At 52.6% G+C, this 70611-nt stretch overlaps 1 protein-coding gene across 1 annotated transcript; it reads right to left on the minus strand.

Annotated features, from left to right (window-relative positions):
* Positions 1-1648: 1648 nt before the first annotated feature.
* On the minus strand, positions 1649-51094 carry LOC142931112 (uncharacterized). Its single transcript, XM_076074574.1, has 5 exons — positions 50893-51094; positions 15583-15843; positions 11063-11198; positions 9115-10233; positions 1649-8530 (listed from the first exon to the last, which is right to left on the minus strand). Exons 2-5 carry the CDS (start codon positions 15832-15834, stop codon positions 7683-7685), a joined length of 2355 nt encoding a protein of 784 aa, XP_075930689.1. The 5' UTR covers positions 15835-15843; positions 50893-51094; the 3' UTR covers positions 1649-7682.
* Between the last annotated feature and the right edge of the window lie 19517 nt (positions 51095-70611).

Below are 70611 nucleotides of genomic sequence, written 5' to 3' on the forward strand. Positions count from 1 at the left end.
ACTGTGAGGATCCAGGACACTGTGAGGATCCAGGACACTGTGATGATCCAGGACACTGTGAGGATCCAGGACACTGTGAGGATCCAGGACACTGTGAGGATCCAGGACACTGTGAGGATCCAGGACACTGTGAGGATCCAGGACACTGTGAGGATCCAGGACACTGTGAGGATCCAGGATACTGTGAGGATCCAGGACACTGTGAGGATCCAGGACACTGTGAGGATCCAGGACACCGTGAGGATCCAGGACACTGTGAGGATCCAGGACACTGTGAGGATCCAGGACACACCCCTTGGCAGTTTCCGTGGGAGCCACTGGCTTTCTGTTTTGGGCCAGGGGAAGTTATACCATGAGGGTTATACCATGAGGGTTATACCATGAGGGTTATACCATGAGGGTTATAGCGTGAGGGATATACCATCAGGGTTATACCATCAGGGTTATACCATGAGGGTTATACCATCAAGGTTATACCAACAGGGTTATACCATCAGGGTTATACCATCAGGGTTATACCATCAGTGTTACAACATCAGGGTTATACCACGAGGGTTATACCATGAGGGTTATACCATGAGGGTTACACCATCAGGGTTATACCATCAGGGTTATACCATGAGGGTTATACCATGAGGGTTACACCATCAGGGTTACACCATCAGGGTTACACCATGAGGGTAATACCATCAGGGTTATACCATGAGGGTTATACCATGAGGGTTATAGCATGAGGGATTTACCATCAGGGTTATACCATCAGGGTTATACCATCAGTGTTACAACATCAGGGTTATACCATGAGGGTTATACCATGAGGGTTATACCATGAGGGTTATACCATGAGGGTTATACCATGAGGGTTACACCATCAGAGTTATACCATGAGGGTTATACCATGAGGGTTATACCATGAGGGTTATACCATCAGGATTATATCATCAGGGTTATACCATGAGGGTTATACCATCAGGATTATATCATCAGGGTTATACCATCAGGGTTTACCTCGATGAGTTATATCACTGCCTCATAGCCTTCATCACACCATGTGGATGATATAAAAAAAAAACAATTATTTTTTATTGTACCAGGTAAGGCCCACTGACCTGCTATGTCGCTCTTTTTCAGAAAAGATCTGGCTAGCAAAAACGATAGCCCAACGATGTGGCTTATCATTCCGTGGAAATTGAAATCAGCCAAATACTCCTCAGAAACGCCCGCCGATTCTAAATGTGGAGATAAAAAACCGGAGGACCCAGAGAAAGATCAACGCGGCCGCGTCGAACCCACGACCTCCTGCATACCAGGTGAGGTAGTTAACATCTCCAAGCCACCGTGGGCGCAGGAGACATTTGCCGAAAAGTGCCCCATAATGTTTTGTTCTTTAAAGGCCCACAAGCGTGATTGACTAATATATTGAGTTTGTCTCTGTGGTCAATTAGATAGGGGTCGCAGTTTGACACATAAACCGTGTAACACGTGCACACGCACAGCCTGGAGGTTATACTCTTCTGATGTACTGAATGCAAAGGCCAGGCAGTGACCTAGAACAATGATCCAGCACTGGGAGATAAAACGTAGATCCGTTTTTTCAAGAAACGCGCCACAGATTGAAACTTTCAAATAAACCAGCGGAGACCATCGCTTAAGAACAGGAATGCACTTTATTGTGTAGTTCTGTACAAAGATTTAGCACCGTTTCAGAATGCAGTTATAGCATGCAAGTGCCAGAGCAACCATCCATTATTAATAACAGCACCATGTAGCGACAAAGCTTAGCGTTCCCTTCCACTGAGGGAAGACCCCCTCCGTCAGCTGCCCGTGTGTCTTAGTTGGTCTCTTTTGTAACACACGCAAGAACAGCAAAAAGAACAGCCACAATAGTACTGTAATATGCTTTAAGACACGTGTGTGTGTGTGTGTGTGCGCATAAACACACAAAAACACAGCTGCAGTCACAGTAACAATATCAGCAGTTCACCAACAACTCTCGAGTCTCAAATGTTATGTATTTCTTCTGGAAACTGCAAGAATAAAAAAAACCCTGATATTTAAATTAATACAATTTAAAACCCATTTTCCCATTTGTTTTGGTGGTAAAGCGTTTTTTTTATTTTAAAGTAAGGAACACGCATTTGCAGGATCGTGGCATGCCCGCGTCTTCTGTTGTGACAATAAATAATGAGGCTTAAAGACCAATGGTGCGAAGCGAGGGAGCCTTTTGCGACAAACGCGTGGCTACCATTCGCAGTCGTCGCCGGAGCTGCAGTTGAGAGGGCCCAGTCCTGCGCGCATCGGTTGCACAAAGCAACTTGAAGTGAGTGCAGGGCACTCCTCTACTTACGAACGAGTTAAGTTCCAGAGGTCTGTTCGTAAGTCGATTTGTTCGTAAGGCCAACTTTACCTCTGTCAATTCCAAACGCGTTGTTGTACACTAAACACGGGGGACTGGCTTTAAAAGTTGTGGAATCTCCTGAAGATGTCGATGCCACCACCGCCGTCTATTGCGCGGCAGTCGAACTTACGACTCTCGGTCCGAACAGGCAACTGGACTGTGCGGACAGGTTTCTTCGTATCTCTGAAAGTTCCTAAGTCGAGTGTTCGTAAGTAGAGGAGTCCATGTAACTAAATTCCTCCCCCCCCCCCTTTGGTTTGTCGATGCAAATTTGTTAAAGAGCAAAACGATCACGGCCGTGTTTGTCTAATGAGTGCCACACCGACCTCGGGTGTGAATGGCAATCCAATGAGACACTGCGTTAACACAATTTCATCCTTTCTCTCACACCTGTTTCCCCCCCCCCCTCCCCCCGAGGGATCGTACCGTAACTATTATTGCAGTGCCCTGTAACATTATTGCAACCCGAGCAATAACAACAACAAACCCCCATGTTCTATCACTACACGTGACATCATCGTCCTAGTTTAGTGACACGCTCGTCTGCTGGCGGTTCGGCCCAACTCTTTTCAGTTGCTCAATGTTGATTTGAAAACATATATATGAATAACAAAGGCGTGGTGGGAATAGTAAGAATGCATCTTCGGACAAGAACAGCTGCCATTTAGTCAGCAACGTGCCGAGGAACCCAGCCGTCCTGCCCCGGCACAGATGCTTCACGAACTGTGAGCCCCGCATTCCACACAGGCCTCGTGGGTGCTGTGGGCTCCCTTCGCCCACAGTGTTCAGCGCTAGGCACTGGAAGTGATCCCATAGACCTTGATCTCATGCCCATACATTGATCTCATGCCCATACATTGATCTCATGCCCATACATTGATCTCATGCCCATACATTGATCTCATGCCCATACATTGATCTCATGCCCATACATTGATCTCATGCCCATACGTCGATCTCATGCCCATACTACATCTTAAAGTACAGTGGTGCGTACAGGTCACCGTGAGGATATACAGACTTGATTTTTTGCCAGTATCAAAGTATGGAAAAATATGAATCGGTTTTACCCTTTCTGCTCACCCCGAGCTATAATTGCTCCGATAGTGGCATTGTCTCTGTTCGCCTTCTGGCGTTCTCTGGTCTGACACCGGTGAGATGACCCTCTAAAGAAGGCTGCTGTCTCTGCTGGAGGCCGATCAGTTTCAAGGACAATGAATATATTACCAGATAATGTTTGTTTGCATGTTCACCACAAGTACCGTGTGTGGTTAATGCAGTACACGATCCCTCGCAAAAAGGTTTCTATTCGGTGTTTGAACATCTTAACACGACTACTGTTTTATTGGCAGAAAAGCGGTAAAATCCGATTCTTATTTTTTCAGACTTGGATCATCGCGCGATCAAAAAAGAGCACCACCTTTTTGACAAAGTCAACGGTGGTTGTCCTACAGACAGACTCGTACCCTGCCATAGGCATGTGGAATGTCCACTACTGACCCAGGGCTGTGAACGGGAGATGAACTCCGCCTCAATTCTCGTTTGAGCCAAACATCTATTCGATGTCATGGGGGGGGGGGGGGGGATCAATGTTATGAAGAGGCTCATTGCGATGGATGAAGACCTCTTAGCGTATCGGAATAATGTCAAATTAAAGGCAAATGTAACAGATTTGATTCCAGTAATCTGATAAGCACTGAATGGTTGAAATGCTCTACAATGCTTATACCAGCAGTTCTTCTCAACCTTGCTTGGACTACAGACGACCTCGACATCAACAGCACTGGCCATGAAGACCTCCAGCTCTTAATTATGAACTCATACAGCTCCCATATATAAAAAGTCAGTTCGCAACCCTCTGGTTCAGAGCCCAACCCAAATTCAATCTTCCATTCTTTAACTTTTAAAGACGAGAGTGATAGAGAGGGGAGGTCGCAGACAGGCTGAAAGGGGAGCTGAATACGACCCCAGGTGTTAGCTGTATTTAAAACCATCGGTTGTTAGCTTACCGTGCGTTGCAATCGCGATCATAGTCTGGCGTCATAGCGAAGTACAACTACAAATAATAGAGAATTTTCGTATAAACTTCATTCCGTAAACATATCTGAAACGTGGGCGTACTGCACGGCGTCCATCGACAGAGCCTTTTTCGTTCTGAAGGCCTGCAGGGCACAGTTTTGCGCAGATGGACTCGCTCGGACGGACTCGGACGGGACTCGCTCGTATGGACTAAAACAGACTCGGACTCGCTCAGACGGACTCGGACTCGTTCGTATGGACTAAAACAGACTCGGACTCGTTCGTATGGACTAAAACAGACTCGGACTCGTTCGTATGGACTAAAACAGACTCGGACTCGCTCGTATGGACTAAAACAGACTTGGACTCGCTCGGACGGACTTGGACGGGCTCACTCATTTGCTCGCGCTGCCCAGCTCTGGGGACTCCCTGCCAGTGCTGTCTTTTCTCATGTTCCCATAACTTCGTTCACTTCAACAGACGCCTTCTCGTCCGCTATTAGTGCTCGGGAGTTGCTGGCAGTTTTTTTTATTTAAGGGGGGGGGGGGGTGCTGTGTTCAACGATCACAAAGGAGCACTGTGAACACAGCGCCCATTCACAGATGTACAACCGATAGTCCGGGGCTGAGATTATGCAGATGTCGACTAATGCAGGGCCCAGGAAGTTAAAGATACACTTACACCAGAATGAGTGGTTACGATGTACAAGAATGGCAACGTGAAATCATTGCAGGAATTCTGACATAGTCGCGTTATGGACCGTGCGGCGATATTAATTGTCGCGGCAATTTGCGATGCGATGCAGATAAGGTGTGATGGGCGGGTGGACTTGGGTCAGAGAAAGCAATGCGTGCCTGCGTGTGTGTCTGCACTGGCCAATGCATCAGAGTTCGTTGTTCAGATGGCAGAAAGGATGTCAAATTTATTTATTTATTTACGTAGCGTCCAAATGCTAATAAAACATCTCAAGACGCCTCACAGCAAAGACTGAGATTAGCTTTAATGCGGCCGAGTTGTTATGCCAATGTGTGTTATGACGACGTGGTATCACACTGGCTAAGTGGTCACCACGATCGGTGAACACACAGGGCCAAAGCGTTCGCCTTGTTGTAGGTGGTCCAGTGCGAGGGTTTCGTGAACTTTTCCACAGGCCCAGGCCAGGACAAATTTTCTCAGGTCACAGCCTCGGTCTCATCAAAACTGTAGGAGTCTCCTGCAATAAACTTCTACACAAAACTGTCGTTAGATCTCAGTAGAAATCAATTCCTGCGCCCCCCCTCTCCCTTGCCCCCTGAACACAGAAGCCAATTCCCAGACTGTCGAGGTCAAGTGCTGGACAGGTGGGCCACCATAGCCAGGGAACATGTGACCACACGGCCATAGGATGTCCTGGGCACAAGGTGGCACATGTGGCAACGTTTAAAGCCACCGGCGGGGGCCATGTGCTTACACTGGCAGGCCCAGGTTGGCAAGTTGACGTGAATGCAACTGGGCCCCAACCCAGACGAATGCATGGAACGGTAAAAGTGACGCGTGGCACGTTTTGGCAAAAACAAAGAGATTTGAGGCAGCGAGGAACAAAAGCATCGCGAATAATGACAAATACTTATATCTCTTAGATCCTATGATGCTTATCGGGTTATAGATGGCTTTCGGTACGGTGTCCATTTACGCCAAGGCAAAGTGTTTCCAGTACAGATGGTTAAAGGGTGGAAGAGGTTCTGTCAACGTGCATGTATTTTGGTGCTCAAAGTTAAACTCTCCCGTCAAGCGGGTCCGTTAAGCATTCTGAACGTGTGCCGCGTGTCTTTAAAATACTCGCCTGCGTAGAATCGCCCGCAAGATGCACTCGGGTATTTAATAACGATACTTGCATGGGGGGCTGCGTGGTCCCTCTCTGCATTCATAAGGATAGGGCCTCGCTAAGGTGAATGTGGGATGCTTAGCGTAATGGCGTGGTCCCTCGAGTTCATTACATTATCCGTGACCGTCATTATCCGTGACCGGGAGCCTTTTACACCATCTCCTCCAACCACCAAATTAGCTATTACTGTATTCATAAACCTCTAACTGCAATGATTACATTTTATATATTAAATGACCTTTACATATTAACTATGATATAAAAAATTATTTAGGTTCAGACAAACATTAAACTACAATTACTTCGGTAATTCTGAAACCACGAGCTAAGCCGATGTAGTTTTGTTCTTCTCTTTAGCTCGGGTTCCGAGTTGTATATTTAATTCCATATGGACATCAACTGCACTATCACAACCTCAAACTCACTCTGTGCACTATACAGCTGCTTCACAACTGAAAATTACAGAGGAAAAGTGTCTGCTACTGAAGTACACATTTACACCGAGGGTCTACATTTCCCGTTTTTGCGAGATCAAACGAATTGACGGCTACTGCGCCAATCTAAAGCATGAGAAATGCGAGCGTGGCTGCTGGTTGATAACCAGAGGACACCAATGCAGGTGACTCATGCCTGCGAAATAAGGCCTTGGGACAGTGAACAGGCCGCTGAGAGCGGAAAGGCGTTAGCAACACAGGACCCACTCTACACCCTTGGATCAAATGGTACTCAGGTTTTAGCAATGTCTGAACTGTGGAAACATAGATATTGTAATACCAAGCAGGGCAATATGTGGATAATTATCCTGTTGCCTGCTTGTGCCCACTTATCACTTTGTCAGCTGCCTAAGGCTCACCACAGAGTTAGAATAAAATAGTTTTGACCAATAAATGTGGCAGGGAATGCACTGCGACTTGATTCAAATTTAGCAAACATCTCCACTTACTCAATCAACCCATGACCGTCTATCTGTGTGTATTTGTGTAGGCACGTCTTTGTATATGTGAACGAGTGTGCACGTGCGCCATATAATATTTGATCATACGTTATGGTAATACTGCATTTTAGCATCTACGATGTGCCCGTGTAAGGAAGATATAGAGGCACCAAGGAATAAACGTTTGTGCTTTCCAAACACTGGTGGAGGGGGTCGGGGGGGGGGGATTTGCCGATCAGTAAAGTTAGTCTGCTACAACTCTGAAGTAAACTAGGCCAATTCAGTGGTTACTGATGGTATGCATATGATAATAATGATGACTGTATGGCTAACGCAGATGGCCCAATGGAATAACGACGTGTCACGAGGCGTGGGAAGGTATCGTCTGGGCAGGAGAGGGGTTTACGCGTCGGAGGCGGGGGAGGCGGGGGAGGCGGGGGGGGGGGGGAGCGAGTGCGGCGGTGGCCTCAGACCGCGAAGAGGAGGAAGCCGGAGAAGGAGGAGTGAATGTGATCGGTGGAGTAGAGGCCATCGGCCTGATCAGAGGGGATCTGGATGAAGACCTGGTCTCCTGGGCGCAGCTCCACCACCGAGCTGCCCGACGCCTGGTCCAGTGTGCCCTTCTTGTACTCATCGAACGTGAACATGACGGGCACGCCGTTCTTGAAGAGCGCCACCCACACATTGGCGCCCTTGACGTGCACGTGGTAGGCGAAGTAGTAGACGCCCGCCACCTCGCACGTGAACACGCCCGTCAATGGGTTGTAGTGGCCCTGCCCATTGTAGATGACCTTGTCGAACTTGATGGGCTGCCCGGCCGGAGGGAACGGAGCTGACAGGCGGGCCGTGAAGGCCGACGCGGAACCCGCCGTCAAGGGAAGCACGTTGGCCTGGCCGTTCCCGCCCTGGCCCTTGTCGTACTTGCCCTTTTGGCCCCTGTATTTTTGCGAGCCTGCCTTCTGGCCGTCTGAGGCGCCTGCCACAGCCGCGCTGTCGGGGAAGTCTCCAAAGCCGGCCTGCTGCCCCACGCCAGGAAGGCCAGGCGGGCCTGGTGGGCCGGGAAGACCGGGCGGACCCTGAGGGCCCTGAAGACCTGGATTTCCCGCGGGCCCCGATGGGCCTTGTAGGCCTTGCTTGCCTTCTCCTTGCGGCCCTGGCAATCCCGGCACCCCTGGCTCTCCTTTTGGCCCCTGGATTCCCTGTATGCCGATAGGGCCCACAGGCCCTGGCATGCCTGGAATTCCGGCCAGGCCTCTGGGTCCCGGCTGCCCAGCCAGGCCAAGTTCTCCTCTACCCCCAGGTGCGCCGGTTATACCTGTACGCAAGGAAGGGAAAATGTACACATATGGCAAAAAATTACTATAATTGTGTTTCACTAAAACAATGTTAGTATAAATCTATACAAATGTTTTGTCTTACATTCTCTAAGTCCAAAGTCCTATTTTTAACTTATAATCATCAGGGCATTATGTCATGGTTCATGTGCAAGCAGTCTCAGCTAGGTTCGGTTTTCCTGTGGTGATTTTTACACAGCGGCTTAGAGATATTTGTGTCCCAAGCATTGCTCATTCAAACCAGCAATTTGCTCAAATTGCCACCTGACACTGCCTTGCAGAATTGTCAGAACAGCGTCAAACCACTTCCTGTCATATGTTTTCCTGATGTACATCATCGAATGACCAGGATGGAACGTCGATCAAAATACGACTTTACAACCATCCTTGATTCTGCCCCTGACTAGGCCACACCTGTGTCGTGTCGTTGTGGGCCAAAATAATACAGCATGATGCCACATGGACTGACAGAAGGATATCAGTCCTGTCGATGGTCACTCGATCGCCACTCCATAATTGTCACAACTTGTGGTAGAGGACTTAAGTTTCCCCACTCCTTACTCACCTGGAAGTCCCTGGTGTCCTTTGTGGCCTGGTTCACCCTTGAGTCCAGGGGCCCCGGGCAGTCCTTTGGGTCCTGGCTCTCCAACATCTCCCGGCAGGCCTCCCTTCCCAGGCAGGCCATCGAGTCCTGGTTCGCCTCTCGGCCCTTGCAGGCCAGGTGAACCCATGTGCCCTGGTTCGCCTTTAAATCCCGGCAGACCGCCTCCTCCTGGTGGACCCTGAGGGCCTGGCAGTCCTGGAAGGCCTTTGTCACCCTTGGGCCCTAAGGGGCCTGGCAGCCCAACGTGACCAGGTGCACCCTTGATGCCAGGTTGGCCAAGCTGTCCGCCCAGCCCACGATCCCCTTTGGGGCCCGGCAGGCCCTGCTTGCCAATGCCTGGGAAGCCCGGTGGCCCAGGCATCCCGGGTAGGCCTTGATGGCCCTTATCCCCTGGAGGTCCCTTTAAGCCAGGAAGACCATCCAAGCCAGGCTTGCCTTCACCTGGCATTCCCATAGGACCAGGAAGTCCAATTGGCCCTGGAGGACCCATAGGCCCGAGCTCCCCATGTGGCCCAACAGGTCCAATTGGGCCTGCCTTACCCGGCATGCCGTCATAGCCTGGTTTTCCTTCGCCTGGCAAGCCTGGCTGACCGGGTGGTCCAATGGGGCCTGGTAGGCCTCTCGGGCCCGGGATGCCCTGAATCCCATGACCATTTTCGCCCTTGAGACCTGACACGCCCGGCGGTCCTTGGTCACCTTTTGGTCCTGGCTGTCCCGCGGGCCCTGGGAGGCCCTGTGGCCCCAGGAGGCCTGGCTTTCCAGTAATAGACTGGCCTGATGGCCCGGGAAGGCCTGGAAGCCCAGGCAGGCCTTTGTGGCCTGGCTGACCTTGTGGGCCCAAGTCACCTTTGGGGCCTTGCTGGCCTCCGAGCCCTGGTTTTCCTGGCATCCCTGGCATTCCTGGTTTGCCAATGCTGGAGAATCCAGGAGGCCCTGGTGGGCCCTGTAGGCCACGAGGACCTGGCAATCCGTTTCCTTGGGGCCCAGGGGGGCCCTGTGGCCCTGGGGGTCCCCGTGCTCCCTGATCGCCTTGGTGTCCCTTTTCACCTTTAATGCCAGCCGGCATCACTGGGGCGACACCTGTTACACAAGCACACGCACATAGCCACTCGAGTTAATGCTCACAATTCTACCTTAATATTCATACAAAATCGCTTTTTTTAAATTTGTCAAAATAATATTTCAACTGCTATTGGTGAGAGGAAATAAAAAATATGTTTTGGAACACTGCAGCCAGCAATGCATCACGTTGTGTTGGAGAATGGCCTCTAAAGATAACATCCATAACTACTTCTGATCAATTCAATATACTGTACCTCTTTATCCACAATATGGACATGACAGCTTTCAATGTCATGAAAAAGTTGGCTCGTTGCACGGCAATGAAACTAAAAACATGTACATCTTAGAACTGGAATAAGATAAATAAAAACTAAAATACGTTTTTGGTATCAGGCTGAGGCCATAAGTTCACTCTACTTGAGAATGCAGTTTTATTGCAGACGGTGGAAACCTGGATCGGAAACCAGGATCTTAGCAGTACCGGCTCTGCCTCTCGCACCCCAGAGACACTCTACTATTTGACTATATTTTATTTTACCAGGTAAGGCCCACTGAGCTATATAGCTGTTTTTCAGATGCGACCTGGCCACATATGATTGCCGAATGAATCGGTGCATCACTTTGAAATTAAATAGCAGGCAAATTCTCGAAATGCATGTTTCTAAATGTGGAAGGGGAAAAAACGAGGAAATCATGCAAACTCCAAATTTACAACAGGTGTCAGGGTCGGGATTGAACCCACGAACTCCTGTATACCAGGCGGGGTAGTTAAAATCTCACAACCCCGGTATCCAGTGACCTCCAGGCCGGAGCGTCTCACGTGTGCGCACAGGTCACCCCCACTCACCCTTGTACTTGTCCTTGCCGGCCTGGGGCAGTTGCCCCGCCATCTGCCCTGCCTTGTAACCACCCTGAGGCTGCGGTTCCCATGCTCCGCCCGCTTTCAAACCCTGGCCCGGCCCCTGGTCCCATTGTCCAGCCGCCTGCATTGCACAAGCACACACCATCATCATAATCATCAGCATGCCTTAATTATACAGTGCCTGACACCTGCGTCGCACAAGCGCACACCATCATCATTATAATCATCCTCAACATGACCACCGTAACCATCACTGTCATTATGTATCATTTATTAGGCGGTGAACACTGCTATGCAGTCGCGCGTTCGCATATTGTCACAGAGATTCATGGTTCGAATCTACCGGGTGCCCCCAATTAACCCTGCAGGTGTAGGAACCTTTGAAATGCTTCACGCTATCTGCTGCGGAGTGGATTTCAAAGATTCCGTGATGTAATTTGCAAGAGTAGGCCATCGTGTCCCCACGTCACGGTCGTAAATCTGCCATCTTGTACGAAATATTTTCCTGCAAATTACTCGGTTGGAATATGCCCTCGGCACCATGACACGCACGCGAGGCAGGCGCATGTCCGTAATCCAGGGTTGTGGAGGCAGCGAGGGGTTGGTGGCTCCCAGCGCAAACGATGCGAAATTCCCTACTAGAAAAAAAAACTTACATTTGAAAAAATGTTAATTTTATTTATAATTTTGGGCTTTTCCCAACGTGACCGGGTGCGCTCTTGATGCAAGGTTGCCCAAGCTGTCCGACCAGCCCACGGTCCCCCTTGGGGCCCGGCAGGCCCTGCTCACCATTGCCTTGGCGGCCTTTATCCCTGCCGTCAGATTGCGTGATGATGAGGCCCAATGATTCACACGAAGCCCTCTCGCGCTGCTCACGTCCACGCCTTCTATATATTATTTTATTTACCAGGTAAGGCCCACTGAGTCATATAGCTCTTTTTCATAAGGGACCTGACCACAAATGATAGCTCAAAGAAGTGGCTTATTACGTGGACATTTATAGTAGCCAAACACATTAAACCGGTAATTTTGATTCTAAATGCGGAGGGAAAAACCGGAGGACCCGGTGAAAAATCCACGCGACCACAGGGAGAGACAGGAAAACTCCAAAAATGAAGCAGGCATCAGGGTTGGGATCAAACCCAGGACCTCCTGCTCCACAGTGCACTTCCGTGCGTCCACCCAACCCAGCCACGCGCAAGCAACGCGGCGCGTCTCACGCGCGCTTGCACGCTCCCCTCTCCAGCTCCCTCCTCATGCACGACGCCGTGCACGCCATGGAGGTTTGACAACGCACGTGGGTGCCCCGCTGTTCACAGAGACACGGCTCCCATCATCGTAATACTGCGCCGCCGAACAATGTCTGCTCGCTCTCGCGCAGAGATAGAGGGAGAACAACTCTGATGGCACCAGGATCCGCAGGCAAGTGGGAGGGTGGCTACGCAATGATGAGCCAATGAGCCGGTGCCAACAATTGATTAAGCCCTGTGGCCCTCTCTTTATTAAAGTGCTATCAGCCAATTCACGTGTGTTTATACATGTGGGAGAAAACCGAAACCCCCTGATAGAACCCTCGCGTGCGAGGGTGGAACACTATCCCATATAGATGGAACAGGCGGAGTCCACATTTTTGCTGTGCCGCCTTCTCCTTGGAAGCCAGGGAATGGCTCCACCTCGATGCCCACGGGAAGGGAATTTCGCATAATTTGCGCTGGGAGCCACCAACCCCTCGCTGCCTCCACAACCCTGGATTACGAGCATGCGCCTGCCTCGCGTGCGTGTCATGGTGCCGAGGGCATCGCATGTATGATGCCCTCAGCCTTGTCGAGACCACCGGCTCAATGGAGCTGAGCGTGCAGCCGTGTTGTTGTTTAGGCCGCCAACTGAAAAGACGTTGGACAAAGCAAACAAAAAAACGTGGCCTGAACGCTTTTTCCACTTGTGGTGGGTTTCCTCATAATTCACAGAAAAGCGTTTGACTTGCATTTCTCACGATGGCATCGGCCAAATATTCTCACGCGGGAGCCCGGCTGTCACTGAGTGAGGCTGTGCTGCCTATTACCGTGACGGGAAGACTTTTCCATTAGCATGAGGAACTTTGATGAGATTCAAGGAGCGCTTTCGTGCATGCTAAATGTGAATGCGCATTTATAGAGTGGAACAGATTTATGCGAGGAAGAGATCCAAGTGGTGGCAGCTCGAGCGATGGAATGCATCGTAATGATGGGAATGCGGCAAACTCGGCGGCATCGGATGGGCTGACTCGGGGGGTGGAGGGGGGATTCTGGAACGAACATCCTTTTTCCTCAGCCATCCCCAGCAACGATTATAATAATTGATCAATTATTATTATAATAATGCCGATTGTGCAGCCAGGAAAGCCTCGCTGGGTCTCGTTCACGCCACTTCAAGAGGAGTGCCGCCACCACATTGGGATGTTCGGCGATTTAATTTCCACTCGCAGCGAGGAAGGCAACCGCAGACCTTGCGCTGAGCCCAAGGAGGGCGACACTCATCCCCGCGCCTCTCAACACCTGGCAGGCCTCTTGCGGCCAACATCCCAAGACGTAACCGACGCTCGACCCCCGCTTCTTTTCCACGATCTCGCAAACATCGGGGGATGCATTCAAGGCGAGCAATGATTTTGTCTAACGCCGGTGGCCTCTATTGCTGCAGGAATCCTGCATCTCCGTGTTGGCATGTTAATGGAGAGAGCCCTGCACGCTGGGGATGTTCTCCCAGGTCCCTACTGGTGGGGAAGAGAGCGCTTTGATGTGGCGAACCCACGCCCGTTGTGATGAATCATCGTCATCGTCGACTCGTGACAGGAGACTGGCAGCGCAATCGGCATACAGATGGGAGTGCTTGAAAGCACGCCAAATGTTTTGCTTTACCGAGCACTTTACTGAGCCGAGGTCATCTGGGGATAATGAGTTCCCGCATGTGAGCGCGATGTACGGATACAAAACGGGGATCTCTGCTCGGTGAGCGACTCGGGTTCTCGTTAAAGCGCGCGACAAAAGTCACCACTTTCAGGGATTACGCACGATAAGTGGGGCTTATGACATCGCAGGATCGTCGCAAGGCTGACGGCGGTGGTGGCTTGGGGAGGCCCTCATCCAGCAGTGGATAGATGGATCGTGGCCGGTGATGAAGACGATTGTATAGACACGAGTTTGACGTACAGAGTGCTTGAATGCCAATGCATCTCTAGACAGTTAAACATGTAGACTTTCGCGACCAGTATTATTCATAAGAAATGTTGTGGGGGTTAGATCGCGTCATTATAAATTCTAAATGTTGTGGATTCACTCTTCAAACACACCGGTGGGCTGAAGAAGTAACTAATTGGCGTTTTGTTAACGTGACACATTTTTTACTGATTGGCCATGTCGGGTGGTGGAGGGTTGCGACACATTTATAATAACGAGATATCACCCAAAAACCTTTTTTTTAAACATCTCTAGACACTTGACGGCTGTGGGGTACATCACTGGCAAGCGACGTGATGTGATGGCGCGAACCGGGCTAAGGACATGGGGGAGACAGGAATGGTGATCCATAATAAAGGGGTTATTTTATTTGATCCCGTAAATATAAATGCGTCGTTAAACTCGCCACCACTCGACAGCCAATCAGCAAGGTTTGTCACGTAAACAAAACATGTCAATTCGTTACTAGTTCAGCACCACCGGTGTGTTGGAGAGTAAACCCACTACAACATTTACAATTCGAGTACCGTGACGTTTCACCAGTAATTAAAACCAGCATCATCAGGCGACAGCCAGAGTTGTGGATAAATCATCCTCCTGTTTCGGTTCTAAATGTGATGTTGTCACTGTGAGCCAATCAGGGTGTGAAGACCGAAGGGAGCTGGTTAATGCAAATTATAATGGTTATATATTATTGGTTGGGTTAATCGTGCTCGACTCATCATGTGGCCAATGGGCGGGACTACCTGAGTTGGTGGGTGGGGTCAACGTCAAAAGGGGCCAATCCACTGATTGTGTGAGTGGTGCTAGCGCTTGAGTGGGCGCGGCTATGTAAAAAAATGGGTGGGGCTGATGGACAGAGGGAGGGGCTTCCAGCTCCCGACATGTGCGTGTCGAGCCTACCAGAAATGTGTTATCTTTAAAAACGAAGCCATTTTTATTTTACCAGGTATAAAGCTATACAGCTCTTTTTGAGAAGCGACCTGGCTAGCACAAATTATAGCCCAACGAAGTGGTTTATCGTGTGGAAATTTAGAGCAGCCAAATACTCTAAACGTGTGATGTTGATTCCATATGTGGAGGGGAAAAAACCAGAGGACACAGAGAAAAATCCACGTGACCATGGGGGAGAGAGACACCGCAAACTCCAAATATACAACAGGCGTCAGGGTCGGGATCGAACCCACGACCTCCTGAATACCAAGCGAGACAGTTAAAATCCCCTAGCCACCGCAGCCCCCCCCCCCCCATCATTATCCGTGTGACCCCCTCGCGGGCGCACCGCCGGCTCACCTTCATCCCCGCGGCGGGCTGCTCCCACTGGTGCTGTGGCTGCTGATCCCAATGCGCCGGGAGGCCCAGGCCCAGGCCGCCCGCCTGGTGGTCCCAGGACACGGCCTTCAGGCCGGCCCCAGCCCCCAGCGGGGCCGCTTGGGCCTGCGGCTTGTACTTGTCACGGTAGTAAGCGCCGGCGCGACACGTGGGCAAGAGCACGGCGGCCAGCGCTAGCGCCGAGATGAGCGCGGCGCGTGGCCTGGTAGTCATAATCGCAACCTGCAGCCACCGACCGACGGGGGGAGGGAGAGACAGAGAGACAATGAGAGAAGTGCTCACGGTTGCAAGCCGTGTGCTCAGATGCATGGTGGGTTTCTCGATTATCCGTGGGCAGACCGTCCCCCGGGTTGCACATCAGCTGTGCTTATGCGCGCACACTTTGACGCGCGTGCGCCCTTAATCTATTGTCTGCTCCTCGCACATCGAGGGTCAGCGAATCCGTGCCCACGGTGACCTCAGACACGTCAACACGTGGGGCGAGCGCGCACCTTGAAGAAGCAATGGACGACAGAGGGCGCGTCCTGCTTGTTCACTCCGACTGCGTGGGGAATGCGATCAGGACCGTTCATCTAGAAGCGTGGTACACGATCCACGTTTTCGTTTTGTCCGAGCCGCCCCATTTCCCCTCCGTGAGCCCGGATAATGGAGAGTCGACTGTGCTGGACTATGTTTTAATGCGAGAGTCCATTCAGAGCTTTCGCACTTAGCAGTGCGACCCCACTACCGAGGGAATGACCCAACGGAAGGAGATGTAACGCAACTTTCTTCCGAGATTCTGTCGTACGACGCCCTCACACCAACACTCGGCGCGCCGCTCTCTCCCACGTGCCGTGCTGTAAGAGATGTCCATCGCGTGGCACTCCGACCGAGTTTTGTCATTTTCAAGGGCTGGCACTTGAGGATCTCGTCGAAACCCGGATAGCCCAGCGGGAGTTGGATCGGCGCGTTGGCTGTTATTGCCGTGGTCGGGGTCAGGTCGACGACTGCCCGAGTGCGTTCAGTCCGTGATAATAGTAATAATAATTCAAATGTGTAATGCGGATTCCATCTTAGGATCCCAATGCGCAATGCATGAGAAGCAGGAAACAAAAACAGAATCAGGGCGACCGACTTTAAAGAGATTGGTTTTCAAAGCAGACTTAAATATATCTACCAATTTCGATTAATGACCTTATTTGAAGTGGCAAATCGTTCCATAGCTTGGGTGCCACGCTAACAAAAGCCAGATCGCCAAAAGACCGCAATCTAGACCTGCGAGTGCTGAGCAGTTGGAGATAAGAAGATCTTAAGGTCCCTGATGGAAGAAATGAATGTATTAGTTCCTGCAAGTAATGTGGGCTGTCGTCCTAACAGTCTGGTCGACGAACGCAGTCGCACGTTCGGACAAACGCTCTGAGTTGTTCCGGGTTGGAGTGAGGGGCGCGCGATTGAACTTCATCAATATCTTTAGACATGTATATACCGTATGAAGCTAATTACCAATGTTGGTCTCCCTCGATATCTCTATTCAATGTCTGGGCTAGCATCATCAAAGCAGAGAGCACCACGGCCCATCGCCTGTTGATTCCCCCGTGCGCTTGGCATCGAGTCCTGCGCCGTGCGGTGGTGGCTATGCACGTGACCTGTAGCCCAGCACTGTGGACAAGGCGAGGGTTGGTGGATTGCATAAATGTCGCAAAACTCCCTTCCCGTGGGCGTGGAGGAGGTTGCTGTAACCCTGGCTTCCAAGAAGAAGATGGACCCGTATGGTGTGGACTCATCTCCATCTGGGATAGAGTGTTTCCCCCTCGCATGCGCGGGCTTTCTCCCGCACGTGTAAAGGCTGATCATTATATAACAATATAGATGTTACCGAAAGACCCAAGAATATAATATAGCAAAATGTTTTACCCTTTCTGGCAATAAAACAGGTGTTAATATGTTAAAACACCAAACAGAATCATTTTTTCAAGGAATCCTGTTTGCATTAACCACACGTACTTATGGCGAACATGCAAACAAAGAAATGGTCTGATAATAAAATATATGATGCATTGTCTTTGAAACGGATTGATCCACACCGTAGACAGCTTTCTTCTGAGGCTAGTCTCACAAACGGTGTGAGACTGATCATTGATTGGCTGAAATCATCTTCTGCGTGTGCCCCTGCGCGCATTGCGGATTGTGCAGCGTTGGGGATGCGGTGTGCACGAATCACGCCGCCGTGTATAGACACACACTCATCATTAACACGGAGAGAGATGTCAATGGTGCTACCCTCGTCATCAGCCTGTAATCGCGCTGAAGATCGACAGTGGTTGTTCTATGGGCAGGCTCACCCCCCCCCCGCCCCGCCCACCGCCATCGAAATGTGGAATTTCCACCGTTTGACTCGGGGATGTAAAAAGGAGATAGAGCAGCGATGCATCGGTCACGTGGCCTTCTGGGAGTGTTCCATTTCAGCATGATGTTGGTTCAACACAAGCAAACTCTGGACCACTTTCGACATGCAGTGTCTCATGAGCAGTTGAGGGGCCAGGTCTTTATGGGCAAGGACCCTCAATGTCAGATTGTGGGTTCTAGTTCGAGATAGATTTTGTGGAGATCGCACATTGAGGCGTAGGTTCTGATACCGATTATGCCTGCTGATGCTGATGACGATGGTCCTGATGTTGCTGATGATGATGCTGATGATCTTGATGCTGCTGATGATGCTGCTGGATGCTGATGATGCTGAAGCTGCTGCTGTTGCTGATGATACTACTGCTGATGATGCTGCTGATGATGCTGCTGCTGGATGCTGATGATGCTATGCAATGGCGCACCCAGAGACACGTTATTAGGAGGTAAAGTGTTCGCTATTTAAACACAAAGTCTCTCATTTTAGAAAACAATGGATTTGCATGTAACTTGGGGTTTCAATTGAATCACAGTAAATGTCTCTACTTATAACAAATCATGATTTTAAAAATGAATATATATTTACATTAAAAAAATAACTCATATCTCAATAATGATCTATGACATGGGATGGCCATCTAATCCCACGAGTGCAGCTCTGATGATGATAACGATGACGGCGGCGGTGGTGATTAATGGGATTAAGAGCTGGTCCGCTGCGTGGCATAAGTCACGCACGTGGCCTTTCTCCAGAAGCTATTGCGCAACGCTTGTGAGACTCTTCATCATCAGCAGCAGCAGCACCATCGCCGCTCGTGAGACTCTTCATCATCATCATCAGCAGCAGCAGCAGCACCATCACCGCTCGTGAGACTCTTCATCATCATCAGCAGCAGCATCATCGCCGCTCGTGAGACTCTTCATCATCATCAGCAGCAGCACCATCACCGCTCGTGAGACTCATCATCATCATCATCAGCAGCAGCAGCACCATCGCCGCTCGTGAGACTCTTCATCATCATCATCATCAGCAGCACCATCACCGCTCGTGAGACTCTTCATCATCATCAGCAACAGCAGCAGCACCATCACCGCTCGTGAGACTCATCATCATCAGCAGCAGCAGCACCATCGCCGCTCGTGAGACTCTTCATCATCAGCAGCAGCACCATCACCGCTCGTGAGACTCTTCATCATCATCATCAGCAGCAGCAGCACCATCGCCGCTCGTGAGACTCTTCATCATCAGCAGCAGCAGCAGCAGCACCATCGCCGCTCGTGAGACTTCATCATTATCATCAGCAGCAGCACCATCACCGCTCGTGAGACTCTTCATCATCATCATCAGCAGCAGCACCATCGCCGCTCGTGAAACTCTTCATCATCATCAGCAGCAGCACCATCACCGCTCGTGAGACTCTTCATCATCATCAGCAGCACCATCACCGCTCGTGAGACTCTTCATCATCATCATCAGCAGCAGCACCATCGCCACTCGTGAAACTCTTCATTATCATCAGTAGCAGCACCATCGCCGCTGCTGCTCCATGTCAACTAGGGCATCCAGGAGGAGGAGGGAGGCGTGCAGGGAGGGGTGGGCGAGTCCGCCAACGTTTGACTCTGCGTTAAAGGTTGCGTTAAAGGTGTCGCGTGAGCTGCCAACAGACGCCTCTGTTCGGAACAGAGAGTCGCTCAGACGAGGAGGGGAGGGGGGGTTAATTGGTCTCTGAATTAATTGGTGGCTGGAGATGAAGTCGGCTCTATGTGTGTGTGGGGGGGGTGGCAAGGATGTGGAGCGCCTTTCGCGGTGAACATTTTTCTCTATTGCGCAAAAGCGCCGCCGCCGTTTCCCAACTTGCTGGGGACACCGCGGGGCGAGAGGCGCCTCACGCGGTGCTGCTGGGCTGGGGACCCCCCCCCCCCCCAGCAGAGTGTGGGGGAAAGGCGCAGGAGCGGGTGGGGTGGCCAACACCACGCCCGGCCGCCTTTGTCTCCCCAGTGGCGATGTTTACACACCGCACCAGCTACTCATGCGAGGCTGAGTCGACCTCAACACCCCCCCCCCCCACACACGCACACCCGACATTAAATACACACACACACCCGACATTAAATACACACACACGACATTAAATACACACACACCCGACATTAAATACACACACACGCACACCCGACATTAAATACACACACACACACGCACACCCGACATTAAATACACACACACACGCACACCCGACATTAAATACACACACACGCACACCCGACATTAAATACACACACACACGCACACCTGACATCAAATACACACACACGCACAACCGACATCACACACTGAGAAAGACAAAGATCCGGCACGGCACACGAAGGGGTGGGTGGCCAACACCACGCCCGGCCGCCTTTGTCTCCCCAGTGGCGATGTTTACACACGCAGACCCGGCACATCACAAAGCTCCCCTGTGTAGCGCAGCGTAGCGCTAACCGCTACACTGCCGCTCCGCACATCACACACACAGAAACACACGCACACACAGGCACACACAAAGATAAAACAAAGATCCCCCATATAGCCTTAACAGACTGTAGGGGCAAGTGCTGTTAGCGAGCACCTATAAAGGCCGGAACGGTACACGAGGGGCTGGGTGGCCAGCACCACGCCCGACCGCCTTTGTCTCCCCAGTGGCAATGTTTACACACTGCATCAGGTACTAATTTGAGGCTGAGTCGATCTAGGGGAGGCCCGGGACCGGTTCAGATAATCGTCACTGGTGTTGGCCGTGAGCGGGAATCGAACCCGGGTCGCCAGGTTCATAGCGCAGCGCGCTAACCGCTACACTATCGCTCCCCACAGACACACAGGCATACACACAGGCATACAGACACACAGGCATACAGACACACAGGCATACAGACACACAGGCATACACACAGGCATACACACAGGCATACACACAGACACACACACAGACACACACAGACACACACAGACACACACACAGACACACACAGACACACACACACAGACACACAGGCACACAGACACACAGGCACACAGACACACAGGCACACAGACACACAGGCACACAGACACACAGGCACACACAGACACACACAGACATACATACACAGACACACAGGCACACACAGACACACACAGACATACATACACAGACACACAGGCACACACAGACACACACAGACATACATACACAGACACACAGGCACACAGGCACACACACATACACAGATACACAGGCACACAGACACACACACAGACACACACACAGACACACAAAGACACACACAAAGACACACACACATACACACACATACACACACATACACACACAGACACACACACACAAAGACACACAAAGACACACAAAGACAAAGACAAAGACAAAGACAAAGACAAAGATCCCCCATATAGCCTTAACAGACTGTAGGGGCAAGTGCTGTTAACGAGCACCTATGAAGGCCGGAACGGTACACGAGGGGGTGGGTGGCCAGCACCACGCCCGACCGCCTTTGTCTCCCTAGTGGCAATGTTTACACACCGCACCAGGTACTCATTTGAGGCTGAGTCGACCTAGGGGAGGCCCGGGACCGGTTCAGATAATCGTCACTGGTGTTGGCCGTGAGCGGGAATCGAACCCGGGTCGCCAGGTTCATAGCGCAGCGCGCTAACCGCTACACTACCGTTCCCCACACACAGACACACAGGCACACACAGACACGCATAGACATACACACACAGACACACAGGCACACACAGACACGCACAGACATACACACACAGACACACAGGCACACACACACACAGACATACACACACAGACACACAGGCACACACAGACACACAGGCACACACACAAACACAGACACACAGGCACACAGACACACAGACACACACACACAGACACACAGGCACACACACACACAGACACACAGGCACACAGGCACACACACACACAGACACACAGGCACACACACATACACAGACACACAGGCACACACAGACACACACATACACACAGAGACACACAGACACACACATACACACAGAGACACACAGGCACACAGGCACACAGACACACAGGCACACAGACACACAGGCACACACACACAGACACACAGACACACACACAGACACACAGGCACACACACATACACAGACAGACATACACACAGACACACACAGACATACACACAGACACACAGACACACAGGCACACACAGACACATACACACATACACACACAGACACACACAGACACACATAGACATACACACACACACATACACACACACACAGACATACACACACACACAGACACACAGACATACACACACATACACACACACAGACACACATACACACACAGACACACACACACACACACAGGCACACACACAGACACACACAGACACACACACACAGACACACATACACACAGACACACAGAGACACACAGGCACACAGACATACACACACACAGACATACACACACAGACACACACACATACACACACAGACACACACACACACAGACACACACATACACACACACAGACACACACACACAGACACACACACACAGACACACACACACACAGACACACACATACACACACACACATCGACACACATCTACTTTGTGCCGCGTTATTCCCCGCCCTCTCCTCTTTGCCAAAGCGTTGCTTGTGAAATTCTCAGCTACATGAATCGCAACCGCGTCCGTGTGCCACGTGCAACCTGACACACAGGGGACATCTGTGTGGATACGTTTAATTGCAAGCCAATTTCTTCATTTTAAAACATTTCTACATTCTCTCACAAAGAGCGCGTTTCAGCCGCGAGGCAATCGTCATCGAGTCCTGGGGGCTAAGACGCGGCCCTGGAGGTTTTTTAATTTCAATATTGGATTTGGCCGGACCAACTCCTCCGGTGCTGCGTGCCAACTCGACGTTTGTTCGCCGAGTCCTCCTCCTCGTACGGCAACAAATCTGAGCGCGAGCTGCTTCAATAAATAAGCCTCCCCCTCCCCTCCTGTAGCCATAAAACAAAAATCAGAGTATTTATTAATAACACGGAGTCCAATGAGCTATGAAGCGATGTTTTTCACAGATGTCCAATACCAACACAACCGCCATTCGCCACAAAGTGACGGTGATGTCACCACGGCGCCTGTGCCAGGCTAGGTGCACCTAGAGGGCTCGCTGCTGACAGGTCTCGGGACAGACTGAGCAGGTGCTGACTGAGATGACCGGTAGATGACACACACACACACACACGCGTGACTAGGCGACGTTTCGGGCATAGTGCGTCGACGGAATGGCCAGAGAAATGCGATGAAATAATAAGTTTCAGACTCGCCCTACACTCACCAATTTCACCATGAGGCCGTGTTACATTTGTAAATTGATGACTGTTCTTGTTGTTTTATGTTCTCGAGGAGTCTTAAATCGCACCGTTAGCGATGATCAGGCATCGCGTACTGCAATGCAATACTCGCCAGTCGCCTTGGCGCTGGGCGTGTGTGATCTCTTTGTGAAGGTATCTCTGGAGAGAGATGTACGGAGATCTCGTACCAGTTCATAGCCCTTGGACAATCCACTGCTGGATCACAACAGTTTCCCCGCGCCGTGTCAGTCACGGGGTGTCGTTTGCCCAAACCTCACCGCGCTGCTTCAGTGCGGGTTGGAAGTAGACACCGTAGAACTACTCTTGAACGAGACGGGTTACGTACGTCTCGCTCTCCACAGCCCACCGGCTCCCACGAGCCCAAGCTTCACTCTGCACCAGCAGCGACACGCGTGGCGGCCTCATCAGCAGGGGCGGTCATTTGATTTGATGTCTTGACGGGAGAGAGAGGGGGGGCGGTCCTTGCCGTGTGACATCTGGCGGTTCACCGGCGTCGATTCGGGCGGGCCTGGCACTGCTGATGAGACGCAGTGCCAGGCCCGCCGCCGACGGCTCGCCTGGATGCGCTTCCAGGCGAGCCGTGGGGCCAATGGGTTCGATCCCGACCCTGACGGGTGTTGTATATTTTTTCAGTTCGCATGTTACTCTCCCCGTGGTCGCGTGGATTTTTTTCTCCGGGTTTCCCCTCCACATGTAGAATCAACATCACGCGTTTAGATGATTTGGCTACCGATGGTTGAGGCGATGCGAACCCCCGGGAGTTGAAATTTAGCCTGATCAAGAGCGTGACTAGGCAGAGGCCATCATCAGCGCGCTACCCCCTCGAGACCAGCGCAGCAATCGTGGGCAGCAGCGCCCGCTCAGCACTCGGATTTCCCGAGCCACTCACCCGGGTACCTTCTCGGTGCCACTCCGGCCCGTGGCACCGCGTGGGTGACACGGGCCCCCTGGTGCAAGGCATTAAATGAGAACCCCACCACCGTCCCTGTCCAATGTCCCCTATTCGTAGCGCGACGCTTGGGCCTCTCCGACCCCGCGGACGTCTGGGCGCAGTTGCACCGCCTGCACACTCGATAGCTACGCCGCTGTGATTGCGCAGGGCGAGCGGGGAGCGGTGTGACCCGGGGTGACGGCGGCTGCGCTCACGCGAATTCCTTCTCCACAACGGAGGGGTTTGTGCTTTTTTTGTGTTGAATGTTTTTATTTCTCAGTTCAAAGAACCTCAGATTTTATTTGAATTGCACCATTAGCGCCACGTCTCTGAGCCAGTGCACCCCACCCACCTTGTGTCACGGTGGCTAGGAGATGTTCACTCCCTCGCCTGGTGTGCAGGAGGTCGTAGATTCGAGCCCGACCCTGACGCCTGCTGCTGCTGTATATTTGGAGTTTGCGTGTCTCTATCATCATCACGGTGTCTAGGAGATGTTAACTACCTTGCCTGGTATGCAGGAGGTCGTGGGTTCGATCCCGACCCTGACGCCTACTGCTGCATATTTGGAGTTTGTGTGTCTTTCTCTCTCTCCGTGGTCGCGTGCATTTTTCTCCGGGTCCTCCGGTTTTCCCCTCCACATTTAGAAACAACATCACGTGTTGAGAATGAGAATACTGGGCTCCTTTAAATTTCCACGTGATAAGCCACTTCGTTGAGCGATCATATATGACCAGGTCGCTTCTGAAAAAGAGCTGATAGCTGAGTGGGCCTTACCTCGTAAAATAAAACATAGTTTAGTTCATTTTGTTTAGTTGAACTTGAAAAAATGTTTAGTTCATTTTGTAAATTGGTAAAAAAATATATACATGTTTTTTACGAGTTTCACAATTTTTGTGTCAGAGAATCGCTGCAAGTTTTGAAGCCCCTTTCGCTCGGCCTGTGACGTGCTGCTGCTGCTGCTGCGGGGAGAAGCCCCCAGCGCATTGACAACCCCGGGGTTTGTTTATCGTTGGGCGGCCAAACCCCGCATTGGAACTCGGGGCGGGCAGTCTCAATGGTGCGAGCCTCAGCGCCCCAACAGGACCGCACGGCCACCCCCTCTCTCATTGATTCCCCCAGCGCCGCTCTTTGACTTTTATTGCGGTCAGCTCCATTGGATGGATTGATGTGAGGGTGTTCCGGGGGCGGCGTGCGGAAAAACACGTGTTCTCTGCAGCTCCGGTGCACTTTTTTTCGGTTTGCTTTTTGAAAAACAAACACGTGGCGGGGACGCGGAGGCCTCGCTGACCAGGGGGAGCCGAAGAGTGTCGCTTCCTCTTCTGGCTTGGCGAACCGCGCTCGGCGGCACCGTTCCAAGCTGGTCAATCATCGAGGCCCGGTCGCTACGCGGGGCAGCGGATCGGATCGCCAAGTCTACGACTTTTCGATGCGTTTCTTCTTCGTCTTCTTCTTCTCCTCATCGTCGTCGTCGACAAACAACCACGGTGGATTCGCAGACGAAGGCTCAGCACCGGACGAAAATCGCGACGATCGTCCGTTGTCTCGCACTCGAACTCCTATCCCCATCATCACCGCCGGCCTCCTCCTCCTCCATTGTTGATGATGTCAAGTATTTACCCACGGTAGCTCGCTGGCGCAGCGGTTAGCGCACTGCAATATGAACCCAGTCACCTGAGATCAATTCCCAGTCGCGACCAATATCGTGGAGGACCCCCCCCCATCCTCGCCCCCCCCCCTCCGACCGTGGTCAGCATGGGCCCGGAGCTGTCCAAGCATGGTGAAGTATCAATCTTGATCTGAAGCTTTCGTGACTGCAGGAATCCATACTCTTTGGTTCTTTCGGTAAAGTCACGCTTTCCCGCCTGACGACGGACGCTTGCGTTGCGCCCGAAACGTCGTGATTTATTTTATTTTATACCTACGTGACTTTGCCGAAAGAACCAAAGAGTATGGTGAAGTATGAAAAAATAAGAAGACGTTTTACCCTCTCTGGTAATGAAACGGGTGTTAACATGTTCAGACACCAAATATAAACCTTTTGCAAGGAATCAAATTTCTTCCTGCCTCAGCAGTCCGCCTGCTGTATTTTTTTTCACCTGAAGACGACTGCTTGTGCTGCGATCATAACGTCGTGATTTTTTATTTTATTATTTTCTTCTATCTACGTGACTTTACCGAAAGACCCAAAGAGTAGGAATCATCATGTACTGCATTAACCGCGCGTACTTGTGGTGAACATGCAAACAAAAACATGCTCCGATGAAGCATGGCCAGGCAACCACCAAGAGTGAGATGGCGTGGATAGATGATGGGTCATGCGGTCTTTGGGCCATCGTCCAGCGGTGGTTCACCAAAGGGTAGCGAATGGATTATTCATTCATTCGAGAAAAACTGACCCTCAACTTGCCATGGGTGTTCGTGTCCATGGTTTGTGGTCTCCATCTCGCTCAGCCAACGCAGCTGCGCTCGTAATCTCCTCTTTACAGCCCCGAGCACCGTGGTGTAAATTCCACATTTACATGGCAGGAGCCAGTCTCTCCACATAAAATACCACTGTCGACTTCCTTACGAAGCGGCGGTGGTTCGTCCCCGTTGAGCCGGTAAATCGGGCTCCCGACCTCGGCCCTGCGTGCAGGAAACGCGCGGGTACCGTGGGCAGCACCTACCGAGAGCGCAGGCGGTGCAACTGCGACCGTGGCCCACTGGCCGGCGGGGAGCCCAGGCGCCGGGCTATGGAGAGGTTGGGTGTGGGGAGGGGGGCTGGGGGGCAGGGGCCGGGGGGGGGGGGGGTTCGGAGGGGGCTGAGGGGAGGGGGCGGGTGTGGAATTATACCGAGTGCGCCACGTGGCGGTGGCAGCACCACGTGACGGTGGATTGTGGGCGTGGTCCGTCCACCACGCGGGTTGCGCGTATGCCGGTGGTGGCAGTGGTGGTGGTGACAGAGGTGATGGCAGTGGTGGTGGTGACAGAGGTAATAGCAGTGGTGGTGGGGTACGGTGGTGTAGCAGTTAGCGCGCTGCGCTACGAACCCGGCGACCGGAGTTCGATTCTCTGCTCACGGCCACCAACACCGGTGACGATTATCTGAACCGGTCCTGGGCTTCCCCGAGGTCGACTCAGCCTCATATGAGTATCTGGTGCGGTGTGTAAACATCGCCACTGGGGAGACAAAGGCGGCCGTGCGTAATGTTGGCCACCCACCCCCTCGTGTGCCGTGCCGGCCTTCATAGGTGCTACTCGCTAACAGCACTTGCCCCAAAAGTCTTTGGAGGCTATACTGGGGGAGCTTTGGTGACGGTGGTGGTGGTAGAAATTGATTTCGCGCTGATATTTGCTCCATATTTTTTTTGTAAGTTATCAAAACTTTCCGGTGGCTTTCTGCGAAAGGCGATCCACTTCGGCAGCCTGCCGGGAAGGTGACGCACGCTGTGACCACGAACGGGGCCAGGCGCGCAGGCGAAATTGTCAACATCGCCGGATCTCGTGAGAAGGTGGACAACTACTGGCTGTCGCTATTTTTTATTTTACCACGTAAGACATCAGTGGGCTGTATAGCTCGTTTTTCAGAAGCGACCTGGCCACAAATGATGGCTCAACGAAGTGACTTATCATAATCACGTGGAAATTTACAGCAGCCAAAGACTCTAAATGCGTGTTTCTAAATGTTCATAAATGTGGAGGGAAAAACCGGAGGATCCGGCGAAAAATTCACGCGACCACGGGGTGGGAGAGGCGCAAACTCCAAATATACAGCAGGCGTCAGGGTCAGGATCGAACCCATCTCCTCCTGTATACCAGGCGAGGTAGTTAACATCTCGCCACCATGGCGCTCCACGGTGACAGCTTGGGGAGGATAGGCCACGGCTGCCACACACAAGCCCCCTTGAGCGGTCCTGCCGCTGCACGCCCGGCGCAGTCACGCGTCACCCATACACGCAGTTACACGTCACCCACAGTCACGCGTCACCCATACACGCAGTTACACGTCACCCACAGTCACGCGTCACCCATACACGCAGTTACACGTCACCCACAGTCACGCGTCACCCATACACGCAGTTACACGTCACCCACAGTCACGCGTCACCCATACACGCAGTTACACGTCACCTACAGTCACGCGTCACCCATACACGCAGTTACACGTCACCCACAGTCACGCGTCACCCATACACGCAGTTACACGTCACCCACACCTGTGGGGAGCGGTAGCGCCGTGGCTGGCGCGCTTGATTCCTGCTCACGTCCAACGTCGGTGACGATTATCTGAACCGGTTGTGCGCATTTTTTAGGTCGACTCAGCCTCAAATGAGTATCTGGAGCTGTTGGGGCAAGAGCTGTTAAGGAGTAGCACCAATAAAGGCTGGCACGGTACACGAGGGAGTGGGTGGTCAACACCACGCCCGGTCGCCTCTGTCTCCCTTGTGGCGATGTTTAAACACCGCACTTAGGTAATCATTTGAGGCTGAGTCGACCTCGGGGAGGCCCATGACCGATTCGAATAATCATCACTGGTAGTGGCCTCGAGCGGGAATCGAACTCGGGTCGCCGGGTTCGTGGAGTAGCGCGCCAACCACTGCGCTAACGCTCCCCCACACCGCACACACAGACAGAGACACACACAGACAGAGACACACGCAGACAGAGACACACGCAGACAGAGACACACGCAGACAGAGACACACGCAGACAGAGACACACAGAGACAGAGACACACACAGACAGAGACACACGCAGACACACACAGACACACGCATACACACAGACACACAGAGACGCAGGGGCCAGGGCTCCATGTCCATCGGTACAAATTGCACAAATGGATATATTTGGCCGTTCGCGCGGATGAATGCGCGGACGGAATGTGGCGCGCTGGTGTGAGCGCTGCGGCGCGGCCGTGCCAAGAGCCGCCTGGGGCGGGGGGGGGGACGTCCGAATCGTTCGGGGGCCGGGGGGGGTGCAGCAGAGGAGGGTGAGGAGCGACCGTCGAGAGGTTCCCACGAGCAGCGAACAAGTTGGCGCCGTGTCACAGAGCGGCCCCCGGAAGATGATGTCACGGAACTATCGCCGAGGTCCCAGCGATAGCCTCCGATCCACAGGCGGTGGTGGTGGGTGGGGGGCGAGCGTTCTGGGGCGCTCTGGGCACGGTGCTCGCGGCCCACCCCGCGGTCGCCGACCCGCAGCCACCCGCGTGGCCGCCGTCACCACAACGCGGCACGGGGCGAGAAACAGCCTCGCAGGAGGTGCGGCGATTCGTGAATCCGTGGACACATTTCGCACGGGAAATCCCCGGAGATGGACGCGTCTCGTTGGCGAGGCGTGACCCAGGGGTGCGGATTGGCACACGCAGAGCAAAGCACGCGGTGACCCACAGCGACAAATGTCCCCCGTGTAGCCTGGCTGTAGCACCTACGAAGGACGTCACGGTACACGAGGGAGTGGGTGGCCAGCACGACGCCTTTGTGTCCCTAGTGGCGATGTTTACACACCGCGCCGGGTATTCATTTGAGGCTGAGTGGACCTAGGGGAGGTCCAGGACCGGTGCAGATATTCATCACTGGTGCTGGCCGTGAGCGGGAATCGAACTTGGGCTGCCGTGCTCGTAGCGCTACGCTCCACTCGTGTCCCCCACACGGCGCGTGGCGCAGGGCGGCGCTGCTCATCGTGATGACGCAGCCCGCATGCATCGAGCGGCCTGATCACGACTACTCCACCCATTCATACCTCGATTTGAACTAACGACGTCCATGGACCATATCGCAAATCACATTCAATGCAGGAGGGGGGGGGGAGAGGAGGAGGAATAGCCAACACGTTCTCTGTCTGTCTCTCTCTCGTCGTGGTCAGCAGCAGATGTCGATGTCGGCTCCTGAAGCGCAGCGCTGCCGCCACGGCGCGCGAGGCCGGAACGGCACCACGCGGGAACCCTGCGGGTCCCGTGGTGGCCACGGCGAGCGAAGGGCAGGGGCTCGGTCAACCCCCTGGGAGGGATCCCAACTCTCCGCTTTAATTCGTCCGGTCAGAGTCGACCACGATTTGACCCCCCCTCCCTCCCTGACCCCGCGTGTCCACCCGAGCGGGGTTCGTGTTGGCAAGCCGTGTCAGGGCGCCGTGGCACGGGGCGCGGCGAGACGCGCGCAGTGCCGGGGTGGGTCGGTGGCCACGTGGTGGGACACACGGTCGCGTTGTCACGTGGAACGCGATAATGCCAGTCGGTCCCGGTTAACAGATGAGTGTGGTAAATTGTGTCGATTATAATTCATAATTCGTTTATATTTTATATAGTTTATATATATGCAAAGCGCCTTATTCCAAAGCCAAGAAATTACGAAGGAATGACGCAACACAAATCGCATTTGCGTCGCGGTTAAACGAATCAGTGGGGACTGCTTATTCAGAGGAGAAGAGGAGGTCCTGCGCCTGGACTCGAACAGGGAGTCCACAGCACGGACGACTGGGGGAGGACGAGAGGGGGATTCCAGACCGTGGGGGAGAGGATGAGTGACCGTCAAGAAGTCCCCACTCCCAGGGCGGGCAGCGGAAGGTTGCGCCGTGTCACAGAGCGGCCCAGGGAAGATGCTGTCACAGAACTACTGCTAAACTCCCAGCGATCCACACACGGGGGGGTGGATTGTGATGGAGCACGCGGCGCTCCGAGTAGAGTGCTCGCCGCACGGCGAGCAAACGGTTCGTAGAAGAACATTGACACACACAGGCTGGGGACATTTACAAATTAATGAAATGGAAAGAGAGGGTTTTAGCCGCAGTTTATTTGCCCGGTCGTGCGCTCTCGAGAGCTCGGGGTTTGTATCGCGCACGGCTGAGAAAACCTCGCGCCCAGGGGGTCTCTCCGCGGCGCTGGCTCTGGCTACTGCAGCACAGGCGGTGCCGCGTCGGATCACGAAAATAAAATACTCCTCGCGCAACGGGAAGAGCTGTCACATTCCGTGCCGAGAAATCGCGCAAACACTGCGACTTGTTGGGTAAAAAAAGGGGGGGGGGAGACAGAGCGAGAAAGGATAAAAAAATGTTTCGCTGAGCGGTGAATTATCCGGGGTCACGGCCCTCTGCAGGGTCCGCGAGGAATCAGTCGGACATAGCAGGACACGCGATGGTGCAAGGGTGAGCGCGTGGAGCTATCGTCTTGCCCCGGGAACATTTCCCACTGCCATTGAATTGGAAATATCACGGTCGGCTTAAAAAGATGATGAAGGGGAAAAACGCAAATACATCGCAAGGCCCGAAAGGTTTTTAATGCGGGAACGATGAAAGGGACTGCATTGCTAGGGAGCGGGGGGGAGGGTGTACGGGGGGTCTGCGGGGTGTGTACGGGGGGTGTGAGATTCCATCGGGAGCCGTGGGGTTCATTCATTACACATCAAATAGCAGCAGCCGCAGCCATTCGCCAGACTCGACACGTGGGGGACTGAGCAGTGGGTCAGGTACTCATTTGTTCATTTACTAGTCCTGTGCAAAGGTACGGACATTCCACATTCCCATGCCGAGGCGGGGTGGAGGGAAAAAAACCGGAGGACCCAGAGAAAAATCTATGCGACTACGGGGAGAGAGAGACACGCAAACTCCAAATATACAGGAGGCGTCAGGGTCGGGATCGAACCCACAACCTCCTGTATACCAGGCGAGGTAGTTAACATCTCCGAGCTACCGTGGTGCCCATTGGCCCACTCGATAATACACAACACAGAGTCGATCCCGACCCTGATGCCTCCTGTATATTTCGAGTGTGCGTGCCTCTCTCTCTCTCTCTCCCCCCGTGGTCGCGCGGATTCTTCTCCGGGTCTCTCCGGGTTTTTTCCCTTCACATTTAGAATCAACAACACGCGTTTAGAGTATTCGGCTGTTGTAAATGTCCACGTGATGGTAAGCCACTTCGTTTAAGCTATCAATTATGGCCAGTCTGCCCAGGCACCCGGCAAAATAATCAGCGACAAATGAAGCTCTTCCTGATCATCCTTTCCTGATTCTAGATTTGAAGCTTTCCTGGTCAATAAAATACGTACGACTTTGTGGGCAGTTGACAGTTGGTTGTTCTATGCAATGACTGTACCCCCCGGCATGGGAATGTGGAATTTCCGCACCTCGTTCAGGACTGCTGACAGAGATGAGTGTTGCCCCATGGCTCGTTTGAGCCAGAAGGCTCTTTGTGATTTAAATTACATTCATCTTCTTTAAAAAGCAGACGACAATTTTATTCCAATAACAGGCTAAGTAGTAGATGTAGTAGCAGATGTAGTAGCAGATGTATTAGCAGACGCCTTCCAAATTAAACAGCGCGCATAAAGTGAAACCGTACGAGGAGACAGCTGTCTGCCGAGTAACACACACAGTACACACACACAGTACACACACACACACAGTACAAACACAGCACACACAGTACAAACACACAGTACTCGCACACAGTACACACACAGTACACACAGCTGTATCTCTGTATGTATCTCTATGTGTGTGTATCTCTGTGTATGTATCTGTGTGGGGAGCGGTGGTGCAGCGGTTAGCGCACTGCGCTACGAACCTGGCGACCCGAGTTCGATTCCTGCTTATGGCCAACACCAGTGAAGATTATCTGACCCTGCCCTAAGCTTCCCCTAGGTCGACTCTGCCTCAAATAAGTACCTTGTGCTCATTTGAGGCTCATTACAGGCTATACGGGGGCTCTTTGTCTTTGTGAGGCGGACGGTGAGTGGGTTCTGGTTATGATATCACTCGCCACTCTTGGTACTGAAGAGTTGTATCGCTGCTGTATGCACCGGAAAGCAGTGAGTCAGGGGGTGATAAGTGGCCAGGGTTTGACTCCACAGAGTTCCACTGAGCCAGGGTTTGACTCCACAGAGTTCCACTGAGCCAGGGTTTGACTCCACAGAGTTCCACTGAGCCAGGGTTTGACTCCACAGAGTTCTACTGAGCCAGGGTTTTGACTCCACAGAGTTCTACTGAGCCAGGGTTTGACTCCGGCTTCGTCCACTCGACATTTCACTTACTTTTTGGCGACAGTCCAGTTCTGCCAATAATTAGCAAGCCACTGTAGCTAAGCACGTTGAAATAATCTACATTGAAAACTAATTTCTTTACAACAGTTTTCTGCGTTTAATTTCTTCCCCCCCCCCCGCACCTCCGATTCGCACGGTTGGATACGTACGGTGCGAAAGAAGTTCAACATACACACATGCAAATATCTGCGTGACTGTCACGCACCGGGACAATCGGAATACAAACTGGTGATGCACACGCAGGGCGCAGCTCCCTGCTTCCAGGGGCAGTGGGGCGGGGGGTGGCCGTGGTGGCCGTGGTGGTGGTGGCCGTAGTAGTGGTGGTGGCCGTGGTGGTGGTGGCCGTAGTGGTGGTGGCCGTGGTGGTGGTGGCCGTGGTGGTGGTGGCCGTAGTGGTGGTGGCCGTAGTGGTGGTGGCCGTGGTGGTGGTGGCCGTGGTGGTGGCCGTGGTGGTGGTGGCCGTAGTGGTGGTGGTGGCCGTGGTGGTGGTGGTGGTGGCCGTAGTGCTGGTGGTGGCCGTGGTGGTGGTGGCCGTGGTGGTGGTGGCCGTGGTGGTGGTGGTGGTGGTGGTGGCCGTGGTGCTGGTGGTGGCCGTGGTGGTGGTGGCCGTGGTGGTGGTGCTGGTGGTGGCCGTGGTGGTGGTGGCCGTGGTGGTGGTGGTGCTGGTGGTGGCCGTGGTGGTGGTGGCCGTGGTGGTGGTGGTGGCCGTGGTGGTGGTGACGTGTAGCGTGCAGGAATCAACTCGCAAAAAGTTGTCGGAGTAAAAAAGAAAAAGGCAATAATAAATAAATAACGGAGCGAGCGCGCCTTTCAAAAACATAACTCGATATTGTTGGTATGGTGTGTCGGTGGGTCGGGAGAGGGAGGGAGGGTGGATGGGAGGCATTCACCCCGGCGGCTACAAAGACAAAGATCCCCTGTATAGTCTTTAACAGATTGTTGGGGCAAGTGCTGTTAGCGAGTGGCACCATATTCAGGCTGGCACGGCACACGAGGGGGGGAGGGGGGGACCAGCGCCACGCCCGGCCGCATTTGTCTACCCCAGTGTCGATGTTTGCGCATCGCACCAAGTAATCATTAGAGGCCGAGTCGACCTAGAGTGAGCAACAACACCGGGTTCACATCGTCGTCACCGGTGTTTGGTGGCCATGAGCGGGAATCGAACTCTGGACCGCCGGGTTTGTAGGATATCGACGCTAACCACCAACACCACCACGCTCCCCGGCGCACGCACCACACCACACACCACACACCACCACACACACACACGGCACACACACACCACGCACCACACACACCACCCACACACCACCACACACACACGGCACACACACCACACACACCACCCACACACCACACACCACCACACACACACGGCACACACACCACACACACCACCCACACACCGCACACACACCACACCACACACCACCACACACACACGGCACACACACCACACACACACACCACACACCGCACACACACCGCACACACCGCACACACACCACACACACCACCCACACACCACCACACACACACACGGCACACACACCGCACACACCACACACACACCACGCACCACACACACCACCCACACACCACACACACACAGCACACACCACCTGCTCTTGCCAGCCAGCCAGCCAGCATCTTGGCCGTGATCTCACGACAACCAAGAGCCGTACAGCGAGGCCGCGCAGCACAATTCACAATTAGGCCATTGTGGGCCGCGCCGGGTCACGACGGCCGCCCCCCCCCGCCCCCCCGCCAGGCCCTCTCCGTGAGCCAGACGCACCTGGCAGGGCGAAAATACACGCGCCGCCACCAACACAACCACACGGCCACCATCCACAGCACCACCATCATCATTACCTCCGCCCGCCGCACAACACGCGGATTGTGGCCTCGTGTTTCAGGAAGTCTCGAGGCGCTGCTCCTGCTGCTGCTGCTACAGCAGCGCAGGTGCCCGCGCGCGTCTCTCTCCTGAATAGCGCGGGGGGCGGGGGGGGCTGGTGGTCGGTGGGAATTCCTCAAAGAGCTACCCACAACCACCCACCCCACCCACAACCACCCACCCCACCCACAACCACCCACAGCCACCCACCCCACCCACAACCACCCACCCCACTCACAATCACCCACCACACCCACAACCACCCACCCCACCCACAATCACCCACACCACTCACAACCACCCACCACACCGACCCCCCCCCTCCCTCCCCACCTTTCAAAAATAGGTTTCCTGAAAACGCGGACTGAACACTGAGTGCGCGTTAATCGCTTCACGGCCCCATTATTCATCATCACGGGCAGCGGCCAGCAGCAGACGACAGCCCGATCGACTCTACCCCCCCGTCTCGCCGGGTTACAATGCGGTGCTTTGAGAGCACGTGGAAATGCGAACATTGCAGACAACTTGTATTCCCTAAATAGGACCCGTATCTAACGGAGAGGGGGTCCTTGCCCACAACATCTGGCAGGCATCACCAGCATTGGCTCAAGCGAGCTTGACTGCTGATGAGTCACTGAATGGCGAAACTGGTCCAGAGTATTTTTTGTATCTCATGTTAAACCAACGCAGCTGAAATTACGCACTCCCAGAAGATCGCGTGCCTGATGGGATGTGTACAAAATACTTTTAGTCGTGTTTATGTGGAGGGACATGATATGTGAGAGTAACAGTGTCTGCTGGTTTATGCTGTTAGTTTGCTTCTCCAGAACGACGCTCATGATTATTTATTGTGTCACGCGTTCCAAAGAGTTGTGTAGCTGGACATCACCACCACCATCAGCTCACCAATATCACCACCGTCACCATCACCACTACCATCACCACCATCACCACCACCACCGCCACCACCGTCACCACCATCATCACCCTCACCAATATTACCGCCATCATCACCATCGCCAGCCCAAGGAGGCCGATAAACCAAGCAGCTCGTATCAACGAGCAACGCGGCGCTGTGCCTCTCCATTGGACAGCCTGAGCCAATGCTGGCAATTCCACATTCCTACGACCAAGACCCAGTCTCTCCAGACGACAACCCCCGTTGACCTCTCACAAAGCGGTACACATCTTATCGGGCAGCAGGGGATAATGGTGTGTGATGTGAATTCAAGGAGGCGTAGTCAAGCCGCCAGCCAGATCACACATCGTGAGCAACAATCATCGTCGATGCGTTATTGTATTCATGTTGTATTCATGTTGTATTCATGTTGTATGTATGTTGTATGTATGTTTTATGTATGTTGTATGTATGTAATATGTATGAATGTTGTATGTATGTTGGACGTCTTTCGCACCGTACGAAGCCAACCGTGCTCATTGGAGGTGGATTGCTGGGTGTAGGCCTCCCCATGGGAGTTGTCTGACCATACGTCACCACTATGGACGAGTTTTGATATCACTTACCACTGACGTTGGTCTTGGTCAGAAATGGAACTCGGCGAGCGCCACGGTGGCTAGAAGATGTTAACTCCCTCGCCTGGTATGCAGGAGGTAGTGAGTTCGATCCCGGCAAAGCGGCGTATAATCATGTGGAGATTTATAGCAACCATATACTCAAAACGTAAACTGCAAATATACATAATAAAGGTTTTTGGGTTAGATCGCGTTATTTATAAATGTGTCGTAACCCTCCACCACCCGACACGGCCAAACAGTAAAAAATGTCACGTTTACAAAGGACAAATAGTTCACTACTTCAGCCCACCGGTGTGTTGACGAGTGAATCAACATCATTTAAAATTTGCGTACGACGTTTCCCTGTAATTACATCCAGCATCATTGGGCAATTTGCCAGAATGGTAAAGCCCTTACTTGCTCCCGGTCTTAAATAGAGCAGCAGGGTGACGTCATCATTTAACTCATTCAGGTGCAGTGATTTGAGGCGGAGGGGGGGGATATTGTAATTATATAATCGATTGGTAATCAGTCAATGGTTATGATTAGTAATGAGTTGTAGATTAGTAATTAGTTGTAATGTGTGTTATTGTGATTATATGCTACGTTAGTAATCCGTTAATTAGTATGTGTTTCCCCTATAAGGAATTGTAGTATGTATTATTTAATTATACGCTTCCAAGCCACACTAAGCCTGTAGCTGTCAGAGCGATTAAAGTTATTTCTATTTCCCTCAATATCAATGGATTCTCTAATTAGTCTTTGCCAGTAATAATTAGTTTTACACAACACTTCAACGTTATCAAAATCAATTGAGTGTCCTTGTTGACAAGCATGTTCTGCCACAGCCGACAGTTGTGTTTGAGATAATTTAATATTTCTTTGGTGTTCTTTTAGTCTTATGCCGATGTTACGTCCCGTCTGTCCAATATAGCATCTGCCACATAAACAGTTAATCCGATATACACCTTCTTTTGATAATTTAGGTAATTCGTCTTTAGTGCAAGATACTAGGTTTTGAATTTTGTGTACTGTACCAAATCTTACTGGAATGTTTTGCTTTTGCAAAACACGGTCTAATTTGTCAGTTACTCCTGAGATATATGGAATTTTAATTGTTTTAACAATCTGATCGCTTTCAGCAGTGTTGCTTTGCGATCGTGATTTGGCATTCAGTAAAGACGAATTACCTAAATTATCAACATAAGCTGTATATCGGATTAACTGTTTATGTGGCAGATGCTATATTGGACAGACGGGACGTAACATCAGCATAAGACTAAAAGAACACTAAAGAAATATTAAATTATCTCAAACACAACTGTTGGCTGTGGCAGAACATGCTTGTCAACAAGGACACTCAATTGATTTTGATAACGTTGAAGTGCTGTGTAAAACTAATTATTACTGGCAAAGACTAATTAGAGGATCCATTGAAATTGAGAGAAATAGAAACAACTTTAATCGCTCTGACAGCTACAGGCTTAGTGCGGCTTGGAAGCGTATTATTAAATAATACATACTACAATTCCTTATAGGGGAAACACATAGTAATTAACGGATTACTAACGTAGCATATAATCACAATAACACACATTACAACTAATTACTAATCTACAACTCATTACTAATCATAACCATTGACTGATTACCAATCGATTATATAATTACAATATCCCCCCCCTTCGCCTCAAATCACTGCACCTGAATGAGTTAAGTGATGACGTCACCCTGCTGCTCTATTTAAGACCGGGAGCAAGTGAGGGCTTTACCATTCTGGCGAATTGCCCGATGATGCTGGATGTAATTACCAGCGAAACGTCGTACTCAAACTTTAAATGATGTTGATTCACTCTTCAACACACCGGTGGGCTAAAGTAGTGAACTATTTGTCCTTTGTAAACGTGACAGATTTTTTACTGTTTGGCTGTGTCGGGTGGTGGAGGGTTACGACACATTTATAAATAACGCGATCTAACCCAAAAAACCTTTATTATGAATAATATTGGTCGCGAAAGCCTACGTGTTAAACTGCAAATATACAGCAAGCGTCAGGGCCGAACCCAATACCTCCCGCACACAAGGCGAGGTAGTTAACTTCTCGCCACCGTGGGTCCCCGTGACGCAAATACCTCCACTGTAACCCCACCGCACTCGGAGATTATGGAGATTCTGTAACTCATGTATACTGCTGGATGGACAGAGGGGAGTGGGGATGTGGGGAAGATTTAATAAAATTTTCCCCAATATTTCAACTGGCGCGCTGGGAGATCGAAGCAGCCCCCTCCTCCCCTCCCCCACGTGCAGCCTGCCAGCGGCAGTGGCTTTTCGCCGCCTTCGCTCCGCAGATATCTCGCTCACGGCGCCACGTGGGCAGAGGTCAGATCCTGGGCGAGATTGAAAATGCATTTTCATTATCGGCCGAGGACCGCTCCACCGAGAACGAGGAGAGTTTATTTGCTCGGTCGGCTTTGTCCTTCATTGCGGGACTTTGAAAGACTGACGCGTCTGTGCGGAGGGGCTTGCCGCAAGTGCCCGGGCCTCGTGGTGTTCCAGCCAGCGATGTAAAAATGACATCAGCAGGAAAGCCCTGTTGTGGTTTCCGAACCCGGAGTGATGGCAGACGAAAGTGGGAATAGCGGGAGGGGGAGGTGGGGGGGAGATACGAATAAGGAGGGCGTTGGGGAGCGACTAGGAGCAAACTCGCAGGACTCGCTCGGGTTGTTACATTCGGACGGGGGGTTTTGTTGCATTACCGGTCGCTGAATTGAGATTTTTAAAAAAACGGTCGCCGTACATTTAGAAATGTTCACAGCATGAAAGGCGACTCGTGTAAACGTTCTTCTCGTTTGCCCAGGAGAGCCACACTGAGTCACAACTCACGATGAGCGTTTACGAATATCACAACTATTGTATACAAGTGGGAGGAAACCCGAGCACCCAGAGAAACCCCACGCCTTGCGCGAGGAGACAACGCTCTTTCCCCCGTACAGATAGACACAGATGGCGATTAATGCACTTGCTGTACTGCCTTCTCCTGGGGAGCCAGGGAACGGCGACGCCCAAGGGAAGGGAGTTTCACGACATCTGTGTGTGTGTGTGTGTGATCCACCAACCCGAACTGAGACTCGAAGGGAGCTGCCACGGTGGTGGTGGTGGTGGTGGTGGTCGCTGACCTCGTTAAGGACCATAAACCATCATCACGCAAACCCCCGCGGGCGTCCTCGCTGCAGCAGCAGCAGCAGAAACAACAGCGGCGGCTTTGGGCTGGCCATCAACCGCATCGCACGCTTTCAGATGCGCTTCTGGAACTCTGTCCATTTCATTTTTTTTCCAGGTCTGGCCCCACTGAGCCATGTAGCTCTGTTTTTTAAAGCGACGTGGCCATCCCAAATGATAGCTCAACGAAGTGGCTTATCACGTGGAAATGTTTATCAGCCAAATTACTCTTAGCGCGTGTTGATTATTCGGGAGCGATCCGGAGACAAATACACGCGAACACGCAAAATCTAGAATCCAAATACACAGCAGCAGGCGTCAGGATCGGGATCGAACCCACGACCTCCTGTACACGAAGTGAGGTTGTTAACATCTCACTCCATTTAGTGGATCGGCGGGTCGCGTGCGGTGGTGGGGTGAAGTGTGGGGTGTGCCTTCCCTACCCCCCCAAAACGATTACGGGCTACGGCTGAACACAACCCTGGACACAACAACCCTGGACACAACAACCCTGGACACAACAACCATGGACACAACAACCCTGGACACAACAACCCTGTACACAACCCTGGACACAACAACCCTGGACACAACAACCCTCGACACAACAACCCTGGACACAACAACCCTGGACACAACAACCCTGGACACAACAACCCTGGACACAACAACCCCCGACACAACAACCCTGGACACAACAACCCTGGACACAACAACCCTGGACACAACAACCCTCGACACAACAACCCTGGACACAACAACCCTCGACACAACAACCCTGGACACAACAACCCTGGACACAACAACCCTGGACAAAACAACCCTGGACACAACAACCCTCGACACAACAACCCTGGACACAACAACCCTGGACACAACAACCCTGGACACAACATCCCTGGACACAACAACCCTGGACACAACAACCCTGGACACAACAACCCTGGACACAACAACCCTGGACACAACAACCCTGGACACAACAACTCTGGACACAACAACCCTGGACACAACAGCCCTGGACACAACAACCCTGGACACAACAACCCTCGACACAACAACCCTGGACACAACAACCCTGGACACAACGTGGTAGAGCGCCGCTGTTGAGAAGACAGCTCAACTGCATTTTTTTAAATTACAATTCTCTTCCCGTATTTATGTCTCCACGTAATGCGACGTGGTTTTATTTCTCTACTCATCCCGTCAGCGCACTCGGCTCTCGGCGAGTGCATGCGGAGGGGTGGGGGTGGACACGCGTGAGGTGCGGTGGAGGTGGTGAGAGTGGGGAAGAGAGAAGGGGAGAAGGGAGACACGGGGAGAGGTTGCGAGGGTGGGAGAGGGGGGGAACGAGGGGGAGAGAGGAGGAGGAGGAGGGGCAGCGAGGGGGGACGCTGAGAGGTGAGGACTCGAGGGGAGCGCGCACGCGGTAGGGCTCGGGTTGGTATTTGGCGCAGGGGAAATGGGGTGAGGGCGCGTGTGTGTGCGTGTACACGCGTGTATGTACACGTGTGTGCGTGTACGCGTATAACACACGTGTGTGCGTGTACAGACACACGTGTGCGTGTACACGTGTGTGTGGGTGTACACGTGCGTGTGCTCAAGTACACGTGCAGTGCGTGGGGAGCGGTGGCGCAGTGGTTAGCGCACAGGGCTTCGAACCAGAGGACCCGAGCTCGATTCCCGCTCACGGCCAACAACGTCAGTGGAGAATATCTCAACCGATGATGGGCTTCCCGGAAGGCCGACTCAGCTTTAACTAAGTACCTGGTGGGGTGTGAGAACGATCGGCACCGGGAGGACAAAAGCGGTCGGGCGTGGTGCTACCCATCACACCACCCCCGGGTGCGCTACTCGTTAACAGCTCTTAGCCTAACAAACTTTGAAGGCTACACTGGGGATCTGTGTCTTTGTGTCTGTTCGCGTGCACGTGGAGTGTGAGGTGTCACGTGTGCAGAGCGACTGCCCGGTCCCTTGCCCTTCACCCTGAGAGAGTCCTCACTACTGAACGCTCCTCTACCTTTATCTTTATTTAGAGCATTTGGCTGCTGCTGTGAATGTCCACGTGATGGTGATGATAAGCCACTTCGTTGAGCTGTCATTTGTGAGAGGCAGGTCGCTTCTCAAAAAGAGCTGTGTAGCTCAGTGAACCTTGCCTGGTAAAATAAAACAAAGTTAATAGTTTTACCCTTAACCATCTTGTTCAGCATCAGCATCGTGCCCATCATCATCAGCAGCAGCACCATCAGCATCATCACGTGCTCCAGCTCTCTTAAAAACTTCCCCTGCACATGAAGCAGTCCCCCTCCTTAACCCCCTTCCGCTCCCTTCTTGAAGCCTCGCCCCTCCACTCATTCCCAGCCCCTCCCCGACAGCTCTTCCGTGAAGCCCCAAGTGCTCTTCTCTCGCTGCTCTCACTCATTCCTCAATAACTTGTGGGACTGTGCCCTGTCGACTCCATCATCCTTCCGTTCTCCGTCACCGTTTTCTAGGCTATATCCCAGGGCGTCTCGAGTGATAGGCGCTCGATGTAAATACATTTAACGCAAGCTTTCGATGTCATCAGCACCGGGGAGAGAGGCCGCTGCCCCTTTGCTCTGCAATGGAAATCCAGAGACAGCTGTCACGGTCATCACGATCCTTCCTCTACCTGGAGCGCGAAGAGTACATCTGGTTTTAATGTATATCATGAAATAATACAAGGATCATCTGTGCCGTGAGGTTTAAAACAAATATATTGTCTAGGAAGTGTTGACGAAAGAATTGCATTCAGAGGAGCACAAATGGGCAAGTAAGAGCGATGTTGACTTACACGTGGCCGATCTTCTGTTCTCATCACTCACACCTCGTCGCTGTCACTAGCCATTATTATTGGTGTATTGTTTGTATTATTATTTTGTATTATTATTGTATTCTTATTTTGTATTATTGTATTATTATGTTTTAACTAGCTTATTTGCCTAGGACGGAAGCTGTAGTATTTACGAAAAAATTGAGCAGAGTATAATTGTATCTTGTGTAAATTTAATGCCAGTGAATCTTGCACGAAAGTATGTCATAGAACACCTCACTTCATGTCACTGAAGCACTGTAGATAAACTGACCTTCAATTTGTTCAAATTCACTGCTCTGATACTTTATTCTGTTCTGCTTTCGGTCGCTGGGGTGGAAATAAATTGGAAATCGATACAATATCTAGAAAATCACCGAGAAATGTCTATTTTGCCATAATGTAGAAGCGTAAATTAGACTTACCTTTGTCTCAAGTGCTGAAGAAATAAAGACACCAAATCAACTTTGTTGCTGTGTAGAATTATTTATTAGATTCACTTTCAATAAAAAAAACGTCAAATTTAAAGCGAATTTCCGAAAAAAAATGTATTTCCTCTCGACCTTCTGCGTGAGTGTAAAAATCCACCCGCTCATGAATATTAATGACGAGGGGAGGGGCATGTGGAGTGACGTCACGCGCGGGACACACAAACAGCGATTCTTGGCTCATTAGAGTAGTAATATTGTATTGTTATTGTATTACTTGTATTATTATTTGTATTATTTTGTATTATTGTTATAATATTATTGTATTATTATGTTGTCTTCAGGACGTCTTCTTCCGCCGTTTCAATTCAATTCAACGTTTTATTTGTCACACGGAAAACTCCCGCGTAGCCCGCAGCAGCCACTAACAGCAGAGCTATTCATCTTCTTTGGTTCTTTCGGTAAAGTCACGTAGAATGAGAATAAAATAATAAATTGATAAAATAAAATAACAATAATATTCTCACGACGTTTCGGCCACAACACAAGCGGCCTTCATCAGGTGAAGGGAGCGAGACTGTCTGGTAAGACAGCGCTGGAGTGAGAGAGCCACGTTCAGATCACGGCTTTTAAGCTTAGAGTCGCGGCTTAAAAGCCGTGATCTGAACGTGGCTCTCTCACTCCAGCGCTGTCCTACCAGACAGTCTCGCTCCCTTCACCTGATGAAGGCCGCTTGTGTTGTGGCCGAAACGTCGTGAGAATATTATTGTTATTTTATTTTATCAATTTATTATTTTATTCTCATTCTACGTGACTTTACCGAAAGAACCAAAGAAGATGAATCATTGCAGTCACGAAAGCTTTAAATCGAAAAGCAGAGCTATTGTTGGGGTGGTGGAGAGGAGGCCAGCCAGCAGCCAGCCAGGAAACGCCAGGCGTAGATTATTATTGTTTATAGCAATGTGAGTCACCAAAATCGCACCAATGATCTGTGTTGTGTATCGTATAAGTTTGCATCGAACTGGGGCTCATCTAACAGAGAGGGATCCTTGCCCATAACATCTGGCAGTTCACCAGCATTGGCTCAAGCGAGCCTGACTCTGCTACTGATGAAACACCTAATGTCGAAACAGGTCCAGAACTAGCTTGTGTTGAACCAATACCGCTGAGATCACGAACTCCCAGGAGGCCGTGCGGATGCAGGGAGCACGTGGTAAAAGCTGCCCGCACACGCAGCCAGGAGCGAAGGTGCGGCCCGGGTTCCCTGAGGTCGCAGTCTCGCGTGAACACGGCGGGCGCAGTGAAACACCGCGCACGGCATTCATGCGACCCGCCACTGGCCTGCAAGGTTCACTCCTTACAGTCTCATCAGCACTCCCCTGGGTCTCTACCTCCAAGTTACCTACCCTATCCTCCTCCTCCCTGCACACGAGTCCCACCCATCACTACCTCCAAGTTGCCTACCCTACCCTCCTGCACCCTACACACGCGTCCCACCCATCACTACCTCCAAGTTACCTACCCTATCCTCCTACACCCTACACACGAGTCCCACCCATCACTACCTCCAAGTTACCTACCCTATCCTCCTCCCTACACACGCGTCCCACCCATCACTACCTCCAAGTTGCCTACCCTATCCTCCTGCACCCTACACACGCGTCCCACCCATCACTACCTCCAAGTTGCCTACCCTATCCTCCTTCACCCTACACACGAGTCCCACCCATCACTACCTCCAAGTTGCCTACCCTATCCTCCTCCTCCCTACACACGCGTCCCACCCATCACTACCTCCAAGTTACCTACCCTATCCTCCTGCACCCTACACACGAGTCCCACCCATCTCTACCTCCAAGTTGCCTACCCTATCCTCCTGCACCCTACACACGAGTCCCACCCATCACTACCTACAAGTTGCCTGCCCTATTCCACGATGGTCCGAGCTCCGGCCGCGTGTTAAACCGCGCGCTTCTCCATCTCGCGCGAGCAACGCCTTGAAACACATTTAGATTTGTAACTGTTTATGACAACTTCAAGTCTGTATTACTTAGCAATTGCTTTAATTCATCCGAGGGGAATCGTTGCGCATCGGTTAGCGCACTGCACTATGAACCCAGCGATTTAAGTTCGGTAGATTCCCGGCTAACATCAGTGGCGAGTGACGTCTCAATCGGTCTTCCCCCACCGCCCCTTCCGCCGCCCCCCTCCCTCCCCCTTCACCAAACCCGCATGAGCCATTGTGGTGAAGTATGGTCGCACAGCGCGTGCAACTCACGTTGCACTCTCTCACATCGTTATGAGATGATGACGGTGATTGTCTTGCTAATCGCCGCATGCCACGTGAGTCATGGGGTGTATGTAACCATAATTCACCGCGCCTCCGATTGGCGCGGTTGGCTACGTACGGCGCGAAAGAAGTTCAACATGCATACAGCACATACATACAGCACATACATACAGCATATACAATACATACAGCACACGCATACAGCACACGCATACAGCACACGCATACAGCACATACAATACATACAGCACACGCATACAGCACACGCATACAGCACATGTATTCAGCACAGACATATAGCACACGCATACAGCACACGCATACAGCACACGTATACAGCACATACAATACATACAGCACATACAATACATACAGCACACGCATACAGCACATACAATACATACAGCACATACAATACATACAGCACATGCATACAGCACATGCATACAGCACATACAATACATACAGCACATACATACAGCACATGCATACGTGGCGGTGACGGTCAGCGCCATAGATGCCGAGGCGCAGTGCAGCACAACACTGGATTTGTCTGCACTGCCTTCTGCCGTCAACGCGGGTTCGCAGCAGCATCATCATCAGCATCATCATCATCAGCAGCAGCATCATCATCATCAGCAGCATCAGCAGCAGCCTCTGGGCGCCTGTGTTGTGCATCGCAGTTGCGCACCAATCGCTCGCCAGGCTGAACCCTGTGCTGAGCGTCCCGCGTCGCGTTTGACGAATGAACCTCGGAGAAGAATCTCGATGGCGAGCTGTCCCCGTGTGACATTGACTCGCGTGGCCGCTGCCGCGGGGTTGCTGCATTTGGAATCCCCTTCGGTGTAGCTAGTGCCGGATTAAGCGAGTGCGGGGCCTGTAGCATGTGGTTTAACGGGGCCCTACATTAATCAAAAGAAAACATTAAAACACGGACATTTTTTACTTGCACAGTAAAGTAATTGTATTTTTGCATTTGCTATACAGCCAGATAATACGACAAATCGCTAACCTTAACACCCAGTCGTTGATAAAACTTGAAGCCGGTATCATGGAAATCCAGTTTATCGTGGGAGTCCAGTTCACCATGGGAGTCCAGTTTACCATGGAAGCCCAATTTATCACGGGAATCCAGTTCACCATGGGAGTTCAGCTTACCATGGGAGTCTAGTTCACCATGGGAGTTCAGTTCACCATGGGACTCTAGTTCACCATGGGAGTCTAGTTCACCATGGGAGTCCAGTTTACCATAGAAGTCCAGTTTACCACGGGAGTCCAGTTCACCATGGGAGTTCAGCTTACCATGAGAGTCTAGTTCAGCATGGGAGTCCAGTTTACCATAGAAGTCTAGTTTACCATAGGAGTCCAGTTCACCATGGGAGTCCAGTTTACCATAGAAGTCCAATTTACCATGGGAGTCCAGTTCACCATGAGAGTTCAGTTTACCATGGGAGTTCAGTTTACAATGGGAGTCCAGTTCACCATGAGAGTTCAGTTTCCCATGGGAGTTCAGTTTACAATGGGAGTTCAGTTCACCATGAGAGTTCAGTTCACCATGGGAGTTCAGTTTACCATGGGAGTTCAGTTCACCATGAGAGTTCAGTTTACCATGGGAGTTCAGTTTATCATGGGAATCCAGTTCACCATGAGAGTTCAGTTTACCATGGGAGTTCAGTTTACAATGGGAGTCCAGTTCACCATGAGAGTTCAGTTTACCATGGGCAGGGGTCGGCAACCTGCGGCTCCAGAGTCGCATGCGGCTCACTAAGGACTGCTTCGTGACGTTATTGATCAAGGACCACCATCTCGTATTCACTGTCATGCATTTCGGCTAACATCAGTGGCGAATAATGTCTGAACCAGCCCTGGCCTCCGCCGCTTCATCAACCCTGCGCTGACCGGCGTGGCGAAGTATGGCCAGACAACCTCGACGAACGACACGGCGTGGTATAAGGCCTTCATACAGCAGTGGATCGGCAAAGCCCCGTTATTTTTAATTTGCGTGATGTAGGGTGAAGCAACTCCATTTTTTGGATAATTATTCGAACAGCACTTCCGATTAGCACGGTTGGCGACATACGATGCGAAATAAGTTCAACATAGCTACATACATGCACACATACACACAAAGATCCCCTGTATAGCCTTAACATATTTTAGGGGTAAGTGCTGTTAGCGAGCACTTATTAAGGCCGGCACGGCACACGAGGGGGTGGGTGGCCAACACCACGCTTGGCCGCCTTTGTCTCCCTCTTGGCGATGTTTTCACATCGCTCCAGGTATTCATTTGAGGCTGAGTCGACCTAGGGGAAGCCCAGGACCGGTTCAGATAATCGGCACTGGTGTTGGCCGTGAACGGGAATCGAACCCGAGTCGCCAGGTTCGTAGCGCAGCGTAACGCTAACCGCTACACTACCGCTACCAATGAACATACACACACATACATACACATACATACACACATACATACACATGCACACATATATACATACATACACGCATACATACGCACACGCGTACATGCCGACACGCGTGAGGAGGCTGCTGTAACAGTGGTGTAATTCATATTCTTAGCTCTTTCGGTAAAGTCACGTTGAAGGGAAACAATAAAATAATAAAATATATATAAAACAATTAAAATTCTCACGACGTTTCGACCATAACACAAACGGTCGTCATCAGGTGTGTCGGTTTCGCATTAATTTATTTATTTGAAAACGGTGTATTTATTTATATAAAAAACGTCAGCGCCACGCGCAGCGATTTGGCAGTTTATTTAGAAGGACTAGTCCATCTATGTTCTGAAAAGAGGAGTGGTGTAATCATTCAGCGCACACTGGGAATTGCGATCCAGAGGTCGCCGGTTCGATTACATCTCCAGGCGCGGCAGTTTAAACCCAGCCGCTCTATGTCAATAGGCTCTCCATAATATCGGGTTTTGTTTTTTTTGGTTTAGATCGCGTAAATATAAATGTGTCGCTAAACCCGCTACCACCCGACACAGCCAATCAGTAAGGTTCGTCACTTAAACAGAACGTGCCAATTCGTTATAAGTACAGCCACACAGCGGTTGTGTGTTGGAGGGGGGGGGGTCGCTACGGCTCCCTTCTAGTGGTGGCCCCCCTTCTGCCAGCAGTGGTGCGAGCCAACCAGTTGCAGGGTCTGCACCTTCACCCGTGCACTTCATATTCCGTTTACCTTTACGAGTTCCATTGCTGGCCAGAGACAAAATATAAAAATGTCGTAACTATAAATGTTTAGAAATCGAAGCGATGGTATTTAAAAAAAATAATTGTGCACTGTTAATTCGTGGATAATTGAGAGATAATCGTTTATTTATAATTACACACGTGTTGCCCGCGGCAGTAAAAGTTGACACGTAGACCGCGTGGAACTTTGTCGAGGTTAGATGGTACAGCGAGACAACCTATCTCGCGTGAAAAAAAAACAAAATAATAACAACAAATATCATCGTAATCATAACAACAACCTCTACTCTTTATAAAGCGCCTTATCTACCATAAACCACCATGAGCCCAACCAAAATAAACCCACCCCACGATCAACTTGATCTGAGAGTTTGCGAGCAGCACGCAATGCGTGAGCTGTGGATAAACTACCGCCTGCCACACGAACCTGGAATTTCCATCACTGAACACCGAGACGCGTCCAGCTGTGTAGCTCTGCCTGGAACCCCCCCCCCCCCCCCCACCTTGCAAGCGCGACGTTCCACCTCGAGGTGCTTTTCCAGGTGAACTATTTGAATAAACAATGAATGAATCATGAACACAGGCACTGTAGTTCTATACATGTCATGCACCAGGCACGGTAGCCGTGCAGAAGTTAACGCAGCCCAGCAATCCCGAGTTCGATTCCCGACCACGGCTAACATCAGTGGCGAATAATGTCTGAACCGGCCCTGGCCTCCACCCCATCATCAACCCCGCGCTGACCGGCGTGGTGAAGTATGGTCAAACAACCTCCACGATCCACGCGGCGAGGTGTAAGGCCTTCATCCAGCAGACGATTGGCAAAGACCCGTTCTTATTCATTTGTGATGTAGGGTGACATTAATGAGAAGCGATGCCTTGTGAACGGCGTGTGAACATCTTCACGGCGGTATTGTTGCCGGAAAGAGTAAAGCCTCCTGCCGTGTCATAGACATCGATCAGACGCCGTGGTTCATGAGCCAGCGCAGGACATGCTATGGTAGCGAGTAGCCAGCTGTTACCGACTGTGTACCAGCTGTACCAGCTGTTACCGACTGTGTACCAGCTATTAACGACTGTGTACCAGCTGTACCAGCTGTTACCGACTGTGTACCAGCTGTACCAGCTGTACCGACTGTGTACCAGCTATTACCGACTGTGTACCAGCTGTACCGACTGTGTACCAGCTATACTAACTGTACCGGCTGTGTACCAGCTGTACCAGCTGTACCGACTGTGTACCAGCTGTACCGACTGTGTACCAGCTGTTACCGACTGTGTACCAGCTATACTAACTGTGCCGACTGTTTACCAGCTGTACCAGCTGTACCGACTGTGTACCAGCTGTTACCGACTGTGTACCAGCTGTACCGACTGTGTACCAGCTATACTAACTGTACCGACTGTGTACCAGCTGTACCAGCTGTCCACCGCAACCTTGAACTATGGAGCGGTGCTCTGCAGCTGGGGGGGGCTGATTTCACGGCGCGATTCGCGAGAGCGGAACCCGATCGTGAGATCGATAGCCGTGAACAACATCCACGGCGCTGATTCCTTTGCGAGCAAGCTAAACTCGCGCATCACGTGGTGACCACGCGCTCGAACATGCGGACGTCACAGTTGATAAAATCGTGGCGTTCCTAATCACGTGGTAGACGCTCATCCAGAGTCGTTCCTGTGCACGACACCGATTGCTTATTTTTTTCTTTTTAACAGAAGAGCAGAGCTTGATCGCCGCGCTTTGGAATCGGGCGTCGCTGGAATGCACCCGGGGGGGGGGGGGGGTGGTGGTGAGCCCCACGGTGCCCGTGCCAACAGGACAGGTGGGGCACGGGCACCGTGAAGCACGCGCGCGCCACCGTGACGCACGCGCGTTCCCAGCCGGGTCGCCACCTCGTCCACAGAACCAACCCCGGGCACGTGTCTCGAGTCATAAACACTGCGCACCGGCGTCCCAACATAAAGCCGAACACCGCAACACCGGGTCCACATCTCGGTACAACTCAGCACCTGCCACTCGAACACAGCCGCAAGGTTCCCCGGAGTGTCCGGGTCACGGCGGGCTCTGTACCCTCGCCGCCCCGTGTGAGCGAGCTGTGCGCGCCACGTGCCATTGGCACCACGGGACACTTACTGAGATTCCTCCTCCTCGTGCCGGGTCACGCTCGTTGTCGCGGGGGGAGCCCCTCGCCCTCTCGCTCTGCCCGCCGCCTCTCTCTGCTCCCTTGCCGCCTCTCTCCGCTCCCTTGCCGTCTCTATCGGCCGCTCTTCTCCCGTCTCTCACGGCCGCTCTTCTCTCTCTCTGGCTCTGCGCGCTCCTCTCCCCAGCGCGCCCCTTTCATCCCTCCCGCGCCATAATTGGCCCCAGCGCCCTGCCAATGGCAGAGCTGCGTTTGCCCTCAGGCGGGGGGTCGGGGGAGGGGGGCCACCCGCCCCCCCCCGCCTCCCACCCCCACCACCATCCGTGGCCGTTCCCCAGCAACGCGAAGAGCGAGAAGGCAGCAGGGAGAACAGGGAGCGGTGCTTGCTCAGGGCTCTGATTGTGGTTTGTTCAGCGCCACAGCTGCGGCGGCTGTTCAGCGGCGGCGCTGAAGCAAAACACGCGGCAGGATCGCCACCCGCGTCAGAGGGGGCACCGGAGAGGGGAGGGGAACCGGGGGGTGGGAAGGGGGGGGCGGGGGGGGGGGCAAGAGGACGGGGGGGGGGGACTGTGGCAATTCCAGCGCACGGCAAACACGACACACGGCCTGGCATTGTGTGAGTGGGGGGGGAGTGGGAGGGGGTGAGTGGGGGGGGTAACACCAGGGTCGCCACCTTCTGCACGGACAAAACCCGGATCAGATCGGGCGTGGGGTGGGGGTGATGGAGCCATGGGGGGGGGGGGGTGATGGAGCCATGGGGAGGGGGTGATGGAGCCATGGGGAGGGGTGATGGAGCCATGGGGGGGGGGTGATGGAGCCATGGGGGGGGGGGTGATGGATCCATGGGGGGGGGGTGATGGAGCCATGGGGAGGGGTGATGGATCCATGGGGGGGGGGGTGATGGAGCCATGGGGAGGGGGTAATGAAGCCATGGGAAGGGGGGGTGATGGAGCCATGAGGAGGGGGGGGGGTGAGTGTGAGGACAGCAGAAGCAGCAGCACCTGTCAGGACCCTCTTGAAAAAATGAATAAATAAAGAGCCACGAGGAATTTCTGGGCACACAAATATATAAGCGAATAATAATGACAACAACTTAAAGTTATAATTTGATGAACATCACCACGAATGCAATTGGGTAGCCTCATATCGGTACGTGCGCGACACCACACCGTGGACTGCTGAGCTGCTTGTAGACCCTGGGGTCATCGGTAAGCAGAGACGGATTACTTTTCCGAGGTGCCGGTGATGAGACCTCTCCCATCCCCTCTCTGTTCCCAAGCTCCTATGAATCAATAACAATAAACACAATTGCTCAATTAAAGTCGCGCGTTACATTCTCGAGCTTCTTCCACGCGTGTGTCCCACTCGTGTGGAGGTGTTCCGCCGTCATTGGAAACCTTCTCCACGCTGCCCTCCCCCTCCCCTCTTCTGCTTCCGCCTTCCTCTTCATCTCTTTCATTCCACTTGCACCGTCTGAGCCACATCATTCTCCTGCTGTCTCTACACGTGACCGAACCACACCAGCCCTTTTCTCGCTCTCAACTTCTCTGTGACTTCTACCACCTTGAGTCTTCCAATCACTTCTTCATTTCTCACCAGCCCTGTCCTTCCTTGTTAAACCCAACACCCACAGACACACTCTCTATCTGTTACAACTTTAATAATCGTGCCGTTTGTTGCTGGCCGCTTGAACCTATTGGAGCCGTGGCGCATTGCGCAGCAACTGTGTTGTTTATTCCCACCACCCCACCACCAATAATCCCTGGGCAGGGTGCGAACTACAGCAGCTGCACATTGAGGGCTTCATTGGTTGTGACCGAGTGTGGGGCAGGGATGACTGCCGAGCCGTGGTGGCCGGGGAAGGCGTGAGTCTCGCTGGCTAGGGTCACAGGATTCTCAGTGTTCACTGGGCTCGCAGTGACCACGAGGTTCGCAATGTTCACTGGGCTCGCAGTGACCACGAGGTTCGCAATGGTCACTGGGCTCGCAGTGACCACGAGGTTCGCAATGGTCACTGGGCTCGCAGTGACCACGAGGTTCGCAATGTTCACTGGGCTCGGAGTGACCACGAGGTTCGCAATGGTCACTGGGCTCGCAGTGACCACGAGGTTCGCAATGGTTACTGGGCTCGCAGTGACCACGAGGTTCGCAATGGCCGTGAGCGGGAACCGAACTCGGGTCGCCGGGTTCGTAGCGCAACACTACCGCTCCCTACATCATCACTAACATCATCCATATACTTGCATACAGACCCATAGACTCGCATAGAGACCCATAGGCTTCCCTACAGACCGATAGACTCACATAGAGGCCCATAGACTCACATAGAGACCCATAGACTCACATACAGACCCATAGACTCACATAGAGACCCATAGACTCACATAGAGATCCATAGATTCACATAGAGACCCATAGACTCACATAGAGACCCATACACTCACGTACAGACCCATAAACTCACGTAGAGACCCATAGACTCACATAGACTAACATGATCCATAGACTTGCATACAGACCGATAGACCTAAATATAATGGCATGATCCATAAAATAGACGAATTATTTGGTGATTCTGCTCCGTTGGAGGTGGTGCACATTGAACAAAAAAACTCAACACCCTCCTCAATAACAATGTGGGTGATGTTTCGGATCATGGCCCATCTTATAAGCATATCATTAAGACAGCTTTATTTACGAATGTGCTCAGGATTTTTACATTATGCGTAGAAATATACCGAGCCATATAGACATACAAAGAGCCACAGACGTACACAGAGACACATCTGGTATTGTGTTGATATTGATCACGGTCTCCGTTACGAATCAGTTCCCGTCAGCCGAACACAAACAGCACTCGGGACTGTCCGGGCAAAATCTGGACAGGTAGCAATCCCCGCGAATAAGAATAATAATAAGAATAATAATGTTTATTTATCCTGGAGGAATCCGATGAGCCACGAAGCTCTTTTTCACAGACGTCCAATAGTTTAACGAATCTCAGCCTCGAAGCGCTCGTGGCCTGCGACCCAGCACTGTCGAGGCGGCAGCGGCGGCAGCAGCAGCAGCAGAATCGAGGATTGGTGAATCGCACGTGGACGTTGGCCTGAAGCCTCCTCGAGGCACCGCTCCCGGGCGGGGGGGGGGGGGGGCAGGGGCGACCGCGCCGAGCGACACGGCGCGGGAGCCGCGGTGGTGGCGGTGGTGGTGGTGCTGGTGGTGGTGGTGCTGGTGGTGCTGGTGGTGGTGCTGGTGGTGGTGGTGCTGGTGGCGGTGGTGGTGGTGCTGGTGGTGGTGATGGGGGTGGTGATGGGGGTGGTGATGGGGGTGCTGGTGGTGGTGATGGGGGTGGTGGCGGTGGTGCTGGTGGTGCTGGTGGTGGTGCTGGTGGTGGTGCTGGTGGTGGTGATGGGGGTGGTGCTGGTGGTGCTGGTGGTGGTGCTGGTGGTGGTGGTGCTGGTGGTGCTGGTGGTGGTGATGGGGGTGGTGGGGGCCGGAATGGATGATGGATGGGGAGGGGGGGTAGGTGCCAAGTGCGGGTATGCCCCCCCCCCTACCCACAGCCCCCCGCGCCCCCAGTAACTGTAATTATTTATCCGAGAGGCTGTGTGGCGCAGCGTTGTTCCACGTGGCGCTCACATTGCGCGCGCGCCGTCCAGCGTCTGGGGCGGCGCGGTCTGAAGTCTGGAGGGGGGGGGGGCTCGGTGGGGGCTCGCGGGGAGAGCTCCGGGGAGCGCCACTCGCACGTGAACTTGTACACGGCGCTCACCACGCCATGTCCATCCACTGCTGGATAAGGGCCTCCCACCACACGCCCTGTGCATCATCTTCATCATCATCTTCATCATCTTCATCATCTTCATCATCATCATCTTCTCAGCTAAGAGTTCCACGATCGCGTGGGGGCGGCTGCTGCTTGGATTTCCTCTTTCCGTGAGCTTAAATTCCGTGCCTCTTTTATAACGTCAACTGTGCTCACACAGAGACCCACAGACTCGCATAAAGACCTATATACTCGCATAGAGACCCACAGACTCGCATAGAGTCCCACAGACTCGCATAGAGATCTACAGACTCGCATAGAGATCCACAGACTGACATAGAGACCCACAGACTCGCACAAAGACCTATAGACTCGCATAGAGTCCCACAGACTCGCATAGAGACCTACAGACTCACATAAAGACCCACAGACTCGCATAAAGACCTATGGACTCACATAGAGACCCACAGACTCGCATAGAGTCCCACAGACTCGCATAGAGATCCACAGACTCGCATAGAGTCCCAATGACTCACATAAAGACCCACAGACTCGCATAAAGACCTATAGACTCGCATAAAGACCCCAGACTCGCATACAGACCCATATACTCACATAGACTTACACAGAGACCCATAGACTCACATAGACTCACACGGTCCATAGACTAACACAATGACCCCTAGACTCACATGGTCCATAGACTTACACAGAGACCCATAGACTCACATAGATTCACACGGTACATAGACTAACACAATGACCCCTAGACTCACATGGTCCATAGACTTACCCAGAGACCCATAGACTCACATAGATTCACACGGTACATAGACTAACACAATGACCTCTAGACCCACATGGTCCATAGACTTACACAGTGATCCATAGACTCACATAGATTCACACGGTACATAGACTAACACAATGACCCCTAGACTCACATGGTCCATAGACTTACACAGTGATCCATAGACTCACATAGATTCACACGGTACATAGACTAACACAATGACCCCTAGACTCACATGGTCCATAGACTTACACAGAGACCCATAGACTCACATAGATTCACACGGTACATAGACGTCCATAGAGACCCAAAGGCTCACGTCTTCTACTAAGCCACAGGTCACGTGACTGCGTAGCATCAGCGATACTAATCATTTCTCTCCACGAGCTTCTGTCCCTCATATCTCGTTCCACCTCATCCGAGGATTCGAATCTAACACACAAACAGGGGGTGGCTGAGGGAGGGGGTCCTTGCCTTTAAACGTCTGGCAGTTCAGAATTGGCTCAAGTAAACCTGACTCTGCTGATGAGTCACTGAATGTCGACACCGTCACAGAGTATTGCTTGTGTTGAGCCAATGCTGGTGAATAAACTCTCTCCCAGATGGAATGTAAAATTAAAAACAAACACTTGTAAATGTGTGTTTTTTTTACGTGGAGGCACGTATGTTTGCTGAACTTCTTTCGCACCGTACGTAGCCAACCGCGTTAATCGGAGATGCGGAGGAGGGGGGTGACAGATAGGGGATAGAGGACGCGCGATGCCTGCTGAGTCATTAACCCCTCCCGCCCCACGCCCTCGTTCGTTGGTAGCCAGCGGCCGTAGGGCCCTGCGTACGGAGACCGCTGGGCTGAGGTGGCCACGTGGGGGTGAGGTGGGGGCCTGAACTGTAGCGCCCATTGTGTGACCCCCCGCCACCACCCGTCCCGGAGTGGCCGGTGTAGAGGTCACACAGACGAGCCCCTCTGTTCCACCCCCAGGGTACTGCGATTGCTCAAGCGGAGCCCGTGGCAACACAAACAGCGGCCCTACACTGACCGCACACATTCGCTTCAACAGCGCCGCGCCTATGCGGACTCCCATTTGTGAGGCTAATTGCCACGTAAATAGCCGCTTCATTTGTCGCCCGCTAGAAATTATTTATTTAGTTGTTTTATTTTTATTTCACCCCCCCCCCCCACCACCCACCGCTGCCACGGTCAATATTGACACGCGGGGCTCCAGGGTCCCGCCCGTCAAAGGTGCGGCAAGGGGCGTTCGTGCGGCTCGCAGTGCCGCGTTCTCTTCGCGGGGCGCGTTGCTCAATGGGCCTCGCTTATCGCGTGCCCGATCGGTGGCGCGGCGCTGGTGGTGGTGGTGCCCTCGTGGGGAGCGGTGGTGCAGCGGTTAGCGCTGCGCGATGAACCCGACCACCCGCGTTCGATGCCCGCTCACGGCCAGCACCGGTGACGATTATCTGAACAGGTCCGGGGCCTCCCCTAGGTCGACTCAGCCTCAAATGAGTACCTGGTGCGGTGTGTAAATATCGCCACTGGGGAGACAAAGGCGGCCGGGTGGTGATGGTGATGATGGTGGTGCTGATGGTGGTGCTGATGGTGGTGATGGTTGGGTGACACGTGCGTCGCAGTGGACACGTGACTGTGCGGCACAACAGAGGCCTGTGTGCCGCCCGTTGCTCGGTCAGAATCGCATCGTCATCACCGTGGTCACCGTCCTGGCGCTGCCACCAACCCCCTCCACCGGTGATCAAACCCAGCCACTGTTCAGTGTCCTGTTGGAAAGTTCCGCGCAAGACCGGCAACAGATCTGGGTGCAAATGAATCCCTGCCACTTGAAATATTTCGATGCCAATTCCCCGCACCTCTCCGCGTTAAAAAAACCCCGGACAGGTGGCGACCCCGTGTTTGGCAACGGCACGGCCGCGCAGCTGTCGAGTGCGCAGGCGGTGCAGCTGCGAGGGCGTTGCAGCTGCCCCTGGGGCCCACGGACCGATCTGTCCCACGCCGCCCGGCTACGAAGAGGGAGCGGCGGACAGGAGGCCGCGAGGCGCGTCGCGTGCCGATGGCGCGAGGCGACGTTTGGTGACCCAGGTCACGCTCGCGAGTGAAGACTCGTCCCGCTCTCTCTCTCGAATTCTCACCTCGGCACACACAAATAAACCTCAAACGCCTCTGGCTCGTGCTCGCTTGGCTCTGCCCGCCCTGGCAGCGCTGACTCGCAGCCTCGACACCTGAAGCCCACGCCTGCGCCGCCTGCCCCCGGGAGACTGCCAGGTGGAGCGTGCTTCCTCCAGGCCCCCGCTGCAAGTTACCTCCTCCCTCCTACTGACACCGCTCTGCAGGCTCGTCGCCCTCTACACACTGAGCATGAGTTCAAAGCCCAGTCCGGGGATCACTCAGTCCATCCCTCGGGGGGTCCTCAGCGTACCAACCGGTAGCGTACTGCCAGTAGCATACCACATGTTGTGTATCACCAGTAGTATACCACATAGAGTACCAACAGTAGCGTGCCACCTGTCGGGTCCACCTGTAGGGTTCCACCTATTGGGAAATATTCCCATAGCATCGCCGCAGTTGCACGATGAAAATGCGATAGCGCCCGCCATATACATATTCAATTTCCATCACTGGCTCAGGGCCGTAGATGGAGATTGGCACCGTCCCAGCACCCACACGAGCAGATACACCTAGTAGCGCCACGGTGCGTAGGATGTGTTAACTCCCTCGCCTGGTATACAGGAGGGCGTGGGTTCTATCCCGAACCTGACGCCTGCTGCTGTATATTTGCAGTCTGCGTCTCTCTCTCATCATCATCATCACTGTGGCTCAGAGATGTTAACTACCTCGCCTGGTATACAGGAGGGCGTGGGTTCTATCCCGACCCTGACGCCTGCTGCTGTATATTTGGAGTCTGCGTCTCTCTCTCATCATCATCATCATCACTGTGGCTCACAGATGTTAACTACCTCGCCTGGTATACAGGGGGTCGTGGGTTCTATCCCGACCCTGACACCTGCTGCTGTATATTTGGAGTCTGCGTCTCTCTCTCATCATCATCATCACTGTAGCTCAGAGATGTTAACTACCTCGCCTGGTATACAGGAGGGCGTGGGTTCTATCCCGACCCTGACGCCTGCTGCTGCTGTATATTTGGAGTCTGCGCCTCTCTCTCTCATCGTGGTCGCGTTGTTTTTGTTCTTTCTCACGCCCTTCGAGTATTTGTCTGCCGATCTACATTTTCGCATTACGAGAGGCCACTCTTCGTTGAGCTATCAATCGTGAGAGCCGAGTCGCTTCTGAATTATAGCTACGTATCTCAGTGGGGCATTACCTGGTAAATTAATAAAAATAGAGAACAAAAACAGTTTAAACGGAAGAATGAATGTCTCCGAGCCCCCACCCCCCGCCAGTGCCCCCCACTCAGCTCACTTCACAAGGGTGGCAGTGCGTGCGCACGAAATATTTTCTGTTGCTTCACGAGGGCCCCCCCATTCCTCACGGGCGGGCGAGCGCATTTGCGTCAACTTCAAACGTCAAATTGTTCAAAGATGTATGTCCAGATAATGTCACGTCGCCCCTGGGCTTTAACCACTTCCCTGGTTTCCGGTTGAATTCCCGATTGAACTCAAGGTCCCCCTCCTCTTCACGTCCAAGGCCCTGAACGGTCTCGCACCTGCACACATTGCCGGCGTTGCTGCTGCTGCTGCTGCTGAGCCCTCAAAGTTCTAATAACGAGGACTCTGAGGTCGGCCGACTTGGGTCTCCTCTGAATACACAGAACGATGCTCCGGTCCATGGGCAGCGATCTCTGGGCCTTCACTCACGTGACACCCGCACCGTGGAACTCTCTGGGCCTTCACTCACGTGACACCCGCACTGTGGAACTCTCTGGGCCTTCACTCACGTGACACCCGCACTGTGGAACTCTCTGGGCCTTCACTCACGTGACACCCGCACTGTGGAACCCTCTGGGCCTTCACTCACGTGACACCCGCACTGTGGAACTCTCTGGGCCTTCACTCACGTGGCACCCGCACTGTGGAACCCTCTGGGCCTTCACTCACGTGGCACCCGCACTGTGGAACTCTCTGGGCCTTCACTCACGTGACACCCGCACTGTGGAACTCTCTGGGCCTTCACTCACGTGACCCCCGCACTGTGGAACTCTCTGGGCCTTCACTCACGTGACACCCGCACTGTGGGACTCTCTGGGCCTTCACTCACGTGACACCCGCACTGTGGAACTCTCTGGGCCTTCACTCACGTGACACTCGCACTGTGGAACTCTCTGGGCCTTCACTCACGTGACACCCGCACTGTGGAACTCTCTGGGCCTTCACTCACGTGACACCCGCACTGTGGAACTCTCTGGGCCTTCACTCACGTGACACCCGCACTGTGAGACTCTCTGGGCCTTCACTCACGTGACACCCGCACTGTGGAACTCTCTGGGCCTTCACTCACGTGACACCCGCACTGTGGAGCTCTCTGGGCCTTCACTCACGTGACACCCGCACTGTGGAACTCTCTGGGCCTTCACTCACGTGACACCCGCACTGTGGAACTCTCTGGGCCTTCACTCACGTGACACCCGCACTGTGGAACCCTCTGGGCCTTCACTCACGTGACACCCTCACTGTGGAACTCTCTGGGCCTTCACTCACGTGACACTCGCACTGTGGAACTCTCTGGGCCTTCGCTCACGTGACACCCGCACTGTGGAACTCTCTGGGCCTTCACTCACGTGACACCCGCACTGTGGAACTCTCTGGGCCTTCACTCACGTGACCCCCGCACTGTGGAACTCTCTGGGCCTTCACTCACGTGACCCCCGCACTGTGGAACTCTCTGGGCCTTCACTCACGTGACACCCGCACTGTGGAACTCTCTGGGCCTTCACTCACGTGACACCCACACTGTGAGACTCTCTGGGCCTTCACTCACGTGACACTTGGACTGTGGAACTCTCTGGGCCTTCACTCACGTGACCCCCGCACTGTGGAACTCTCTGGGCCTTCACTCACGTGACACCTGCACTGTGAGACTCTCTGGGCCTTCACTCACGTGACACCCGCACTGTGGAACTCTCTGGGCCTTCACTCACGTGACACCCGCACTGTGGAACCCTCTGGGCCTTCACTCACGTGACACCCGCACTGTGGATCTCTCTGGGCCTTCACTCACGTGACACCCGCACTGTGGAACCCTCTGGGCCTTCACTCACGTGACACCCGCACTGTTGAACTCTCTGGGCCTTCACCCACGTGACACCCGCACTGTGGAACTCTCTGGGCCTTCACTCACGTGACACCCGCAATGTGGAACCCTCTGGGCCTTCACTCACGTGACACCCGCACTGTGGAACTCTCTGGGCCTTCACTCACGTGACACCCGCACTGTGGAACTCTCGCTCAAGGCTGTCAAGAAGTCCGGTTCGGATTGGGTTCTTCAAGCCCCTCCTAAAGAGATTGCCTTTCCAGGAGTTACCTATTTTAAGGTAGTCACTCCTTACCCAAACCACCCCGTTCTCATTGATGTAAAGCGCCTTGAGGTTTTACGCTGAAAATCTCTGCTATGTGAAGCTGTTATTCTTTGGGTCTTTCGGTAAAGTCACGCAGATAGGTTCATCCTGATGACGACCGCTTGTGTTGCGATCGAAACGTCGTAGTTTTTTTTGTTATTTTCTTTGAATCTATCTACGTGACTTTTACCGAAAGACCCAAAGAATATTAATTCCTGCAGTCACGAAAGCTTTAAGTCAAGATTGAGGCTGTTATTGTTATTAAATCATCTCAACTGCAAGCTATTGCGAGTGCAACCACAGTGAGTCTCATCCAAGGACGCCCCGGCATTATTGGCTTAGCAATACCAAAAGTGTATCGAAGGTGATTTTTAAAAGAAACATTACTTAACTATGCGTGCCATTTGTGTTCATAAGTCTTGCAGGCTGCTGTTGGTATGCGTGTTCAGACTACACGCAGATGTTGCATGTCGCCTACGTCTGAGGTGCATTCCCCATGAGTTAAATGTGTGTGTGTACACGCGTCACCTGGTGCATGCCGTGCATGCCTTGTGTGCCGTGTGTGCTGTGCGTGATGTGTATGCCGTGCGTGCTGTATGTGCTGTGCGTGATGTGCGTGATGTGTGTGTGGCTGTACGTGATGTATGTGTGTGCTGTGTGTGCGTGCTGCGTGTGCTGTGTGTGCCGTGCGTGCTGTGTGTGCTGTGTTCGTGCTGTGTGTGCTGTCTGTGTGTGATGTGCGTGATGTGTGTGTGCCGTGTGCGTGCTGTGTGTGCGTGCCGCGTGTGCTGTGTGTGCTGTGTGTGATGTGCGTGATGTGTGTGTGGCTGTACGTGATGTATGTGTGTGCTGTGTGTGCGTGCCGCGTGTGCTGTGTGTGCCGTGTGCGTGCTGTGTGTGCTGTGTGTGCTGTGTGTGCCGTGCGTGCTGTGTGTGCCGTGTTCGTGCTGTGTGTGCTGTCTGTGTGTGATGTGCGTGATGTGTGTTTGCCGTGTGCGTGCTGTGTGTGCGTGCCGCGTGTGCTGTGTGTGCTGTGCGTGCTGTGTGTGCTGTCTGTGTGTGATGTGTGTGCTGTGTGTGTGCCGTGCGTGTGCTGTGTGTGCCGTGTATGTACACGCGTCACCACGTGTGTGTGCCGTGTGTGTGCCGTGCGTGTGCTGTGTGTGTCGTGTGTGTGCCGTGCGTGTGCTGTGTGTGTCGTGTGTGTGCCGTGCGTGTGCTGTGTGTGTGCTGTGCGTGTGCTGTGTGTGTGCTGTGCGTGTGCTGTGTGTGTGCCGTGTATGTACACGCGTCACCACTTGTGTGTGCTGTGTGTGTGCTGTGCGTGTGCTGTGTGTGTGTCGTGTGTGTGCTGTGTGTGTGCGATGTGCTGCGTGTGCCGTGCGTGCCAATCGACGCCGTTCGACACCCCTTGTACACGAGACGTCCCCTCCCCCCTCCCACATCTCGAGGGCTCTCCCAGGTGAATTAATTGACGGTAAAAAACACACAACGTGAAAACAAAAACACACAACGTGAAAACAAAAACACACAACGTGAAAACAAAAACCACAAAACGTAAAAACAAAAACACAAAACGTGAAAACAAAAAACACAACGTGAAAACATAAAAACACAACGTGAAAACTAAAACACACAACGTGAAAACATAAAAAACCACAACGTGAAAACAAGAAAACGAATCTTGGGGTCTCCTGGGATTCCCAGAAGCCACCCGAACACGGCCAAAGTCCCCAGGGTTTGAGGTCCCAGGGTTTGAGGTCCCAGGGTTTGAGGTCGCAGGGTTTGAGGTCCCAGGGTTTGAGGTCCCAGGGTTTGAGGTCCCAGGGTTTGAGGTCCCAGGGTTTGAGGTCCCAGGGTTTGAGGTCCCAGGGTTTGAGGTCCCAGGGTTTGAGGTCCCAGGGTTTGAGGTCGCAGGGTTTGAGGTCCCAGGGTTTGAGGTCCCAGGGTTTGAGGTCCCAGGGTTTGAGGTCCCAGGGTTTGAGGTCCCAGGGTTTGAGGTCCCAGGGTTTGAGGTCCCAGGGTTTGAGGTCCCAGGGTTTGAGGTGCGGACGAGCGGACGGGGCGAACGTCACCAACCTCCGCTGTGGGCTCGGCAGTCGTCACCTCGCCGTGGGAAACCTCCCCAAGCCTTCATCCTCGTCAAGTCGAGCACGGCTGGCAACGTACGGTGCGAAAGAGGTTCGGCATACGTAGTAGGCGCGTCGAGAAGCGCCCCTCTCTCTCTCTCCCCCGTGATGGACAACGTTGCCACAAATCGGATTTGTTCGGCTCGCAACATAAATACAGCCACGCCGTTTCGTTTATTTATTTTGTAAACGCACTTTTGTTAGTTGCCGAGCACAGGGCCTCAACGGTCAAAAAGACGCCAAAACGGGCAGCAACAAACAGCACCATTACCCAAGGTCGTAACAGATATGGGCGTGTGACACGTCCCTTGTACTTGAGCAAGAGCGGTTGCAAGAGCTCGGGAGGGAATTTCATCGTGGGGCAGTGCGAGGGAAGAAGCAGCACGTAGACATAAAGTGTTGTGACCTACAGTGTGGTGAGTTGGGCGGGTGAGTGGGTGAGTGAATGGGTGAGTAAATGGGTGAGTGGGTGAGTGGGTGAGTGAGTGTGTGGGTGTGTGAATGGGTGAGTGAGTGTGTTGTTGTGACCTGCAGTGTGGTGAGTTGGGCGGGTGAGTGGGTGAGTGAATGGGTGAGTGAATGAGTGAGTGGGTGAGTGGGTGAGTGAATGGGTGAGTGAATGGGTGAGTGAGTGTGTTGTTGTGACCTGCAGTGTGGTGAGTTGGGCGGGTGAGTGGGTGAGTGAATGGGTGAGTGAATGAGTGAGTGGGTGAGTGGGTGAGTGAATGGGTGAGTGAATGGGTGAGTGAGTGTGTTGTTGTGACCTGCAGTGTGGTGAGTTGGGCGGGTGAGTGGGTGAGTGAATGGGTGAGTGAATGAGTGAGTGGGTGAGTGGGTGAGTGAATGGGTGAGTGAATGGGTGAGTGAGTGTGTTGTTGTGACCTGCAGTGTGGTGAGTTGGGCGGGTGAGTGGGTGAGTGAATGGGTGAGTGAATGAGTGAGTGGGTGAGTGGGTGAGTAAATGGGTGAGTGAATGGGTGAGTGAGTGTGTTGTTGTGACCTGCAGTGTGGTGAGTTGGGCGGGTGAGTGGGTGAGTGAATGGGTGAGTGAATGAGTGAGTGGGTGAGTGAATGGGTGAGTGAGTGGGTGTGTGAATGGGTGAGTGAATGAGTGAGTGGGTGAGTGAATGGGTGAGTGAGTGGGTGTGTTGTTGTGACCTGCAGTGTGGAGAGTTGGGCGAGTGAGCGGGTTAGTGGGTGAGTGAATGGGTGACCTGCAGCGTGGTGAGTGAGCAGGTGAGTGAGTGTGTTATTGTGCTCAGCAGTGGTGAATTGGGCGAGTGTGTGTGTGTTATCGGGAGTGATAGTGTAGCGGTTAGTGCGCTGCGCTATGAACCTGGCGACCCGGGTTCGATTCCCGCTCACGGCCAACACCAGTGATGATTATCTGAACCGGTCCCGGGCCTCCCCTAGGTCGACTCAGCCTCAAATGAGTACCTGGTGCGGTGTGTAAACATCGCCGCTAGGGAGACAAAGGCGGTCGGGCGTGGTGCTGGCCACCCACCCCCTCGTGTACCGTTCCGGCCTTCATAGGTGCTCGCTAACAGCACTTGCCCCTACAGTCTGTTAAGGCTATATGGCGGATCTTTATCTTTGTGCTCTGCAGTAGTGGTGCTACTTGAACACCGTGGTGGTGGATGCGGTGGGGAGTCTGGGAGACACCGAGTCCTCTACACGGGTGGAGGAACTAACGAGTGAAGTTCAGAGCAGCACGTGACCGTGTCGTCACGTATCCTCCCCAAGCCTCAATGCGCACTTGTCATAACCCTTTTGTCGCCTTTGTCAGAGTCGCCGTTTCTATTCCGAGTCTCATGGGTGGCCGCGTGCCCTGATTATATCACAAGCAGAGGTCTGCCCATGTTATAACTATTTTTTATTTTACCAGGTAAGGCTCACTGAGCTACGTAGCTCTTTTTCAGAAGCGACCTGGCCACACATGGTAGCTCAACGAAGTGGCTCATCATCACGTGGAAACGTAGAGCAGCCGAACCCTCTAAATAATCTCGATGCATGTTGATTCTAAATGTGGAGGGAAAACAACGGAGGACCCAGAGAAAAATCCACATAACCACAGGGAGAGAAACACGCAAACTCCAAATATGCAGGTGTTCACGTTGGGATCAAACCCACGACCTCCTGTACATCTGGCGAGGTAGTTAACATCTTCTAGCCACCGCGACGCTCCAAATAGCATAATCAGAATATGTATTAAAACTGGATGAATCCGATGAGCTACAAAGCTCTTTTTCACTGACGTCCAGTGAAGCTCACGGGGGATCAGAACGCGACAACAAGAACACAAACAAAATCACGCCACGGGAGTGCAAAGTGGAGAGAAGCAAGAAGCACATCGAAGCGCAGCGTGGCTCCGTGTGCAGTCTCTCGGCTCCGTGTGCAGTCCCTGGGCTCCGTGTGCAGTCCCTGGGCTCCGTGGGTAGTCCCTGGGCTCCGTGTGCAGTCCCTGGGCTCCGTGGGTAGTCCCTGGGCTCCGTGTGCAGTCCCTGAGCTCCGTGTGCAGTCCCTGGGCTCCGTGGGTAAGTCCCTGGGCTCCGTGTGTAGTCCCTGGGCTCCGTGGGTAGTCCCTGGGCTCCGTGGGTAGTCCCTGGGCTCCGTGTGCAGTCCCTGAGCTCCGTGTGCAGTCCCTGAGCTCCGTGTGCAGTCCCTGAGCTCCGTGTGCAGTCCCTGGGCTCCGTGTGCAGTCCCTGAGCTCCGTGTGCAGTCTCTCGGCTCCGTGGGTAGTCCCTGGGCTCCATGGGTAGTCCCTGGGCTCCGTGTGCAGTCCCTGGGCTCCGTGTGCAGTCCCTGGGCTCCGTGGGTAGTCCCTCAACGAGCGGGGCCTGTAGCACGTGTGTTGTTATAAAGGGGCCCTAAATATAAAAAAATCATAAATATTAAAACACGGAAATGTTTTACTTGCATAGTAAAGTAATTGTATTTTTCATTTGCTATACAGCCAGATAATACGACAATTTGCTAACCTTAAACACCCAGTCGTTCATTAAACTTGAAGGCATTGTAGTACTATAGTAATAGAGCAAGTGCAGAATCACTGAACCCGAATTGATAGCTTGAAAGCATTTAGCGCGGGGCACTTGAAAGTGCGGGGCCCGTTGCACCTAGATATGTAGCAGCTACTACATGTGTAGTAGCTAGATGTGTAGCACCTACATGTGTAGTACCTACATGTGTAGCTACTACATATGTAGCACCTACATGTGTAACTACTACATGTGTAACTACTACACGTGTAGCTACTACATATGTAGCACCTACATGTGTAGCGACTACATGTGTAGTAGCTACATGTGTAGCACCTACATGTGTAGTAGCTACATGTGTAGTAACTACATGTGTAGTACCTACATGTGTAGCACCTACATGTGTAGCACCTACATGTGTAGCTACTACATGTGTAGCTACTACATGTGTAGCACCTACATGTATAGTAGCTACATGTGTAGTACCTACATGTGTAGCACCTACATGTGTAGCTACTACATGTGTAGCTACTACATGTGTAGCACCTACATGTGTAGCTACTACATGTGTAGCAGCTACATGTATAGTAGCTACATGTGTAGTACCTACATGTGTAGCACCTACATGTGTAGCTACTACATGTGTAGCTACTACATGTGTAGTAGCTACATGTGTAGTACCTACATGTGTCGCACCTACATGTGTAGTACCTACATGTGTAGCTACTACATGTGTAGCTACTACATGTGTAGCAGCTACATGTGTAGCTACTACATGTGTAGCTACTACATGTGTCGCACCTACATGTGTAGCACCTACATGTGTAGCTACTGCATGTGTAGCAGCTACATGTATAGTAGCTACATGTGTAGTACCTACATGTGTAGCACCTACATGTGTAGCTACTACATGTGTAGCTACTACATGTGTAGCTACTACATGTGTAGCTACTACATGTGTAGTAGCTACATGTGTAGTACCTACATGTGTAGCACCTACATGTGTAGCTACTGTTGCTACGAGGATATAATCCGGCACTTGGTGTCTCTGTACCGACCACCGTTCCCCAGGGCATCGCAGGTGTTTTACGTCAGCCCCCCGACACGAGCAACGAAATACACAAAGATAATTCAGTTCGTTCAAAAGGAGGGCGGCGAGTTTATTTATTGAATGAGCCCCCCCCTACCCCGTCTCTGCTTAGCTCATTACGCCACACACAGCTTGCTTACACGGACGTCTGATTTTTTTTGAAGAGGAAGAGCATTTAAAAGTCAAAGTCACAGAGTATCTCCTCTCCCCCCGCCAACCCCCCTCTGTGGAAATTCCACATTTCCATGACGCCGGCCGGGTCTCTCTACAGGACGACCCTTTTTTATTTTTTTTTACTTGTGAAAAAGAGGTACTGAGTGTATTCACCCTGGAGGGATGATGGGTTGTCGGCCCACACTATTCAAGGGTACGTCGTGACTGTGGGTCGGTCATTCATGGTGGTATTTTCCACGCGCTCAGCGACCCGCGACCACCACTCGACCGTGCAGCGCCGCACGGCTCTCCCGACTCCCGAGCCGAGGCTGCGCTGAGCGCTCCTCCTCCTTCTCCGACGTGGGGATGCTGCAGGCGGTGGCAGTGGGCCCTCCGCTTTCTCTCAGCTCGCCGGGACACCAACCTCCTCCTCCTCCTCGGTCAGCCGGGGCCCCTGGGGAGATGTGGAGTGGGTACCCCATGCAGCCACAGCGGCTGCGTGTGAGCCTGAACCTCACCCATTCGGCACACGTACAAAGATCCCCCGCATAGTCCAAACAGGATGTAAGGGACAAGTGCTGTTAGCGAGCGCCTATGAAGGCCGGCACGCCACACGAGGGGGTGGGTGACCAGCACCATGCCGGACCGCCTTTATCTCCCCAGTGGTGACGTTTACACATCGCACCAGGTGCTCATTTGAGTCAACCTAGGGGAGTAGGTAAAAAATAAAACAACAAAAATCACGACGTTTTGGCCACAACACAAGCGGCCTTCATCAGGTGAAGGGACCAGACTGTCTCGAGGACAGCGCTGGAGTGAACACAGCCAAGCTCAGACCGCGACCTTTAAGCTGTGTGAGAGGAATTAAGGTGCCTTGACAAAGGAATTAGCATAAAAATTAGCATTTAATTGGCCGACTTAACATGATGAACGGTGTAGATGTGGTGTACATGCGGGTGAACATGCTGGTTGGCGAGGGGGGGAGGGGGAGTTTACCTATTGATGGTGTGAAAAGGGAATTAAGCAACCATTGGAAAGATGTTCTCAATCGAACCAACATTAAACTAATTTTCAATGGTACAGTATATTTTTTCAAGTAGTGGTACCCCAAACTTTCGCAGCTCTTAAAATTCCCTTTTCACACCATCAATAGGTAAACTCCCCCTCCCCCCCTCGCCAACCGGCATGTTCACCCGCATGTACACCACCTCTACACCGTTCATCATGCTAAGTCTGCCAATTAAATGCTAATTTTTATGCTAATTCCTTTGTCAAGGCACCTTCATTTCTCTCACACAGCTTAAAGGTCGCGGTCTGAGCTTGGCTCTGTTTTACTCCAGCGCAGTCTTCGAGACAGTCTGGTCCCTTCACCTGATGAAGGCCGTTTGTGTTGTGGCCGAAACGTCGTGATTTTTGTTGTTTTATTTTTTACCTACGTGACTTTACCGAATAGAACCAAAAAGTATGGATCCTTGCAGTCACGAAAGCTTCAAATCTAGAATCAACCTAGGGGAGCCCCAGGAACGGTTCAGATTAATCGTGAGTGAGAAACGGATCCGGTCCGCCGGGTTCGTAGCGCAGCGCGCTAACCGCTACGCTACCGCTCCCCATAGCGGCTCCCCACACACATACACGCACGCACACACACACACACGCGCACACACACACGCACGCACACACACACACGCACACACACACACGCACACACACGCGCGCGCACACACACACACACGCACACACACGCGCGCACACACACACGCACACACACACACACGCACACACACGCGCGCACACACACACACACGCACACACACACACGCGCACGTGCGTGCCAGCACACACGGCGCCTTCTCTGCGGCGTTACGTCGGCTCCTGTCCCGAGGTCGCAAACGATAACGCGACGTTTCGCAACCTCCCCCCACCCCACTCCCGAAACGGGCGAGGAAGCGGCCACCCCGCACAGAGCCGCCCATTGACGGCGCGTGGCGCGATCCGCGCGGTAGCGCAGCCGAGGTGTCAACAGTCGCACAGCGCCTCTGAAGTGCGCGCTCTGGGGGGTTCCTCGACGTCGCCACCGCTAATGATCGGCTTCTTTAGGGACAACCTTTCGTCGTTTCCCCCACCTCTCCGCCCTCGCACACACACGACACCTTGTGCACTACTTACGCGTTCTGTTGAGTGTTCCGTGTACGGTTACGGTGGTGGCGCAGCTGACGGCGGAGGATCGCGACGGGTTCCGCGAGGTCTGCTGCGGCCGCCACAGCTGCCGATCGTCCCCCCCCCCTCTCACCCGGGCCGGGGCCGCTGCCGGCCGATCGGTGATCTCCCCGTGGCCGCTCTCTCTCTCTCTTCTCTCTCTATTCTCTCTTTTTTTACGATCAGAGGAAACAAGAAGATGCTCGGTGTAGTCGGCACTTTGCTTCGTTCATCATTTCTGGGTGTTTAAAATATTTTTTTAATGCTTTGCTTTATGTAACCCCCCCCCCCTTTTTTAAATGAACGATTTAACAAAATATGTCTCGCTCTGCTCTCCTTACCCCTTTCCTCTCTCTCTACCCCCCTCTCTGCCCCCCTCTCTCTCTACCCTCCCTCTATTCTCTCTATTCTCTCTCTCTATTTTCTATATTCTCTCTCTCTATTTTCTCTATTCTCTCTCTCTCTCTGTTCTCTCTCTGTTCTCTCTCTCCCACTCAGCGCCACCTTCGCGAGGCGGCTGAATGCGTTGCGCTGGCCCGGGGGTGGCGCACGAGCGGCGGCAGCGGTGGCGGCCGTGACCCGGGCGCTCCGAGCCTCTGGGTCACGAGTGCCGCGGTGGCTAGGAGATGTTCACTACCTCGCCTGGTACACAGGAGGTCGTGGGTTCGATCCCGACCCTGACGACGCCTGCTGTATGTGTGGAGTTTGCGTGTCTCTCTCTCTCATCATCATCATCACGGTGGCTAGGAGATGTTCACTACCTCGCCTGGTACACAGGAGGTCGTGGGTTTGATCCCGACCCTGGCACCTGCTGTATATTTGGAGTTTGTGGTGTATCTCTCCCCGTGGTAGCCTGTATCTTTTTCTCTGGGACCAACGGGTTTTCCCTCCACATTCAGAATCAACATCACGCGTTTAGAGTAATTGGCTGCTATAAATTCCCACGTGATGACGATAAGCCACTTCGTTGAGCTAGCAGAGCTACATAGCTCAGTGGGGCTTACCTGGTAAAAACAAATACCGAAAGAACTAAAGAGTAAAATAAATATTTTTTTATAGAAGGGCGTTGCGTGCGTATCACGACATTCGCA

The sequence above is a fragment of the Petromyzon marinus genome, chromosome 49, assembly GCF_048934315.1.
Source record: "Petromyzon marinus isolate PM22_M1 ecotype Great Lakes invasive population chromosome 49, UKy_Petmar_22M1.pri1.0, whole genome shotgun sequence".
Classification (NCBI taxonomy): domain Eukaryota; kingdom Metazoa; phylum Chordata; class Hyperoartia; order Petromyzontiformes; family Petromyzontidae; genus Petromyzon; species Petromyzon marinus.

Bases quoted from the DNA above. Each gene is read 5' to 3' on its own strand.
- LOC142931112 (XM_076074574.1), bottom strand. From the start codon at position 15,834: ATGACTACCAGGCCACGCGCCGCGCTCATCTCGGCGCTAGCGCTGGCC. The intron at 11,199-15,582 runs GTGAGCCGGCGG...TGTGCAATGCAG, and splicing joins AGCCCGCCGCGGGGATGAAG to GCGGCTGGACAATGGGACCA. The intron at 10,234-11,062 runs GTGAGTGGGGGT...CTTGTGTAACAG, and splicing joins CGGCAAGGACAAGTACAAGG to GTGTCGCCCCAGTGATGCCG.